The following is a 60,948-nucleotide window of genomic DNA, read 5'->3' as shown; positions in this document are numbered from 1 at the left end:
GGGACCGGGGCTGGGTTGTCTGAGCCGGGACAGTCAGACACGGGTGGAGAAGGGGTGTAGTTTCCTTCAATTGGCGCCCCACTCTGCCCCAGCCCTCAGGAGAGCCAAGAGCCTCAGACCCGGGGGTGCCTCAAAGGGCCATAGCAACCAGGGAAGACACCCTCCCCATCCCCTAGATGAACTGGTTGTTCTGGGACAGCGTGCATGTGTCTGTGTGGCTTTAGGTAGGTGGCTTCCCCTCTCTGAGCCTGTTTCTCCATCAGCTCCTGACCCCAGAAGGTCTTTGTGGGGAGATTGCAGAATAGTGCCTGGCACACAGCTGAGATTCAGTAGGTGGTGGCTATTGCTGTACTTGGCAGAGATAAAGGGGTGGGCTCCTCAAGCCCTCAGATGTTTAGTAGGAGTATGTTCATTAATCAGTCATCCAGCAAGCATTGAATGCTGGCCTACTACGCGCCAGGCTTGTCCTAAAACAGCTCTTCCAGCCTGGTTAGGAACAATTCAGACTTGATTTCTCCTCCCCAACTAATAATAAGAGTGGTTGCCATTTAGTTTACACTCAGGAAACTGAACCCCGAGGGGCAAAGTGACTCCTCCAAATCATCAAAGATCACCACTCAAGTTGCTGCTACCACCCCACCCCAGTCACTGAGGGTTCAAAGCCTGGCTTTGAGTTCCAAAGGCATCCCAGGGGAGATGGTCCAGACCAGGAGGGCGGGATGAGGGCCTCAAGACAAGCCCCCCTTCCCCATAAAGGGCTGCTGGGGGCAGCTGAGGTCGGTACAGTAGTGACTCTGCCACCACATCCGGGGGCTGGCTGGGGCTGGGGAAGGAAGTCTGAGGCTGGAGTGAAAACCCAAACCACCACCTGGGGAAGTTGCTCAGAGCCCAGAGGGATGAGGGGGGAGCAAGGCCACGTGGAGCTCGTAGCTAGGTTTTGGACAGTGTCACCTGATGGCCATCTGGCCACCTGCATCCTTCTTCAACTGTTCCTGGGGTCCTGACAAGGGCTGGGTCCTATTCTGGGTACTGGGGCACAGCCTTTGTTAATCCAGAGGGTGGTCATTAGCATCAGGCCTGTTGTACAGAAGATGCTGAGGCCCAGACACATGCAGAGGGAGCCCACAGGACTGGATACAAATGCTGATGGCCCGCTGGAGGCCCTAAGCAGCCCCCCCATTTCACTTTCTGTAACTTAACACTGATGATTCCCGCTTCCTAAGCTTGTTGTGAGGACCCAGTGAACTAGTATGTGAGGAATTTAGTGTGGGTTCTGGCTCCTGCTAAGTGTGTGACTGACCACTGCAATTCAACTGTCCTGGGGAAGGGAAGGGACTCATGGGGCGCCAGCAGTGAGGGACCAGGTGCCTCCACCACCTGCAACCTCCCAGCATGGCGGAGGCATTCTACAGGGCAGGTCCCAGGCTCTCCCTTCCCCACTCCATGTTGGCTGAGGCTCCTTGTAAGCCCAGGCTCACGTGGGGAGGGAAGGGAAAGTGGGGGGGTTAAGTACTCAGGGCAAGCCCTTTAATCAGCCATCATGTGGGGGGCGCTGGGAGTGGAGGGGGAAGGTCTTAATCTGTCACATCACATCATCTGCTTGTCAGGACTCTGCCCCCAGGCCACTGCTGAGGCCCCTGGGGAGGGAGTACTTAGGAGGCACGGGGAGATTCGGTCCTGTGCCCCCATTTCCGGGCCTCCACCCACACTCCGCCCAAACTCTGGGCCCTCTCTTCCCGCCCCCCACCCTACCACAAAACCCCAACCCATCATATCCCCTCTCTGAGCTCCACCCAGCCCAGGCAGAGCCCATTATTCGGCTCCCCAGGTCCCCTCGACAGTCAGCACCGCCACCCATCTTACTCCAAAGGGTTTATTGAGACAAGTTTCACATCCAAGTCCAGGGCAAAGGGGAGGGGGCTTATAAACAGGAACCTGGAAGGGGGCCTGAGGACTCAGGGCGGGACCCAAAAAAAGAGAGTGAAATAAATAGAGGAAGAGAGTGGAGGACCAGGAAAGGAGACACAGACTATCACACAGTGATAACGACATGGGGGTGGGGGGGCAGGGCTCCATTAACATCCCATTTATTTATACAGATATACAGGGAGTTGTGGGGGACCCCCTCCAGCCTCCATGCCCCAGAGAGAGGCAAACGAGGGGCATCTCTCCCCATGGGTGACCCCGTGGGGGCTGGGGGGCTGCCCCTGGAAGGAGTGCTGGGAGCGGTGGGGGAGGTAGGGGTGGGCACCTCCCCTGAGGGCATCACCTGCTCCCCGGGGGGTTACTGGCCCTGGAGGTGCTGGGTAGTGTCTGGAAAGCTGTGTTGAGGGAACTGGAGGGGAGGGTGGTGGGAGTGCTTCTGGGGTGGGCCAGGCCGGGCACTCTGCCTGAGGACAGCCCGGGGTCCAGCTGGCTCCACAGCTTCCCAGGGGGTCAACCACAGAGCAGGGGCGCCTGGAGCTCCTCCCAGCACAGCTGCCACTCAGGTTTGGGAAGATGGGAGAAGGGGGGTTGGGGGTTCAAAGAGAGAACCTGGCACCTTCTGGCGTCTTGGAAAAGCTGATCCCCAAGGACATCCAGCCCTGGCTGTGCTGCACCCAAGAAGGCAGCTCAGAAAGCAGGACTGGGCGTCAGGGCACAGAGAGGAAGCTCCCCGAGGCCATCCCGGAGGGTGATTCCTGAAGGAGGCTGCTCCCCAGGCGGATGCTTGGGGAAGGGACGGCCATGGGGGATGGCCTCCTGGGGAAAGGGCCGTTAGCACCACCAGGTTCCCAGGCAGGCGGGAAGAGCCAGGCCTCCGGGCCTCCAGACTGAGGCTGGGAGTCACCTGAGGTAGACAGAAGGGAAGGAAGACTGGAGCAGGACACCCCAGGTACAAGAGGGAAGGCTACCTCGGCCCCCTCTCTTGATGCCCAGGAGCTACCTTGATGATTCTCACAAGGTAACCCCGGCTACCAGGATGTGGTACCCTCTAGGAGTGCCAGGTGAAGAGATGTGTCTGAGGTCTCACTAGGGGTGAGGATGCAAGGAGTTTCTGCCCTCCCAGACCAAGCCTCCTGCCCAGCCTCTCACCTCAGTCCCACCTGCCCGGCCCCACTCCCCAGCCGGTGTGGCGGCCAGGGTGGGGCCAGGTGGGCATCATACGAAGACCTTGGCCAGGGCATCGGCGCCCGCACTGGCGATGAGGGCCTTGCTGGGGTGGCACGCGACAGCGTGAATAGCCTCTTCATGCTTCTTGCGGTGGGCCGTGATCTCCTGCACGCATGTTTTATTGTCCAGGCTCCACAGACGCAGGGAACAGTCGTGACCTACGCAGGTGTGGGAGCTGAAAGGGCTGTCCCCCAGGACAAACCCCAGCTCCTCCAAACCTCACCCTCTGGATGAGCTGGCCTTGGCACTGGATAAAGGGCCCATCTTCTTCTCCATGCACCTCTCAACACCCAGGCTGAGGGAGAATCCTTTTGGCCTAGCCTGCTATCCATCATCTAGTTACCAAGTATTCACTGGGGACCTGTGTACTAGGCTAACCTCCTCCAGCCCAGGGCTGTTGACGTTCTGATGTGGCAGACGGTAAATAAAACAGAATGAATGATGCCAGATGGTCAGCAGCACTGTGGATACAGGCTGGTCAGGGTGAGGACAGAAGGGCTAAGGGGGAACCAGGAGGAAGAGTCTTGCAGGCAGCAAGGCCAAGGGAAGGTTTGGAGATCCTGGCAGGAGGTGGATATGGCAGTAGCAGCCTGAGCAGGGGTGTGGGGAGGAGGAAGAGGTGGTCAGAGAGCGAGGAGCAGACAGGACTGGGTCTTGGGGCATGAGCCACCTCTGGAGATGACCTGATTTACATGTTAGAAGGAACAGGCTGGCTGTGGCAGAGGCTGGCTCTATTTGTCCTTTACAGTGGGGGGCCCCAGGCCCTGTCCCAAACCCTCTCTCCCCTGGACTTGATGCTACTGACCACTCCCTCTACCATCATCCTTAGAGACAGCTGCTGCCGTCACACGGCAGATGGAGAACAGGCTTGTGGGTGCCCGAGCCCGTCCACCTGCTCTATCATCCCATGCACTTGCTGGCTCATGAGCTTCCACAAGCTCGGTCGGTAGGGAGCAGAAGTGAGTGGAAGGAGGCCCCTTGCCCATGGCCTCTCTGATGGCCCATGCATACCCTCCACCTCCCTGGGGAGCAACGGACCCTTTTCCACCTGCCCACGTCCCACCCCGTCCTGAGGCACAGCTCCACAGGAGCTGGGCTTCAGTGCTCTTATCCACAGAAAGCACGTGGTGGAAAATGCTAAAGATCCCATGGGGACTGAGAGACCCCAACTTCATTCCTGCAACCAACCCACTGGGCTGAGACCAAAGCATGTAACTTCTCTGAGCCTGTCCACATCTGCACGGCGGGTACAACACACCCACCCAAGAGGATTTATCTGGATGAAAGGAGATGGAGGCAAATGCCTCCAGGGGGCTCTATCCAGAGGCTCCCTGCCGGTTCCCCTGCCTCAGGGAGCCCCAGAGCACTCCCTTGTGACCAGTGCCCACATCTCTTCCTCTTCTGCTCCCACATACCCTTGCTCTTTAGGGAGTCAGGAGGGTCCGGACTTACTTCCCGACATCAGGAACACGCCGTTGGGGTCCACGGCAAGGCAGGTGACCGCGTCCAGGTGGGCAACCATGGAGTGCACAGATTTCCCTGAGAGGAGAAAGGGTAGGTGGCAGGTTACTTCCTCTCAGCGCCTTGCCTGGGAAGGTGATGGCCCAGACAAGATGCTGAGAGCCTACAGCGTGGGCACCAGGAGCTCTGCTATCTGGGCAGGCCCTGCCATGAGCATGAGTGAATGGTGGAGGGAGAAGGTGGGGCCTCACCTGTCCGGCTGTCCAGGAAGCGGATGCCTCTGTCGTCGTGGGCAGTGATGGTGAGGGGCTGGTTTGGGTGACTCACCACCTGGTTGATCTGGGTTGGGCCTGGAAGGCAAGGAGGAGGGAAGGACGAGAGGAGAACCACGGCCCTACAGCCCTGCCCTATGCCTAGCTGTCCAGGAGGACTGGGCCCCCAGGGCTCTCCTGCTCAGGGTCATAGTACTTCCTCTGTAACCTGGGCACCGTGCCCCACCTGGGGTGGCACAGCCACCCACATGGAGCATCTGCTCTGCCAAGAGGCCTGATGATCTCTGTTCCCTCAGCCTTCCCAAGAGCCCCTCGCTGGCCACAACAGTGGCAGCTGGGACTTTACCTCCATCTGACACAGAGCCCCCCACAAGGGGGTAGGGAAAATGCCTTCTGTTCACTGGACATCGGGTCACCAAAGCCATAGGAGGGACTGGGGCCTGGGAAGCACTCAGATACCAGCCCCCGGCCCTGGGGCCCCCTCTTACCGCTGCTCCCCCGGGATTCCAGCGAGAGGAGGGCACTGCCAGCCTCCAGGTCATATAAGACAGTGTCGCCAGAGCGGAAGGAGGCCACAATGTGGGCAGGCTCGGTGCTGGTGAAGGCCACTGAGGTGGGGATCCCATGATCTGAGGGTAGAGGAGAAGAAAGGCTGCCTCACAAACCTGGTCCTGCCCCAGGGCTGTGGGACAGGACTTGGGAAAGCTGGGCCCTTGTCAGGAGTAACACTCCTGCAGGGGCCTCCAACTCTATACAGCTCCTCTATGAGGTGTCGGCAGCCCTCACTCACCGCTGGCTGTGAGGAAGGTACAGAGGCAGGCTGGGCTGCTGCTGGGATCCCAGATACGGATGGTGCCATCGGCAGAGCAGGAGGCCAGGCGCTGGGAGGCAGAACTGAAGGCTAGGCCCCATACAGCATCCCCGTGGCCCTCCAGGACATGGCTCAGCACGCTCGGGTCTGGACGTACCAAAGGGAGACAACAGGCTACGTCAGGGCTGCCAGCTCCAACCTAGACAGCTGAGAGCCAGGCAGCTGGGCTGGGTCCACCCATTCACCCAGCTACATACCTAGAGTCCTCATGGGCTCAGAGCTGTTACCCCTGGAACCTGCCCCTGCTAGCCACTCACACTCTGCCCACTAACACTTCTGGGAAGATTTTAGGACTCTGAAGGCAATCCAGAATGGAAGCTCCAGAGGGCAGGGATTATTCCCCCCTGTTCACTGCCATCCCCACAGGACCCATGGATAGTGCCTGGCACAAAGTAGGTGCTTGGGACACGATTTTTAGGACTTAGTGAAGGGGAGAAAGAACAATGGTGGCTTTGAGGCCCGAAGAACCTTTGCAGCCTGGGCCCTATTGGTTGGCCCCACCCATGCTCCCTGTAGTCTTTTCTGACCAGAACACAAGCCCTGCCCACTCTCTCCAAAGCTCCCTAGCCCTTCTCACCCCTGCCTCCCTGGTCACTGAAGTCCACACGGGGTGCTCAGTCAGGCCCTGCTGACGTCACCCCCATGTGTGGCTGCTTGCATGGCCCTGAGCATATACTACCTGGGACTGACCCTTGACCTTTCACAGGGTGGGACTATTCTTAGGAAAACTGTGTTTTCTTCAAGGGAAGACACATAGCTCTGAATTCTGTCTGCCATAACAACTGCTACACAGAGCCATGCATGTCATCAGAGTTATCAAAAGAGATGTCAAAAAAAAAAAAAAAAAAAAGAGATGTCAGAGGATAGGCGACACACTTAACAGAAGTGACAGTGTAATCACTTCTCCACTTAACTTTTAAAGGTGCACCAAGGATCAAGGGCGGACTCCCTACAACCTGGCCCAACTAACCTCTCCCCCTCCCCTGCTCTACTGTTCCTCACTCCTGCACTCAGCCACCAGAAGGCTTTGCACATGTTGGGGCCCGGGCCCAGTGCTGACTCAGAGTCAGCTCACCCACCAGCCCCTCTGGGAAACCGTTCCCCAAAGCCATCTCTTTCTTGCCTCAGCCTGTCTGACCCGTCACATGCTGAACACACTGCTCTATGCTCCCTCCCCTGGGCTGGGGGTGTACAGTTAGGCACAGGTGGATGCTGAGGGAATGCAGAAGCTCCTGTGGACATGGGGGCAGGAGGGGAGGTGCAGACAGGAGGAGGGAGCTGTCCTCACCATAACCGTCATAGGGGTCCATGTTGAGGTCCGGAATCTTCCAGCTGTGGATGCGGGCATCTGCCCCACCACTGTAACAGCATTCGCTATTGCTGCCCATGGCTACTGCCAATACAGGACCCCTGCAGGATGCAGAGGTGGTGAAGGGGAGATGAAAAACTCCATCTCACTCCTTTCCAGGCTCCCCACGATGGGACCTTGAAGTCCAATGCTAGATTTTTCAAGGATGGTCAAAAGAATTCAGCATCTGGGGCTCTGGTTGTGCCACCCAGGCCCGCCTTCCCCCAACTCCCCATGCCTATTTCCTTCTCTTGAAGGGTGAGCTGAGAACCAGCTCTGGGACACTTGGTCTGCAGAGCACAAGGATCAAGGGGGTGCGTGTGCAGAGGGCATTTGGCCCCCTGGGGTAGCAGTGAGTGGGCCAGGAGCTAGACTGCCTTTGGGGGGCACTTCCCTACCTGTGAGCCCGGAAGGCATGGATAGGTTCCACATCTAGTGCAGCATTCCTGTGGGGAGGCAGAGGAACCAGATGTCACTGAGAGCCCCTCATCACTCAGAACTCTACCTCCCCCTCTGGGGTTGTCTCCCTTACTTCTTGGCTGTGACAGCCTTCTGTAGGTTCCAGAGCTTCAGTGTGCCATCTTCAGAGGCGGTGAGCAAGGCAGACTGGCTGTGGTGGAAAGCCAGGGAGCGCACGCCGTCGTAGTGTGATCGGAGAGTGAACTTGGGGTTCCATGTCTTCTTAAAGGCATCTTTGCTGTCAGAGAGCTAGAGTGGGGGGAGCTCAGTGTCCCAGCAGTCCTGTGGATGCCGATTGGCATCCAGGATATCAAGGGTCTGCCCCTTCCCTACCCAGACCCACGTGGAGCATCCTCACACACTGGGCTCCAGCCCCAAGCACCCTGTGTGCAGCACCCCTCTGAATACTCAGTTCAGAGGGGGCCTGGGGAAGACAGACAGATCACCCCACAGTGCACAGGAACTGTGAACTCCAAGCAGTGCTAAGAATTAAAAATGAACTGGGAAGAGACACCCAAGCAGCCTGACTGCCTCTGTGGCAGTCAGTAAGGCATTCCTGAGGGGACACCAAAGGAACAGGACTTAACCAGATCCAGGGAGGGGAATGAAGGAGGACACTGCATGTGCAAAAGTCCCTGTGGCTGCCGGAGTAGATCTAGAGCCTGAGAGGAGGCCCTGGTTACAAAGCAAGGGACAAAGTGACAGAAGCTGAGACCAGAGCCACGTTTGGGAACTGACATGGACTGGAAAGATGTGAATGGCTGCAGAGAAGCTAAGGGGTCGCAAGAGAAGCCTCTCAGGGCAACAGGAGGCCACAGAGACCACACGTTAGGGGTATTCTAGAGTCACTATACATGCCCTGGGAGGTGGTGGTGTTGCTCTGTGCATGGGGGATTCAGGGGCAGCCAACTGGGAAAGATGATGAGCAGACTGTCAGGCAAGACTCAGTGCCCTGTCCCAACATAAAGTTCACACCACCTAACCAACCCCCTTTCACGTGGGCTCTCTCCCCCATGGTCCCCACCTGCACCATCACCACTGCCCTAGCTCTTTAGGGCCAAAGGCTCTGCCGCTACACGGTTACCCCCTCACGGGCACATCCTCTGCTCAAAGCCTCCATCTTGGCCCCACTTCCTGGCATCCTACAGCAGTGCCTCCAACCCTGCTGGCGTCACCAACCACTTGAAATTCTGCTACAAGCCATGGTGGTGTTCTGCTTCAGGGAAATGCACACACATCCCCGATTCAGAAACTATCAGCGAGCCAGAGGCCCCTCTGTGGGTACTGGGCTCAGAACACTGGCCCTGATGTCTCCTTTCCTCTGGCCCATTGGCCACCAGCCCCACTTGTACTTCGTTTTGGGGTTTCTGGCCACAAAGGTCAGTTCAATGCCCATCTCCTGTCCAGACCATCTTCCCTGCACTGTGCTGACCTTGGGCCCCCTTCCTTGCTGCCAGCCTGCGGGAGGCCAGGACTTGAGATGCACGTAAGCCACAGGTGGAAGGGAGTGTGGCCTGAAGGATGAGTGCCGGCTACACCCCAGTGTCTTCCAGGCCCTGCACCTCAGTAACCTCCCCAAGCCCCCTCAGCCCTGTCTGCACCCCTCCGTAAACCAGGGTGAACTGTTGAATGACCTCACAGCATCCTCTCACTAGTGGACTGAGCGTAGCAGGCAAGGCACCCAGTCACAGCTCAGCAAGAGCAGGCACAGCGTAGGATGCCCAAGGAGGCCCTTCGGGGGAACAGGCAGCCCAAGAACTTACATCACAGCTGAGGTCGTTGTCGTTGGTGACGGTGAGATCTGCCAAGTCCCCCAGGCTCACCTCCCCGCCCCCGATAGTGTCCATGATGAAAACGTCTGAGGAGAAGCCAAAGGAACCTGGTAGGGGGAGGGGAGGGGGGGGCAGAGAGGGGTGGGGGGAGAGAGAGAGAGAGAGAGAAAGAGAGAGAGAGAGAGAGAAGCAGAGAAGGAGGTAAGGAGTCAGAGAGCCAGGGAGAGGACAAGATCAAGAATCACAGCTGGAAAGAGAGAGACAGGGAGAGACAGACAGACAGACAGGGCAGGACAGACAAAAAGAGAGGGAGACAGACAGACAGACGAACTTTTGCGACAGGGAGGCTGCAGACTAGAGGCCAGGCTTTGACCCTGAGGACACAGAAGCCCCGGGCTTAGCTCTGCAGCCCCCCTATGCCATGGTGCCCCAGGGGACCGGGCCAGGGTGCAGGGGCCTCTTACCTTCGTGTGGCCGGGGCTGGGGTGTGCCAGGAGGGGGACCAGTCACTTTAGGGGGCAGCCCATCTACATCCCGAAGGTCGGCCAAAATGCCTTGGAGTTTGACCCGCCGGCTTTCTGCAGGGACAAAAGCCCGGGGCTGGAGTTGCCCACCAGTTCCACCCAGCTGCTAGAAGCCCCTCCTGTAAATGTGAGGCAGTCAGGAAGCCCCGGTCCCAGAGAGTACTGGGGCTCCAGGTGGGAGTGGGGGACAGGCAGAGGGGACACAGTGAGCTGAGACCCTCTGTGGTCCCAGCCATCCTACGTAACCGCTAAGGGCCTTGTGGCTCAGAGTCACGGAACGGGAGGAAGATGCAGCACTGCCCTCTCAGCCTCTCCCCACCAGGTCCTCATCCGGTTCCTCCCTGAGGGCCACTGAGACCTAGACTCTCAGGGAGGGCTGGAGACCCCCCTCAGGGAGGGCTGGAGACCCCACTCCGGGAAGCACTGGGCTTTCTGCAACCCCGCAGGGATTTTCCAGGGAAGGGGTGAGGGCCTGGCCACCACAGTGTCGGCCTCCTGCTCTCCTTGGCCACCCTCCTTTCAGGAAGCGTATCCGTCCGGTGGAGACCCTGGGGCAGGAAGCAGCTGCAGGCGGCTGTGTGTGCCTCTACCTCGCCTGGTAAGGAAAGCTGGCCAGGAAATTCCGCTTACCCAGCTCATGGTGGGTCCCCTCTCCCGTGCATCGTCGAGGGTCTGGGGAGCCCTCCCCCTCCTCTCCTGAGCCCAAGAAATCGAACTCATTGATGGCATCCTCAGAGTCATCCTCCTCGTCCTCGTCCTCCATCTCAGGCACTAGGGCTTTGGAGGGAAGCTGGGCATGGAGAAAGCCAGACAGGTCAGAAGGCTCTGGCCCAGAGCCCAAGCCCACCCAGTCTCCAGGGCAGAGAAGCCAGGGTTCCTGGCCTCCACCTCACCCTGCGCCCTGCTTAGAAGCGTCCTGCGTGCCAGCCACCAGCTCCCCTTCCCTTCCTTCAGTGTCCTTCCCCCTGCAGGACTCCCCCACACACACTTTGGCAGCTGTGCTCCCCCTGCTGGAAGCCTTCAAAGGCTGCTCCTTACTAGGGCCAGGGAACTGGCAGTCCCCTACCAGGGCTTTGCCCACCTCTTCCCCATCACTACTACCTCCTCTCCAGATTCCTCCCAGGACTCTCCTCCTGACTCCTGCCCTCTCCCCACTCCTTCCCCTGCTACAACCCCCACCCCCTCAGCACAGTACTTCTCAGGAAAAAAAAGTCAAGTGAGATAGTCTGTTTTAGGACAGCAGAGAAAGATACGTGTGCCTACATGCACAAGTGTGTGTATGGAGGTGCACAATTCAAGTGGGAACAGATGCCTGGGTAGAGCAGTCGCGCCAGCTTCTGTGCCTTATTCAGCGCACTAGGCAAGCATCCCACGTGACTTCACTAGCTTGTGAACAGTTACCATTGCTGCACTTAACGTGAGCAAACAGGCTGAGCAGGGAAACCCTGCACCTCAGGTCCCCCCGGTCCAAGATACACTAACACAGCTCCAGACCGTGAGCCTCCCAAGAGTTCTGAGTCTTCCTTAAAACTTTCTTGGGTGCCTCAAGCTTTGTTTTCTCACATGACAAGCGCATGCTACTTTTTTTTTTTTTTTACTGCATGCTACTTTTGGGACTAGAGAAGACAGCACTGCTCTTCCATCCTGAGATGTAGGACTCCAGGGCAGGTGAGTGCCAGCGTTCCACCCCGTCAGTCTTAAAGCAATGCTAGGAACCAATCCTCTTGTGTTCCTTGATTCGTGCACCTCAACCTAGCCCAGACTTGGGACTTCAGGGCAGCATGGCATCTGCATTTCCCCACATGGATGCCTTTCACACACAGCCTTCTACAATGATATCTTGTATATGACCCTTTACCCTCTCATGATGCAATTATCACTATATTGTGCACAAAGTGCCATCCAGGGCCTGTATGCTCAGAACCTCAAAGACCATAGAAAATGGCTTTAGGGAGCCCCAGAATTTTCACAAACAGTTCTGATCGCTGACTTTTGCTTTAAGTGCTGGCTTAAGAACGCACCCTACTCTAGCATTGGGGTCTGACCACCACTAGCCTCAAATACTGCCTCTTCCAGGGAAGCTTCTCCCTCTAAAGTGTTCCCTGACTAGATCAAGTTCTGGGCACCCCCAAGGGCCTGCCTCAGTCAGACTGCAAGCCCCCCGAAGGTGTGGTCGATCTGCCCACAGGCTCAGCACTCCAAGCTGGGACTGGAGTCAAAACTGCTCAGGCATCTGGGAGGGGCCAGCCTCTGGCCTGTATGGGAGGGCCATAGGGACAGGTCAGGGTGACCTCCTCTTCCTTCTCTATGGAAGACCTGGGGTCCAGGTTTAGGCAGCACACCAGGAGAGGCAAGGGGGGGGTGCACTGGGGCTCCACAGGAGCATGGCCACATTAACAGGCATTCTCAGGGTCTCGAAAGAGAGGGTGCCTGTCTATTTCTGTTCTGCCCTCTGGGCACAGCAGTGCTCATACTGCCACCACTGATCACTTGGTACGACAGCCAGCCATAGGGGAGTCAAGGGCTTTGTGTTCATGAGTTCATGTTAATTAAATCCTCAACAACCCAGAGCCAGGGACTCTGGCATCATGGCTAAGACAGAATCACATGCCCAAAGGCACAGAGCCAGGCCAGCGGCCACTCCTGGAGTCTCGGAGGTCTTTGGAGTCAGTCTGGTCACCGCAGGTGCGTGGGGGGAGAGTGCAGGCTGTGGATGCATGAGACCCCTGCATAATAAGCCACCCCAGAGGGTCTGTGGGACAAGCGTGGTGACAGGCACGAAGTCCTAAGGGAGTACAGTCAGCAATGATCTCTGCTAAGAGGAGCAGAGAGGGGTGGGCAGGCTTCCCAGAGGAAGATGCGGTAAGAGCTGAGAGGGGAGTGAAAATCCCAATAGGGTCTCAGGGCCATCCCTATTTCCTGTAACACAGCTCTAGTGTGCTGGCTCTATGCACTGCCTGAGAGCCCACGCCAGGCGGGACCCTGGGCTGAGCCAAACGGGAACACTGGAGACAGAGCGGCAGCCAAGACAGAGCTAGTCCTGTACAGCCATGGGGACAGCAGGCAGGGAGGGCCTGGGGCGGTCAGGGTCCAGATGGCTCCAACTCTGCCAGGGGAAGGGGAGGAAGGGTGGGCAAGAGGTCAGAAAGGGCTGCCTGGAGGAGGGGTGCTACCTGTAGGAGGCAGGGAGGGGTTCTGATGGGAAGCCCACACAGAGGCCCCCCTGCATGGGCACGCCGCTGGCCACACATTCACCCACACCAGGGACCGGACCTCTGTCTCCGCATCGTTGCTGTTGGCACAGAGCAACACCCACAAATGCCCAAACTGGCGTTTATCAGATAGGGGAGTCCAGGCCCTGCCTGAGGTTAGGGCTGCTAAAATGGCAGGAGCACAGTGGCTCGGAAAATTGAGGAGCAACGGTTAATTAAATGGGGTGGGAGCCATTACCATGAAGCCAAGTTGAGACCTGGACTCTACCCTGCAGGCAGTGCCCTGGGCTTAGGCCCTGACACAAGAGCAGACTGGAAACTTGCACCTACAAAGTCCCCCATGGGACCCCAACCTGGCCCCAGGCTGGGGCCAGGGCCCTGCCACATCCACTCTAGGTGCTGGGGAGAGAAGATCAAGGAAACCCCTGCAGTCCCTGCCTGACAGAGCTCACAATCTACTGAAGGAGAAGACAGAGAGCCACAACCATGCCAAAAATATCTCTGTGCGACCACGATGAGGCTAGGCCAAGAGAGAGGGCTGTGAGAGGGCAGTGCATGGCTGGCCCAGTCTGGAGTTCAGGTCTCTCCAGAAAGAATGTGAAAGCTGAAGGGAACATGGAAGAAGACAGGAGGAGTGTAGGTGACACAGTACTGAGGCAGGGCTTGGCTGGAGAGGGGATGAGGACCCTGGGAAAGGACAGGGTCAGGCCACACACAAACCATGCCACAAAGGGAGCCCCAAGAGCACCCATAGGTGATCCACTATTTGCAGCTGATCCACAAAGCAGGTGGCCCCCTGGAGGCGGGAGGGGAGGGAAGCGCACCTTCACACGCTGCTTCTTGTGCTGTACGCTGTCCAGGTCATCGTCCTCGTCACTGTCCTCGTCCTCACAATTCTGCAGGAAGGGGATCTGCTCCAGCACCGAACCACTCAGGCGTTCTTTGCCATCTTTGCCTGCCGCATTCCTGCCCATGACAGGGGGACAAAGGGGGCATTAGTCCTGCCAGGTGACAGAGCTCGGATAGGAAGGTGCCAAATCACCATGGCCAGAGCCTGGACCCAGCCCTCAAGGGGATTGAGCCCACTGTGACCTCAGAGAACCTGGACTCTGATCACATACAGGGCTCCAATCCCGGCCTCCACCTGACCCTCATTCACCTAGACCTGACCACCCTCACTTGGACCACGCACTGGGTCCAACTACTGAGCTCTGAGCTGCCACCCCACCACACATCTGCCTGCACATACGGAGTCAGGAGAATTGGATGGAGTATGCACCACTGACTGAGCAGCCCCCTTTCCCACAGCCCGGGCAAACCACAGGCACAGGTCAGGCAAGTGGCAGACATACCCAGCAGGAAAGAGGAACCAGTCACTGTGCAAATGATTGTGTCCCTATGGCCAGCCTTGCCGCCAATAAGCCTGTACCCTCGGACTGACAGATGGCCTCCTGTTTCCACTCCTGGCCGACTACCTAACGACTCTGGATAATATGTTTTAACAAAGGAGATATCTGCCAAACCTGAGTCCAGGGTAGAAAAGTGGGTGGAATTCAGAGTTTAGATAAATGCAAACATCCTCCTTTCTTGCTGCTAGGTCGATGCCCTAGAGTTCTTGTCAACTGCCCAGGTATGTGGTTACTGCCTGGAGGACACATCTCTCCTCCAGGTTGCCAGATACAGCACTCCCTTCCCAGCCACCATGCGCACAGCCTCTGGCTACGAAGCAGGTCTGTACTCTGCTGTTGGACACCACTCAGGTTTCCTCCTCAATACTGGCTGCACGAGCTCAGCCTCCTTTGCTGTCGCTTCTAGCTTTCAAATCCCACCTGCATGCTGGTGACCTAGAGGTGAGTTTGGAGTCCAGCCCCACCCAGCTCGCTCCAGGCTGGCTCCTATCACGTGTCCTGGGGGCGACCCAGCACAACAAACTCCACCTGCCCTTTGCAGCCCCCTGATGTCCCTTCCACTCCTTGTCCTTCCCACTGCAGTTGATGATGCTCCCATCACTTGGACCAAGCCCCATAGCCACCCCCTCATTTCCTTCCTCTCCCCTATGTTCATTTCTTTAAAAAGAAAACCCACGGAGAGAGAGGCTGGCCACTTCTCACCCCTGCCGCTCACAGTCCCCACCTCTTGCCTGGATGGCACAGGAGGCTCCTCACTGCTCTCCTGCTCCCAACGCTGCCCTACAGCTTCTCCTCGAAGCCGACCAGCTCACTGGATTGTGTCATACCCCTGCTCGAAACCACGGGCTTCCCACAACCCAGAGAGTAGAATCCGAATTCCCTATCGTGGCCACTACGGCCCATTTGATCTGACTCCTGAGATTTCAGCCTCACCACAGACCACAAGCCCCATGTGCTCACTTGCTACAGCCGCACTGGCCTTGCTACAGGTTCCTGAACATGCCCAGCGGAACCCTGATCATCGCCATTCCCTCTGCCTAGAACATGCTCCTTCTGGTACTTGTGTAGCTCACCGTCCCATTTCCTGCAGTTTTCTGCCCAGATGTCACCTCCATGAAGAGTGCCCCTCCCCCAACCGTGCCATTTTCCCCATCTCTTTTTTCCCCCCTTTCTCTGCATGCTGAACATCAGCACCTGTCAAGTTATTTATGTTGACCAGTAACCACAGAGGAGACAAGGAACCTGGAAAAAGGAAAAGCTCCATGGGGGGTGAAGGCCATTTCACACCCTGCCAGGCCCCAGTTTGCCACCCAGGGTCAGCCTCTAGTAGCTAAGCAGCATGAGGCCTGAGCCTCTGGAAGGCATCTGGGCTGGGCATGAGCTGTGGCACAGATCGGCTAGAACACGAGGCCACAGAGGGTACACACAGGGGGACCCAGAACAGGATCCAGGGATCTCATGAAGGGCCCGAGAGGGCTCTGGAGCAAACCAGCCCACAATACACTCCAGGAAGGAAGTAGCCACCAGGGCAACCCAGCAGCACTGCTGGCTTTTCTGACACTGGCCTTCACCAGGAGGAGGGGATGCAGAGGAACGAACCTGTCAGGGCTCACCAAGGGCTCACCTCTTGATCTGCTCTTCAATCTGTTTCACCAGCAGGGATTCACCGCCACTGAGGCCCCCGGGGCCTGGTGTGGCCCTGGGGCCCCCTTCACTGGGCTCCACAGCCCCGTTGAGCTCCAATGAGCGGCCCAGCAGGGAGCGCACGCGTTTGGACCGCATATCCAGGATGGTGTCCGTGTAGCCCACCTCTTCCAGATACCTACAGGGAGACAGACCAGTGCGGGTCAGGCCTCCCCAGCTTCTTTATATTCAATGGGGGCGGATGCAAACAGGGACAGGCTTTTTGGAGAAGCAGCTTAAGACTACATGCCAGTGTTTTAAATAAGCATAAACCTGACCTTACTGCTCCACTTTCGAGTCTATTTCTGGGGGAAGCCTTTATGTACCAGCACAGTGCAGTCACACAGATGCTAGAGGGGATGCTGTATGGACAGCCAGACCGCAGGGGCCATGCTACATGCCCACCATGGGGGACTGTAGCCGCAAATGACTGATGGGGCCACAGAGGCACAAAATAAAGGAGGGACAGAGGGCCAAGATGGCCATAATAAATGGCTTAACAAAAATCATAAGTTATGTGATCCACACAATTCATGTGTTGGTTAAAATAAAAAAAAAGCACTAACATGTGTACAAGTACAGGACACACGCAAACATATATTTGAAGTGTGCCCCCACGAGGCCTGGAAAGATACATACTCACTGCACTCGCAGAAACCTTCGACCTTCAACCTTCGGAATAGGGATTAGAGATCTAAAAGCAACCTTTGCAATTTACTCCACTCGCTTCTACAAATGAGCGTTTATTACTTCCACAACTTAAAATAATGGAAGCTAGCTGGCACTGGTCTGAAAGTTACAAATAGAGAAAAAAATCAATTGTGCATATCTGTGGGTATCTGGTCCTCTGGAGGCTCCTTCAGAAGCCTTTTATGTTTACCATGCCCTGGTCCCTTTGGGACCCCTGGGCCTGTGCCTCACATGTTGGAGCATACCTGCCTTCACCTGCTATCTCGTCCCAAGTGCCTGCCCTTGGCCAAGGCCTCCTCCTCCTCACCAGAGGAGACACAGAGAAGCATGGTGGTGAAGACGCTGGGCTCTGGGTACAGACTGCCTGAGGTCACAAGACCCTCCATTTAACAGTTACCCTCATCTTATGACAACACATGGCCTCCCTGCACTTCTGTTGTTAGGGGAATACTAGTAGTTTGCCACATGGGAATGCAAAACACTCAGCACAGGGCCAGGCACATAACAGGCACCTCGCAAGTGCTGCCTATTACAACTGTTGTCATTGCTGCTGGCACACACTGCAAGCTAGCAGGGCGCTTCCAGACATTCAGCTTGAGGAAATTGGGGATACGGACAAGTAACTTCCTGATGTTTGTCATACTACAGAACCATCTTTGATGAAATGCACAAGAAATGATTGGCTATGGGAAGTGATGGTTATCCCTGTGGCTGGCAATTTTATGGTTCTTAAAATGATGCAACCTAACTAACTTATATGGAAGTCCATAACACTTAGCAAACATGATGCAGTATAAAACACCAAGAAGGGGAGTGCTTGCTTTTATGAAACACAGACTGGGCCCCACCAGAGACACCAAAATGCTTACAGGTGCGTGAGACTCCCTGGGTAGTGGTGGAATTATGAATGATTTTTATGTGTGTGTGTTTCCCTATGTTTCTCGAGTTTTCTAAAACACACAAATCTCTTTAATACTAAAAAATAATTTGACATAACTTGTTTTTGTTTTGTTTTGGTTTTTGGTGGGCAACAAAGTTTACTGAGCTCCTGAAGGGAGGGGGGGACCAAGAGGGTTGCCCTACCCTTTTTTTAAGTAAGAGACTTCTAGGCACCTGGGTGGTTTTTGTTTTTGTTTTCTAGATTTTATTTATTTATTCATGAGAGACACACAGAGAGAGGGAGAGGCGGGGCGGGGGCACGGGGAGACAAGGACACAGGCAGAGGGAGAAGCAGGCTCCATGCAGGGAGCCTGACGTGGGACTCGATCCCGAGTTTCCAGGATCAGGCCCTGGGCTGAAGGCGGCGCTAAACTGCTGAGCCACCAGGGCTGCCCCACCTGGGTGGTTTAGTAGGTCAAGCATCTGCTCTCAGCTCAAGTCATGATCCGAGGGTTCTAAGATCAAGTCCTGCATCAGGCTCTTTGTTCAATGAGGAGTCTGTTTCTCCCTCTGCCCCTCCCCACCACTCATGCCTGCTCTAGCTCTCTCCCTCCCTCTCTCTCAAATAAATCTTTAAAAAAAAAAAAAAGTGAGAGATATCTGGGGTCACTTCCCAGGAGTAGGGCCCCCCTACATCTGCCTTCTTAGCAAGTCTTCCCCCCCCCTCTCCAGGCTGGGCTCCATCCACAGAAGACAGGCCAAGAGAAACCCTGACAGTTCAGCATCCCACCCCCAGGGGGGTCAGGAAGGACTGTGGAGTCTTCAGACTTATCTCCCGAGCCAAACGTGTCCTTCTCCCCAACACAGCCCACCCCCCCTGTCCTGCAAACTCACTGTCGGAGAAGCTGCCGCCCCTCCTTCCACACCAGCGGGCTGTTCTCCAGGGTGACCGACTCCACAGGGCCATTGGAGACTGGAGAATGGAGATAAAGGAGGCAGGCCGTCTTAGGGCAGCACCATGTACCTATCACCTCCTCCACCCTCCTCACCCTCCAACCCTCTTCAGTCACTATCAGTCACTGTCACAGATCCTACCAAGTCCCTTCCTGAGGGCACCCCTCCACACCCTCTACCTAGACTCCTGAGATTCTTTAAACCACCTCCCAGACTACCTTCAGACTCCCATCTACTTATGTCAGTTTCCCACACAGGAAGCTGGCACCGTTCTGAGAAAGTCTGCAAAGCACACTCTATACTTCGAGTACAACTCTGCCACTCACCAGCTGTGTGAACTGGAGCAAGTTGGTTTACCTCTCTAAGCCTCAGCTTCCTCTTCTGAGAATACTAGTTAATACTAACAGCACTTAGCTCTTGGGATTGTGAAGATTAAATGAGATTGTGTTTATTTTGTTCATCAACTACTTATCAGGCATCGTATCTACTAAGCACCCAGCTAGGTATCCAGGCTACAATAGTAACAAAGACCCCTGCCTTTGTGGGACTCCTGTTGGTGGGAGGGGTCTGACGTAAAGAACATTACTGTTAACTGGCCCTGAAAGGCCTTGACGGGTCGCCCAGCCCCTCACTTCCACTGCACCACCCACCTGTTCCAGTCACACGCAGTAACTCCTCCGTCTCCTAACATACCACCCTCTTTCATGTCGCCATGCTTCTGTACACGTGTCCCTCTACCTGGAACACCTGCCCTACCAACCTGGTGGTGAACAGAGCCCTCTTCCGAGGAGCTTAGAACATTAAGGACAGTGTCCATCTATTTCACAGAGGGAGAGCAGGCAGGACTGGCCTACTTCACACTATCTAGCTCCCTTCCCAGTCAGGGCCCCACAGAGTAGCCCCTGAAGAGGGGAACTGAGAGTGAAGCTCAAATCCTCCCCAGCACCCCCTCCAGCCAAGTCAGCTTACTGCGGAGCAAAGTAAAAAAGAGGTGGCCCAACTCTGCACAACTCCATCACACTGACTTCTGTTGTGGGGGATGGAGGGCCCAAGTTGGGCAGATATGAGGGTGGGTACCTTGTTCTGCCAATTCTGGTTTCTTCTCCCCTTGGTTCAGGTCTGTTCCAAACTTCAATTTATGATATTTGGCCCTAAAAGAGCAAATTATTAATAGGTGACAGACGCAGAGGAGTATACAGAGCCAGCACTCACCTCAGGGATCCCAGATCCCAGAGCCTCCCCGAGTCCCGATGAAGCAGTCACCTCCCCCCCTGCTGTGAAGAAGCAGTTCTGGTGGAAAAGGCACCACACATGGCATTATAAGGAATCCACTCTTTGGAGTCAGGCAGCCTGGGGTGCTATCCCAGCTCCAGGGCTCCCTGAAGACATCCTCACCCTCTGGAAGCCTCACCTGTACCCACGAGGTGGCTCAACAGGGTCAATGAGGCAATGTGCATACAGTGAGAGCCACCATCATGATAAATATTGTCCTTAGCCTTTATCCTGAATTCCACCTACTGTGTGTTGTTCTGTCCCTCTCTGCTACGATCAGACAGTGATGGGCAATGGGGAAGAGAACATTGGATTGCAAACCTCCCAAGGCTGGAAGGCACTGCAGCCAGCCTCCAAACCCTGCCACTCAGGCCTGCCTTCTCAAAAGGACTCACCTCTCCTGTTTCAGTGCATATTCCAACATCTTGATCCGCCGTACCAGGTCTGTCTTGAGATTCTCTTGCCCTTTCCTTTCTCCCTGGAGGAAGGCCACCTGAGCCTGGGGGGACAGAAGGGAACAGGAGGACAGCCGGGCTCAGGTTCACTTAGGTGTGTCCCTCACTCACATAAGGACAATCAGCTCCAGCCCCTATTCCCACAATGACATGCAGCAGCCACTTCTTCAGGCGTGAAGACCCTGAGCCAGGGTTCAATGGAGCAGTGACAGGGCATGCTGGATCTGTTTCCAGAGTCCCCTGCCATGTGACCCACCATGAAAGAGCTGAGGAGGAGTCCTTAAGCCTTGAAATTAAAAGGGGTGACTTGGCCCCTGCCTTTTGGGGGAGAAGTCGGATAGGGGATGAAGGTGGAGAGGTAGGCGTGAAGAGCCTAGGCTCCTTCTCCCCCACCCTAAGGCAGGTGCTGTCCTCTAGGTTGCTGCTGGAGGTGGTGTCTCACTATTTCTACCAGAGCATCTGTCTCTGGGAGGCGTAGGAAGCTACTTCGGGAGCTTAGGGACAAGAGTGGGCGGCTCAGCTCAGCTCCCGCTCCAATGCAAAAGCTTTACCACCCAACCCCCACCATGGGGACCAAGTGTCCCACTGGAGTCTGCCCAGGGTGAGCAAGACATGCTACAGACATGACCCAGGGCCCCTGCCAACCACTTCACACCGTCTGCTGGCATGGGCTGCCCCAGTCTGCTCTGGTCTGTCAACAGGTCTTTTGGAGACACTGGGCCAACGGCCTTCGAGGCAGGATCCTGGCCCCTGACCATGTTCCAGAAGTCCTGTGCCAAAGCCCTAAGAGCAGGGCTCAACCCTGGCTTCTCCCCAAGTGCTCCACTGTTACAGGCTGGGACAGCCTGTGCTCCAGGCCGGGCTCGGCCACTTACTTGCTGCATGATCTTAGGCAGGTCATCAGCCTTCTCTGAGCCTCCATTTCCCCTTCTAGAAAATGGGGCTCACGAGAGTGCCTGCCCCTCATGTGTTAAGTTCTTCTCAGTCCGAGGCCTAGCACAGAAGAAGGGCTAATAAATGCCAGCTCCTACCTCTTATTATTTTTATTCTCCCTGTCTCTTCTTCCACAACGATGAAATGGGCCCAGTTCTTTAAGACCCAAGACCCATCAAGCAGAGATGTCTGTGGCTTACAGGCCTCCTGCCCCACAGGCAGCTGCATCTTCCTGGAGCCAATCCCCAAATATCACATGCTAGTTGGGGAACTTCAATGCTCCACTGGAAGCCCCGGGTCTGACCACAGACACCTTTTCCAGGCCGTGCCCATTCTCAAAGCCCAGCTCCAGGACTGTAAGTTCTCGGCAGTCTCTCAGATGCCCACCCACACTGCTCTCCCTCTCCCTGAGGCTCGAGGGGCCCGGGGGACCTACCTGCCCCGTGCATTTGGGATTACAGCACAGCTCTGTCCACACGCCTACTAACACCTTGGTCCTCTTCCAGGGACCAGGTGTCTCCCTTAGGTTAACTGAGAACTGAGCATGTGCTAATTAATGCCTGGCACTGGCCAAGGACTAGGGAAACGGGCATGCTCATATACCACTGATGGGGTCATAAATCAACACATCCTTCCCGGAGGGCAATTTGGCCACATCTATGAAAATGTTAAATGCACATTCCCTTTGTCCCGACAGGTCCACTTCCGAGGATGTAGCCTACAGGTGTAACTGCAATGTAGGCTGCCTTTCAAAAAAATAAAAAGGAATAAATGTGCATTGATATAAGACAAAAGTATCATGCACTCATTTGTTTACTGCGCTGATTTTTTACTGAGCCCCAACTGTGTATCAGATACAGCTGCAGAAAGAGGAATATAGCACTAAATAAGACAAGGTACATGTTCCAGAGGAGAGGGTGGGATAAAGAATGAACAGATCACCATATGTCACCAGGTATGGCGTGGGTGGAAAAAAAAAACCCATCTGTCTGTTGAGGGAATGGGACCTTCGCCCCCTTCTGAACACTTTTTTCTCTATACACTTTAAATCAACACATATATCTATAAACACCTAAGACCAGACAGGTGGACTCACACGTGGTCATCATCTTGGAAGTCTGAATCTCTGTCCTTTGTGTATCTTCTCAGCCACCCAAATCTGCCCTGTCCAGTCACTTTAGAAGGCGAGGAGAGGGATGCCTGGGTGGCTCAGTGGTTGAGCGTCTGCCTTTGGCTCATGGCGTGATCCCGGAGTCCCAGGACTGAGTTCCACATCGGGATCCTTGCATAGAGCCTGCTTCTCCCTCTGCCTATGTCTCTGCCTCTCTCCCTGTCTCTCATGAATAAATAAATAAAATCTTAAAAAAAAAAAAAAAAATAGGGGCAGCCCCGGTGGCTCAGCGTTTAGTGCCACCTTCATCCCAGAGTCTGATCCTGGAGACCCGGGATTGAGTCCCATGTCAGGCTCCCTATATGGAGCCTGCTTCTCCCTCTGCCTGTGTCTCTGCCTCTCTCTCTCTCTCCTTCTCTGTGTCTTTCATGAATAAATAAATAAAATCTTTTAAAAAAATAGAAGGTGGGGAGAGAGGTGGGGAAGAAAAAGCCAACCACCAAACCTAAGCCCCAAGTCACCTCCTCACTGTTCTCGCTATCCTCTGGGGCTTCCATAGTGAGCCTTCTACTTGCCAGCACAGGTACATCCTGCTGAACGCCTACGTTCATTCAGTATCCAGCACAAGTGACTGCCTGTGACAGCCAGGTCCTGCATGAGGCACTGGCAGCGTAATGGAGAAGATGAATGGTTCCTGCTCCCCACCCCCCCCAAGCTCTCAGTACATCAAGGGACAGGCAGGGACATCAACAACCAACACATGGTGTGATGAGGCACGGTGAGGGAACAAAGGATGTTATGGGAGGAGGGACAACCAGCCCACTCCTGGAGGTAAGAAGCACAGTTCAGCCAAGACCTGAAGGCTGTTAGAAGTTGGCCAGGGGAGTGGAGTGTGCTGCTGGCAGAGGACAGAGACAAGAGCTGTGTGGCAGGCTTAAGGAACGCTAAAAAGGCCAGAACAGTGGCATGAGAACGTGTAACAGGGTTAGTGAGGAAAGGCAGAGAGGCTTGTAGGCCCGAGAAAGGACCGCAGGTCAGGTTAGAGTTTGAGAATTGTCCTAAGAGCAAAGGGGAAGCCACAGAAGGGTTTTAAGCAAAGGAGAGACGTAATCGGTGCCTGCTACAAAGACAATTCCAGTTATATTGTGGAGAACTGATGGCTGGGGTGTCAGGGGGACACCGCATGCCCAAAAAGCTAAAGACCTGTCAGTCACAGGAGGCGGTCCCAGAAATCCTGAGAAGAAATGACAGTGGCCCAGACTAGGAAGGAGTAATGGGTTGGTGGATCTGAGGTAATAAGGAAGCAGGACTGATAACACTGGTGACTCCGTCTGCGTGGAGAAGAAAGGGAAGTCAAGAACATACCAGGCCCTCACACTTGTTCAGCCTGGCCCCTTTATCTCCTTGCTATCACCACGCAAGACCCGATCTCCCTTCTCCTAATAATTGTGGTGCAAGAACCTGGCTCAGCATACTCTGCTCTGTTGTCCCCTTTCCAGCTCCCCTGGCAAAGAAGGGAAAAAAGAGAACCAGAAACATGTGGTTGAAGTGAACCAACTTGGTGGAATCCCACTGGAAGGGGAAGTGTTGGCGGCCAGTTCCTCCTACCTCCAAAAATGCCAGCAGCCCCACTGCCTGATCTAGGAGTGCCATGGTGGGCTGGCAGGTAAGCCCAGAATCTGGAAGTTCTCTACCCACCATATCCACCCATCGCCACTCCCTCTGGCCAGACTGTTAGAACACACACACCCCCAGAACTGTGCACAGACACGGCTGCCGCCTCTCCTGCGGCTGTTCCATCTCCCCGGCCAGGCAGCACCGCAAAGCCTTTCCAAGAAGCCTTAGCATCTCAGTCCTCCCAGGAGTGGATGCTTCTCTGCATCCTGCTGCTGACCTTTCTGTGCCAGCCCCTAGTCCTGTCTGTTTCCCTTCTGGACCCACCTAGCCCTATAACTCCTACACTCTTCCTGCCCCAGGGCCAGAGGCTCCTGGCAGGGATGACTCCCCACTGGATCCCTCAGAGCCCCTAGTGAGGCTGGCAGTGGGGGAGGGGCCAGTTCCACACCTTCTCTGCCCCCATCATGCTCACCACATCTCCCTATCGCTGCTCCTATATGAATGTCCAGTTGAGATTCCCCTGAGACATTCCTCCTGTCCTCAGGGAGCTTCCCTCCCCAGAAGCGCCAGAGATCTATAAACTCTATAGGGTTTGTACGTGATCTTTTGTGCCTGTCCCGTGTTCATTTACCTTAAATTTGTAACATACATATCTATAAAATCGGAAATATTTATGACTTTAACTTATATTTCTGTTTTAAAAAATCTTATTCTTTCTTTTTTTTTTTTTTAAGATTGATTTATTTATTCATGAGAGACACAGAGGCAGAGACACAAGCAGAGGGAGAAGCAGGCCCCCTGCAGGGAGCCCGACATGGGACTCGATCCTGGATCTCAGGATCACATCCTGAGCCAAAGGCAGATAGACGGTCAACCGCTGAGCCACCCAGGCATCCCTTATGCTTTCTTAAAGTGATCACTGTGCTTCGAGCAGAGCCACACAGCCAAATAACCCCATTTGCGGGTGAGCGTGCACAGTTCTCTGCAGCCTCTGGTGCAAACTAGCCTCCTCTGTTAGCCTGGAGGTCTCTGAAGGGCAGAAACCACACTGCGGGCTTCTCAGGATCCGGCACCTGACAAAAGTCCTGCTGTTAGACGGCATCTATACCACCTCCCTGCTCCGATCTCTGGGTACCTCTTGGCAGAACCTCACAAGAAGCTGCCTTTTCTACCATCCCCCCGACACACACACTCACTGGGAGCATTGACTGCACAGCTGGTCCTGTGCCAAGAAGAGCTATACTCAGCTATTTGGAGAAAAGGTATTCAGGGTTCCTCACAAAAGTCTGACACAGACCCGGCCTTCAAGGGTCTCACAAGAGAAGTCACACCTCTATAAGTAGTAAGTGTTCGGGCAAAGGTGTGTAAAAAGAGGTGCCGCTGATGGGAGTGTGTGGAACTGTGGGGCAACGTGGCAGAACCAATCACCATTTTATAACATAGCTTTCTACCATTCCACCCACCTATTCTGCTTTATACCCACATGGGAATATAAAGATATTCACTGCAGCCATTTCTGATGGGGGAAAAGCTGGAAAGAAGCTGAAAGCCGATCAGCAAGGGTCAACTAAAAGAGCTATGGTACAAACAGCAGGTGAAACATAGTGATCAAGAACAGTAAGAAAGCTCTCTGTGCTGATAGGAAAGGAATACCAAGACATGAGAAACAAGTATGTGACACGAGAAACAAGTATGTCAAAAAGTCACAAAATGATATGTATGTGACCTCATATTTTACACATAGAGCTGAACTACTTTTCTAGCAGTAACAGTTACAGAGAAGAGCAGGAAGGTGGGGGGGCTGGGGGGCTGATCTGTTAAGCATCTGCCTTCAGCTCAAATCATGATCCCAGGCTGGGATCTCCAGCCTCCCCCTCCCCCCACCTATGCTCTCCGTCAAACAAATAAATAAAATCTTAGGGGAAAAAAAGGGCAGGAAAGGGACAAAGTGAGAGAGAGAGCTTTCTCTTTTCATACACACATATATATGTACATATGCACATACTTCTGAAACCTTTGCATTTCCACTAATGGGACAGAACAAAAGGAAAACAAAAGTATAAAACACGTGATGTGGCAGCCTAGACATGGGACAGCCTAACTGGGTGCTACTACAAGTTCCTCTCACACTCCAAGAAGGGCCGCTGGATAAACATACAACTTTTCTTTAAAAAAAAAAAAAAAAAAAGATTTTATTTATTTACTCACAGATGCAGAGAGAGAGAGAGGCAGAAGGAGAAGCAGGCTCCATGCAGGGAGCCCAAGGCAGGACTTGATCCTGGGTCTCCAGGATGACACCCTGGGCCAAAGGCAGGCGCCAAATCACTGAGCCACCTGGGCTGCCCCACAGCTTTTCTTTCATTAGTCTCAAACATGAGAAGGTGGTACGGTGGGTGCTGCAGTGTACACTGGCATAAAGTCCCAGAGACCAAGATTCAATCCCAGGTCTAGTTATGACTGTTGTCTAGGATGACTCTCAAGAGGCCACTGGGCTTCTGTGGAACATTTTCCTCATCTGTATTGGGCAGCAGAGAGGTATGGAGAATGGGCTAGCAGCCCTGCCACCCACGGGCTGTGATCGTAGAGCAATCACAGACTGTCTCTCTCTCAGAGCCTCCCTTTCTCTTCTGATTCTTTTCTCAAAAAGCAAGGGTGGGGGAATAGGATCACTCACCATCCTAGAAGGATTAAATGATACCATGTATCTAAAGTGCTTCATACAGTTCCTGGCACTGCATATGTGCTCAATAAACAGCTGCTGTCATTACTGCTGAGTGAGGACTATGACACCTGCCCGGTCTCCATAATGAGGTACTGAGATCTAGCTGGATGTATGCTGGGAAAGAGCTCTGGGAACAGAGTTGAACACAAAAGTAAGGGGTACTTACATAAGGATTCCTCTCCTACCTCAATGCTAAGCCTCAGCTACCACACAGCTAAGATCCCTGGTGGGGGAGGGAGGGGGAGAATTATGGAATGTCTCTTCATTCATCCTCTGGACAAAATTTTTAAGTTATTTATTTGGTGCCCCCATATCAACTAGACAGGAAGCTGTGAACCAGAAGGAGAAAACTGAGTTGCTAGAAGTTGATACCGGTTTCTGCTAATTATACCCCAGCCCAGGAACCCTCAGAGTCCTCAGGGCCCATTCTTGGATCCCTTTAAATCCTCACAACTCTGATGCCCCATCCTCCCGAAACTCTGCAAGCAGACCCATTCTGCAAGCAGACCCACACTTCTCAAGGTCGTGAAATCCAGCCCAACTCCTCAGCCTCTAATAAACTTCATCTCAGGGCACACTCCTCTCCCAAGCTACTCCACAAACCATGGGAACCTTCTGCAGACACATCCTCTCTCAGAGTCCTGAGATGCTTCTTCAACACTGCCTGCCTGCTCTGCAAAATGCTGCCCTGCCATCCTCCAGGTATCCCCCACTGTGACTCCTGTTCTCCAGCCCGGGGCCCCTTATCTCCACGTTGGCCAGCACCGCACTCCAGTCCAGAGTTCTCCACCAGGCATCCTACACACAGCTCCATCTCAAGGCCTTCCCCCCCACCCCGCACTCCTCCACACCCCTCAGACTGGAGTTTCAGCTCTGCAGCCCTTCCATACAGGCTCCTGGAGCAAGTCCTGGCCCTATCTACGCTTCCTCGCCCGGTACCCCTCCCGCCTGCACTCCATAGCCACACATGCCAGGGCTCCCCAAAGTTTCCTCCTTCCTTAGAGGGGAGGACACACATCTTCCTGCCGGGACCCCTCGAGGCCCTTCTCTCATCCCAAGTGCTCATACAGCCATCTTCCAGTTCCCCCCAACCCCGGACAAGTGCTCCGAAACGCACCCCGTCCCAGGCTCCCTGACTTCCTCTCCCCACTCGACTCACTGTCGCCCTCGGCGGCTCCCAAGTCCCCCCGACGCCCCCTTTCTCTCACCCAAAGCCCATCAGGTTCCACCTCTAACCCCTCACCTGCTCGGGGACGGGGTGGGAGCCCCGCGGCACCTTTCGGGCTTTTGCTCGCTCCCAACAAGGCCCCCCGAGTCCTCCCACCACCCTCCGCTGAGTCCTGGGCTCCTCTCCAGGGAGCGTCTGCCGGTCCGCTCACTCCCACTCCCGCTCAGCCGGCTCGGGTCCCCTGCGCCCCTCCTCTAGGCCGGTCCCGGTCGGATCCTCCCGCCTGTGGGGCCCCGCTCCCGCCTCGAGCCGCCGGGCGCCCTCAGGACCCCCCTCGGACGGCCCCTCACTCAGTCTCCGGGCCGGTCGCGGTCCCCTCCCGCCCCCCCGGCCGTCCCGGCGGCCATTGCTCCAAGATGGCGGCGGCGGCGGCGGCGGGTGAGGCCGGGCCGGGCCGGGCGGGGGGTCGGGGGTCCCGGGGCGGCGCTCACCTGCAGCTCGGCGCGCTCGGCCTCCCAGCGGGCCTTCTCCGCTTCGAAGCGCGCCCACTCGTGCTGTATAAAGTGCAGGATGCCGGGCAGGCTCAGGGGCTCGGGGCCCGCCGTAGGTCCGGGGCTGCCTCCGCCGCCGCCTCCCTTACCAGCCGGGCCGGGCCCCGGGGCAGGGGCAGAGGCCGGGGCCGCCCCGGTCGGGCCGGGGCCCGCGCCAGAGCCGAGCGGGCGGCAGGAGGAGGCGGCGGCGGCGACCGCGGCGGCCGCTCGCTCCTCCATCATGGAGGCCCCGGGGCCGGCCCGCGCGCCCGCTGTGCCTCGCGCGCCTGCGCGGCCGTACCACCCCCCCCCCCCGCCCGCGCGCGCGCTCGGCGGGGGCCGGTCGGGGGGGCGGTGATGGGAACGTGGCCGGGCACGCGCCTCGCCCACCCGGGTCGACCCCGAAGCGCGCGCGCGGGGGCGGGGGGAAGGGGCGGGGCGGAGGCGCGGGCCGCGAGGAGGGCTAACGAGACCCAGGCCCAGAGCGAGGGTCGCGCCGGGGGGAGAGCAGGACTTTGGGAAGAGCCGCTTTCCGCCCCCTCTCCTCCGGCTTCGTTCCAACCCCCTCCAGACCCAAATGTCACTCTCCTTGCCACTGTCCCCCTGAAAGAAAGGACGACCACCAGGGGTGGTTTCAGCAATGGCCCCATCCTCTCTGGTTCCTGGCTCGGGTCGGTAGTCATGGTAACCCTCCCCCTTTGTGGCAATGGAGCGCCAAACCTCTCCCGTCCCTGCACCAGGAGGAGGTTGCTAAGGTAACCTAAGTCCCTGGTGGTCCTTCCCCCCTACCGGCTCTTTGGTTACTATGGCAACCTCACCTAGCGCTCAGGTAGAGAGGACCCTAGCCCCAGGGACGCTGACTTGCTGAGAGAACACCTCTTTCCCAACCCCTCCCCCTAGCCACCCAGCTGGCATTACCATGGTAACCATCCCCCTCCTTCTCATCGTGAGAGCCAGGACCAAACCAACCAGGTGTTTTTATTTAGAGGAGTAGATGCTCTGCTGAGGAGTGGTTGCTATGGTTACAGGGCCTGGACCAGGAGGTGGAAATGGGGAAAAGCTAACCCCTAGTTACTATGGTAACATGGGCAGTCCTCCCCTTCCAGAGACCCTAAGAGCAAAGCTCACCAAGGTATGGGACCTTTTAGGATTGTGTCTCAGGATGGAGTATGTCTAGGGAAGGGGTTGTGGTTGTCATGGTAACAGCTTTGGTTACTTCTAGCCCCACCTTTCTGGACACATTCATAAGAAGGGGATGGTTATAGGTCGTTATGATAACTGACATCCTTCCCACCCATTCCCTAGACACTCCAGATGGTAGGTGAGCTTATGGAACAAGAGAAAAGATTCTCTGATCTTCTCATTGCCACTTTTGTAGGTAAGGTGAAATCATACTCTCCTGTGCAAAATTGGCTGATTTGGGGTTTTCTGGTTCTTGTTCCCTCAGCAATGCAGCTGAGCTGGGCTGGAACCACCCACCCGGAGCTCCCACAGCAGCCTCAGAGGTAAGAAGTTCCTCAGTGTCACCAGCACTCGTGTAGAAACTGCCCTCCCCACGTCTCTCATTTTCTCTGCCTGTCGTGTTCCCATGCCACAGATGGAGCAGCCAAGGCTCAGTCTAGAGCAGCACTCGGGCCAGGTGAACCTAGGCCTCAAGTGAATCTGGATCCTTTTATATTGTTTTGTGGAGAACAGAGACAAAGTCTCAGCTTAACTGTCCTCTCCTCCCCGGACCACCTTTTCTCTCTCACACCCCTCTCTGGTTTCCTGACCTATCTGTAAGGTGTGTGTTTGTGGTTTTTGTCTCCCTCTCTGTGGAGGGCCTGCCCAATGACTGCCTCGCTCTCTCCCTGTCCCCAGAACACAGGGTCTGGCCCAGAGGGTACTTAGGAAATATCTGTCTGTTGGTTGAGTTGATGAAAAGCACCTATCGGGTTAGGGCTGCAGAATACTCACTGAAGGTAGACAGTGAGCTGGGCTGTCTGAGTGGACCCAAGAAAGACAGCAGAGTTTATTGGTTGAAAACATGACTGGGGGCCAGCTTTGTGGGTCAAATCCTGAGTCCACCGTTTCCCAGCTATGTGACTTTGAATGAGTGACTTCACTTGTCTGTGCTGGTTTTTCCCCATCTTTAAATGTGATCAGGGGTAGCCCTGGTGGCTCAGGGGTTTAGTGCCGCCTTCAGCCCAGGGTGTGATCCTGGAGGCCCCGGGATTGAGTCCCATGTCAGGTTCCCTACATGGAGCCTGCTTCTCCCTCTGCCTGTGTCTCTGCCTCTCTCTCTGTATCTCTCATGAATAAATAAATAAAATCTTTAAAAAAATAAATAATAAAAAATAAATAAGTGATCAGAACTTGAAGATTAGAGATGCCTAATTAGGTGGCTCAGTGGTTGACCCTCTACCTTCGGCTCAGGTCGTGATCCCAGGGTCCTGGGATCAAGTCCTGCATCAGGCTCCCCACGGGGAGCCTACTTCTCCCTCTGCCTATGTCTCTGCCTCTCTCTCTGTGTCTCTCATGAATTAAAAAAATAAATAAATAACTTAATAACTTGAAGATTAAAGGGATCTGGCATGTTATGAGCAACTAGAATTGTTGCTATTACCATCCTATTGTGGTGCAGAAACACATAGAATATTTGGACCTTCAAAATCATCATTTCATCCACTTTTCCTCAATAAAGGCATTTTGAGCCCTTGTGGTTGAGGAAGCCAAGTTCAACATTGTCAGGGTACTAGATGATTCCTTTCTTTTTCTTATGTGGAAACTGCCCTCATCTGTTGGTCTGGCTATCATACCCTCTGGTCTCTGAGGACCCAGTTTCTGTCCTCTGTTCTGCTGGGCACCTCGTGGCCCAGAAGCAGCCAGACAGAACATGCTGAGAGCCAGAACGTGGGAGATAGAGACCTGGGTTTTCCCTGCATCCTTTGTCTCTGAGCCACAGGTTCCCCATCTGAACAACTGGATTCAGTCATTCGTGCCATACAAATTGATTGAGCATCTGCTATGTGCCAGGCACTGAGGTGTACTCTGAGTATATAGCAGGGAACAAAACAGTAAAATTTGCACAGTAAAGACTTGGAGAGAAAAATGCAGGGATGGGGCACAGGAAATATGTGAGTGATAGGGAGATGCATTTTGAAAAAGACTGGCCAGAGGTACCTGGGTGGCTCAGTGGTTGAGTGTCTGCCTTTGGCTCAGGTCATGATGCTGGGGACCTGGGATTGAGTCCTGCATCGGGCTCCCTGCAGGGAGCCTGTTTCTCCCTCTGCCTATGTCTCTGCCTCTCTCTATGTGTCTCTCATGAATAAATAAATAAAATCTTTAGAAAAAAAAATGTGGGCAAAGAAAGGGCTCACTGGACAGGTGATATTTGAATAGAGACCTGAAGGCCATGAGGGAGGAGACTTGCAGATACAGAAGGGGCGGGGGGGGGGGGGGGGTTGGCATCCAGGCAGAGGGAACAGCCAGCGCTTTGGCCATAGTGTCCTGGGAGTATTTGAAGACTGCGGTTTGGTGGCCAGTGTGGCAGAAGCTAAGTCAGCAGGAGAGGGTGGGGGATCATGCAGGGCCTTATGGGCCCTGGTGAAGACTTTGGCTTTTCCTTTGTGTTATGAGCTACAGAAGGGTTTCAGCAGATGCAGGACAGGATCTAATTTGAATTTTAACAGGATCTCTCTGGGCGCTGAGTGGGGAACAGTCTAGGGGGAGGGGGGATGAGGGCAGAGCAGGAAAATGGTGTCTTTAGAATCTTTTTTTTTTAAGGATTTTTATCTATTTATTTGAGAGAGAGCACAAGCAGGAGAGGGGCAGAGAAAGAAGCAGCCCCCCCCCCCCCCTGCCGCTGAGCAGGGAGCCTGACACAGGACTCCATCCCAGGACCCTCGGATCATGACCTGAGCTGAAGGCAGATGTCAAACCAACTGAGCCATCCAGGCACCTGGTTTATTTAGAATCTTTAGAAGATTCTAGAATCATCAGTGGTCTCCTATGTTTCTGTATACATAAGCTCTAAGATTCTAAAATTTTTAAGGCCCTGAAGATTCTATGGTTCCAAAGATCCCTCCCCCCACAGTAATAGGAGGTCAGGGTTGCTGTCTGTCTCTGCGTGCTATGTGTCCACTGTTGAGTCCCCAGAGCCAAGAACAGTGCCTGGCATGTCATAAACATTCCACAGAGAGGGAAGAAGTGAAGGAAGGAAGAATCAATCTAAGGTCCAGAAGGTGATTCCAAAGATTAAGAAGTTGCTTTTAAAGTGCAACTCAGATTCTTGAGTGTCAGCCAAGCTGGGTCAGAGAAGGGCAAGCAGGCCTGGGATGGGTGAAGAGAGGTAGGAGGGCATTCCTGGTAAAGGGCAGCGGGAAGAGGAGGCAGGAAGATCCGGGGCCCAGAGTTGTAGTACAGTTTGACTTCAGGAACCTGAGGCCCTGTAGACTCTGAGAACCCTGATCTTGGGGATCAGTTTTTCACCAGGTGCACTTTGAGTGCCCACCCATGTGCTAGGAACATAGAGGTGATCCAGGAACCCTGGCTTTACCCTCCCAGGTCTCACCGCCTAGTGAAGCCAACCGACCCATCCCCAGATGATGCCCAGTCAGAATGGGCAGGGCTGGGACTGGGAGCCCAGGGGCTTCAAGATCCCACAGAGGACTTCTGACCCAGCCTTGGGTTCTGGAAGGGCTTCCTGGGGGAGGAGGCACCAGAACTGAGTGGTAAAGCATAAGTAGTTCTCCAGGAGAAAAAAGACATGGGGAGAAGCGGTGTTTGGGCAAAGATTCTTCTAAGCAGAAGGAACAGAATATACAAAGGCCTAGAAATAACATCTGAGGAAGAGTCCAAGGTGGTTTAGGCAGAGTTTGACAGGTCGCAGGAGATGGAGCTGGACTGGGGGGCCAACAGGAGACAGGTCACCCAAGGCCTTGTGGGAGGTTGTAAGAAATTTAACTTTTGCCTCAGGGTACTGGGTAGCCATGTCAGGTTCCAAGCAGGGAGGGAGAGGTCAGGTTTGTGCTTTATGAAGACCCTCTGGCTACCATGAGGAGCAGACTTGATCAGGAAACCAGGGGAGGCAGAGTGGGGATCTGGGTGGACCAGGATGGAAGGTGGTGCTGTGGTCAGAAGTATTTAGGAGGTACGAAGATTAGCTGGGTCTCTATTGTCCCCCTTTCTGGGAGGAGTAGAAACCTATGGAAATCCTTCATGGGGAAAATTTTTTTTAAGTATCTGCTCAGAGCTGGGGAGTGTTAGTCATACCTCCCATACTAGAGGCCAGCCAGAGCTTCAAGTTGTGATGGGGACAGGGAGACAGCGCCATCTAGGGGTTGCTCAGGAGTGCTGCTGATGAAGGAAGGGTGAGTATGCCCTGTGGCCCGAAGCCCCTTGGCAAAAGAGGCTGCCAACACCTCTTAAAAAATTTTTTATTATAAAAAAAAAAATTATTTATTATTTGATAGGACTTAGCATTCAAAGTACTTTTTTATTTCAAGTTTTTATTTAAATTCTAGTTAGTTAACACATGGTAAAATTGGTTTCCAGTGTAGAATTTAGTGATTCCTCATTTACATATAACACCCAGTACTCATCACAGTAATAAAAAAAAAAAAAACAATTTAGGGGTGTCTGGGTGGCTCAGTCAGTTAAGCATCCGACTCTTGATTTCAGCTCAGGTGGTGATCTCGGTCATGGGCTCGAGCCCCAAAGGGGCTCCAAGGTAGGGAGGTAGGGCTCTATGCTCCTCAGGGAGACTACTTGAGATTCTCTCTCCCTCTGCCCCTCCCCTTGCTTTCACTTGCTCACTCTCTCAAATAAATAAATCTTTAAAATAAATAAATAAATAAATAAATAAATAAATAAATAAATCTTTAAAAAAATAAATAAATAAAGAGTGCAGCCCGGGTGGCTCAGCGGTTTAAGCGACACCTTCGGCCCAGGGCCTGATCCTGGAGACCCAGGATCGAGTCCCGCATCGGGCTCCCTGCGTGGAGCCTGCTTCTCCCTCTGCCTGTGTCTCTGCCTCTCTCTCTCTCTCTCTCATGAATAAAAAAATAAATCTTTAAAAGGAAAAAAAAAGAAAAAAAATTTTTTAGTTGTGATAAAATACACAAACCAAAACTTATCTTAATTTTTAAGTATATAGTTCAATAGTGTTATGTGTATTCAACATTATCGTGCAAAAAACAGTCTTTCATCTTACAAAACTGGAAATCTATATCCATTAAACAACTCCTATTTTCCCCTCCCCACAGCCCCTGGCAACCACCATTCCATTTTCTGTTTCTGTAAGTTTGACCCATTCCATGTTTTGTTTTGTTTTGTTTTGTTTTAATTAGTGGCCAATATTAAAAATTGGGATAATTGTGATTTAAGAAAACATTTCTAGCCTGTCCTGAAAAATCAAAACTATCTGGCTGACCATCAGGAAAGAGATGGCCAGATGGCACAGGATTTGAGGAAATGAGAAGGGGACAGTGGGGGGGAGGGGCTTGGTGGCTATGCTGAGGCTGCAGCCTGACCCTGGAGCAAGGGCCAAGGTGTGAGAGGGACAGGAGAGAGAGATGGGGGTAGGGAGGCTTCCTGGAGGAGGAGGGAGAGCAGAAGGCGCAAACTGAGACCTGGGAATGGAGTGGGGCGTTTATAACTGAACCCAAACATGAATGAGAAGTTGACAAAGAAAAGGATAAAGATTAGGAGCAATTGAACAAGAAAGAAGATTTGACAAAACCTTGCCAAGCACCAGGCTCTGTGCTCGGTGAAACTAGGGACCCAGGGGTGATTGAGAAAAGCTCAGGACCTGCCCAGTGGGAGGATACAGACTTGTCCCCTTGAAGAAATGGCTTTGGGTGGGACAACCCCAGGAGCTGAAGGGGGCCCAGAGGAAGTGGATGGATGGGAGGTCAGAGAGGGCTTCCTGGAGGAGGGGAAATCAGAGCTGAAACCAAATAGAGAAAGGGCTGGGAGAGAAGGGCCAGGGCCGTGCTGAGGATGGGAAGGGGGGCGGGGGGGGGGGGGGGGTTAGGAGGCTTCTGACAACCAGCTCCAGCCCCTCCTTTCGTTCTCCCCTCCTCCCCAGGATGCCCTGGAAGCCCAGCTAGGGCCGGTCTTTGGCCTCATGCGTCTCACCCGCTGCCAGGCTGCCCTGGCAGCCGCCATCACACTCAACCTCCTGGTCCTCTTCTATGTCTCGTGGCTGCAGCACCAGCCCAGGAACTCCCGGGCCCGGGGTCCCCGCCGTGGAACTGCTGGCGGCCCCCGTGTCACCGTCCTGGTGCGGGAGTTCGAGGCCTTTGACAACGCGGTGCCTGAGCTGGTGGACTCCTTCCTGCAGCAGGACGCAGCCCAGCCGGTGGTGGTGGCCGCGGACACGCTCCCCTACCCGCCCCTGGCGCTGCCCCGCGTTCCCAACGTCCGCCTGGCGCTGCTCCAGCCCGCCCTGGACCGGCCCGTCGCGGCCTCGCGCCCCGAGACCTACGTGGCCACTGAGTTCGTGGCTCTGGTGCCCGACGGGGCGAGAGCCGACACACCGGGCCAGCTGGAGCGCATGGTGGAGGTGCTCCGGGCGGGAGGGGCACGCCTGGTGGCCGCCCCCGTCGCCTCGGCCAACCCTGCCCGGTGCTTGGCCCTGAACGTCAGCCTGCGGGAGTGGACGGCCCGCTACGGCCCGGCCCCCTCCGCGCTCCGCTGCGATGCCCTGGACGGAGACGCCGTGGTGCTCCTGCGCGCCCGCGACCTCTTCAACCTGTCGGCGCCCCTAGCCCGGCCCATGGGCACCGGCCTCTTCCTGCAGACGGCCCTGCGCGGCTGGGCGGTGCAGCTGCTGGACCTGCCCTTCGGCGCGGCGCGCCAGCCCCCCCTGGCCACGGCCCACGCGCGCTGGAAGGCAGAGCGCGAGGGGCGCGCGCGGCGGGCAGCACTGCTGCGCGCGCTGGGCATCCGCCTGGTGAGCGGGGAAGGCGGGCGCCTCGAGTGGTTCGGGTGCAACAAGGAGACCCCGCGCTGCTTCGGGACGGTGGTGGGCGACACGCCGGCCTACCTCTACGAGGAGCGCTGGACGCCCCCGTGCTGCCTGCGCGCGCTGCGCGAGACCGCCCGCTACGTGGTGGGCGTGCTGGAGGCGGCGGGCGTGCGCTACTGGCTGGAGGGTGGCTCGCTGCTCGGGGCCGCCCGCCACGGGGACATCATCCCATGGGACTACGACGTGGACCTGGGGATCTACCTGGAGGACGTGGGCAACTGCGAGCAGCTGCGGGGCGCCGAGGCCGGCTCGGTGGTGGACGAGCGCGGCTTCGTGTGGGAGAAGGCCGTGGAGGGCGACTTCTTCCGCGTGCAGTACAGCGAGAGCAACCATCTGCACGTGGACCTGTGGCCTTTCTACCCCCGCAACGGGGTCATGACCAAGGACACGTGGCTGGACCACCGGCAGGATGTCGAGTTCCCCGAGCACTTCTTGCAGCCTCTCGTGCCCTTGTCCTTTGCTGGCTTCGTGGCGCAGGCGCCTAACAACTACCGTCGCTTCCTGGAGCTCAAGTTCGGCCCCGGGGTCATCGAGAACCCCGAGTACCCCAACCCGTCGCTCCTGAGTTTGGCAGGAAGTGGCTGAGGCTCCAGGGCCCCGCTCCTGGGGTCTGGAGAACACTCATGCTCGGGGAGCGGTCCTTTGCTTTGGTGCCGCTGGCATTCGATGGGCGGGCCGGGGATGCCAAGCTGCCCTGCGAGGCCCAGCACGGTCCTGGACGTCGAAGACGTGCCATGCCCAAGATTCCCAAGAACTTGGGTTTGATTTAGAGCACGGACAGTTTTGTAAAGAGGAGAAGGTGTACGTGCTGCGGCCGGACTGCCGGATTAAAACCCCAGTTCTACCACTTACAGGTTACTCGGGCCTGAGGGAGAGCCCCAATTTCAAGGTGCGTGGGACCCTCCCCAGGAACCGCTGCTCGCCCTTGCAGTGTCAGATCACAAAGAGCCCACAGGACATTTGGTTGCTCGGGTTGCTTCCGCCACTAGAGGGCGCCTTCGTCCCGCTTTGGCGGGACCTCAGCGCCCATAGCTTTTCCTAACTCTTGAGCCTTTGGTTTCTCTAATCCCCTGTACCTGGCGGGACAGGATGACTATATCCCTTCTTCCAGAGTGCGACCTCCTTGCCTCCTGGGAGAGCCCTGTGAGGTGCATGCTGCTCTAAACTCCATCTTACAGAGGAGGAGAAAGAAGCTCAGCCCTGAGCTGCAGCTCTGGCTAGGAACCGGGTCCTGGATGCCCGACCCACTACTCCCTATAACTGTGTTACCTCATTGTTTTAGCTCTCTGCACCCAGTAGCCCACTTGCCAGGCGGGATAAATGGTAATCATAACGCACGTTACTCAGCACCATATGGTGTGCCAGGCACTTTCTCAGTGTTCCACACAGATTAACTGGTTGATCATATTTCCATTTTACAGATGAGCAAACTGAGACCAGAATGGTAGTCATTTGCCCAAGGCCAGACAGCTTAGGAAGTGACAGAGCAGGGACCTGAACCCAAGCAGTCTGGAGCCCACACTAAGTTGGATACTATACAGGTGTCTCAGAATGGTCTGTGAGACTGGGCCCCAGGAGGCCATACTACCTAGCAGATGAAGCCATGATGGCCTGTCTTTTGTGATCATGCACCTAAGGCTAAATGCTCTTTGGGCAAGTATCCTGAATATGTGTATTTACTTATAAATTATATACAGGTACTGCTATCATTCTATAGATTAGTAATGAGGCCTAAATTATTCCATTTTAAAATTTAAAATAAATACGGACATTTTTTACTTGGCTCATCTCAGTGACTTGTCCCACACACCCCCTGGTTGTGGACACCCTAGCTTTTGGAACCACAGGCTCTGAGGTGGGAGAGGCCTGGGGTCAAAACCCAGTGCTACCACTTTCTCTCAGTGAAAACTGAGAGGCAGTGACTCTGCCTCTCTGAACCTCAGCTTTGCACTGGGAAATGGGGATAATGAGCGTTTACCCCATAGGGATGCCATGAGTCACTTGAGTGGTAAAAGGGTCAGGAATCAAGCCTGGGTTTGACTCCTGAAATGGCCACTTATTTTGTGTGATCTTAGGCAAGTCACTGCCTCTTCAAACCTATAGCTTGGGCTGGGGGGATGGGTGATATTGCAGAAATGTGAAGCCCTTGGAGGAGGAGGCTTTCCAGACCAGCAGGAGAAGATGAATGCAAATTTGGCCCAAGCTCCTGAGGCTCACTTCCAAAGGCCAACTTCTTAGGACACAACCTCTGTTTTTAGCCACTGGACCCCGCAAATGGCTCCCAGGGACTGTTGGGTTTCCATGGAGCATTCTGGAAACATATGGAGATGATTTGGGTTATCACTGTGACCGGGAGATGCTTTTGGCTCTTGGGAGGCATAGCCCAGGGATGGAGATGTCCTAATAAGCAAGGCATCTCCACACACTAAAGCATTGTCCCTTGTCACATACAGTTTTAAAATGTCCCATTGGACATTCATGAAGGATGTTGATATTCAAAATATTTTGCAACTGGCACGGTGATAGAAATTAATATATACGTCAATATATGCATCAAAACGTTTAAATATGTCTTTTTTTATTCTCTAAAGAATGGAAACGATCTCTCTCTATATATATATTTCTTTAAATTGTTTGCCAAGAACATAAGCTGATGCTCAAATCATTCTGAAATCATGCGATCATTTTGTTTTATTTAGAAATTGTTGGTGTGGTTTCTTCATTGATATGCTATATATATATATATATATACACACACATATATTCATTTAATTACTTTATTTATTATATAAAATATATATAAAAATAACCCTGTCTTAGCTGTGATTTTATAAGAGAACCACATCAGGTTCTTCTGGCAATTTCCCATTAAACTAAGTGCCATTTAGGTGACTTGGGGTCTCAGTAGATAAAGAATTTCTCTTAGCACCACCCATAGTGTTTTCTCTTCTCATCATTGTTCCTGAACTAACAACAATTACACTAGAAACTTGAATAGCCTTCATAATACTACCTGATAGCTTTGTGTGTTCAGTATCTTAATTGTGTTCAGTATCTTAATTATCAACTAGGTAATAATACAACAGAAAACCTATTGCAACAATTAACTTGAATTAATGAGTTTATATTAGGATATGTATTACTGAATTTTAGTGCTTTCTCAATTACTCTTGTGTGATGAGCCAGCCAGAACAGAAGTATTTTGATATTGTAAAAACGAGCACCTCCGGACTAGTGCATACTAACCAAATTTTAGCCTCACTTGGAAAAACCTGGTTAAGAATTACCTGAGCCGGGATGCCTGGGTGGCTCAGCAGTTGGGCGGCTGCCTTCGGCTCAGGTCGTGATCCTGGGATCCGGGATCGAGTTCTGCATCGGGCTCCTGCATGGAGCCTGCTTCTCCACCCTCTGCCTATGTCTCTGCCTCTTTCTGTGTGTCTCTAATAAATAAATAAAAATTAAAAAAAGAATTATCTGAGCCCAGGGGCACCTGGCTGGCTCAGTTGGAAGAGAACTCAACTCTTGATCTCAGGGTCGTGAGTTCGAGCCCCATGTTGGGTATAGAGATTACTTAAATAAATACAAAATAGATAAAATTTTAAAATTAAAAAAATAAATCTAAGCCCAGAACCTAATTCTGTCTTCATGCAAACACAAAGTCCTTTTTATAAGGTTTTAATAGGTCCTAAATTTTCCTGTAAGGGCAACTACTGAGTAAAATGAGGGAAGCTTATATTGTGTTTTGTATAAAACTCAGCCAGGGGTTGTCAATAATTTCCAAAAGTCATGTTCCACATGGCTTTGGATAATTAGACATTGGAAACCATGTGTTTCCAGCTGTGTTGGGAGCTGTCTACATTACCCGTGTAAACATCTGGCTATTTCCTTGGGTTTGGGGGAGGTGGCCCTACAGTTTACATATTGAAATTTATATTATAAGTTATCATTTTATTTCTCTTTTTTTGGTTACAGTTAGGGCAATATAGAGGTTTTTTTTTTTCTAAGATTTATTTATTTATCCATGAGAGACACACAGAGAGAGGCAGAGACACAGGCAGAGAGAAGCAGGCTCCTCGCAGGAGCCCAATGTGGGACTTGATCCCAGATTCCGGGATCACGACCTGAGTCAAAGGCAGCTGCCCAACCGCTGAGCCACCCAGGCGTCCCTAAAGATTGTTTTTAAAGTCATGTGCAGTGGCCTCCAGCTGGCTCAGTCAGAAGAATATGTGACTTTTGATCTCAGGGTCGTGAGTTCAAGCCCCACATTGGGTGTAGAGATTACTAAAAATAAATAAATAAATAAACTTTAAAAAAATAAAATCATGTGCAGATGGGCATCTGCATATTATCTGGGAACTTCATTTCAGCAGAGCCAAGAGGATGTTCCTCAAGCTGACATTCAAGCCAGCACATGCAGTGGTATGGAGTGATGATCATAAAACATGAAAATATTACATGATAGATAACTGATCTGTTGGTAAACAGTCATCACCATGAGCTCCCTATTATTTCCCCCCTGGCTCTCCCCTCCCACCCCAGCAGCCAAAGGGTTAACACTGGGCATATCTGGAGGGAAGGGGGTTACTGTCTCAAATGCTGTTGGATGCACTACTCCCTTTACCAATCAGTAAATATTGGTGTCTCCTCCCTGGGCACTACAAATATTTGCTGGATGTGGATGACAAGCAAAGAGCTGCATACCTATGCTCCTTTATATACAATAGCCCCAAACTGGAAATGCCCCAGTGTCCATTTCACGTGAATGGATAAACAAACTGGTGCACCCAGACAGTGGAACACTTGTGATTAAAAACAAAAAGGAATTAATGGAGGACGCCTGAGTGGCTCAGCGGTTAAGCATCTGCCTTCCAGCTCAGGGCGCGAGTCCTGGAGTCCCTGGGTGGATTCTCACATCTGGCTCCCTGCATGGGGCCTGCTTCTCCCTCTGCCTATGTCTCTGCCTCTCTCTCTCTGTGTCTCTCATGAATAAATAAATCTTAAAAAAAAAAAAAAGGAATAAACGGATGTGTGCAAAAGCATGACTAAATCTCAAAGGCATGATGCTAAAAGAAGCAGGACGCAAAAGCTACCTGCTAGAGGATTCCACTAATGCGAAATTCTAGGAGCGACAAACTAATCCTCAATGACCAAAAGCAGGTCAGTGGTTGCCTGGGCCTGAGGGTGGAGAGAGGGATAGAATGCAAAGGAGCACCAGGATATTTGGGGATGGTTGGGAATATTGTGGATCTTAATTGTGGTGGTTTTCACTAATTATTCATCTGTTGATTTTATCCAATTGCCTGCTTTAAAGGATGCAGTTTATTATATGCAAATTATACCTTAATAAAGTTCAGTCTCCCCCTTCCCCCCCTCAAATAAAGCAGATTGGGGGAGGGAGTCGAACAGGCCTAGAAATATTGTTGAGGAGAGACAAAGCTGTCATCACCCTGTGCCTGCCAGCCTCTGTCCTGTTACTGAGTCTAGAATGCAAGTCCAAGCCCAAGGCAGGGCTAGTGTGAGCACAACCCCCAAGCCAGGCTCTTTTGAAAAAGATAGAAGGGGAGAGGGCTCAAAAAACGGGTGGATGGAGCAATGAAGAAAGGGAGAGAAAGGTGGGAGGAGGGCCCCAGAGGGTGCCATCCAGGTGCTTTTCCTCTTTTTTTTTTTTTTTTTTTTTAAGATTTTATTCATCAATACGTGAGAGAGGCAGAGATATAGGCAGAAGGAGAAGCAGGCTCCCTGTGGGGAGCTGGATACAGACTTGATCCCAGGATCACAACCTGAGCCAAAGGCAGATGATCAACCACTGAGCCACCCAGGTACCCCTCCTTCTGCTCTTATGTAATCTTCACCAGTGGCCTTTGGGTGAGGCATAACAGAGCCATTGTCATGAGACTCCATAGTGCTTATACAAGGCGACATAGCCGGCAGGTAGCAGAAGCAAGATCTCAACCAGGGGAACAACCTCTTCTAGCCAGGCAGCTCTGTGGCTGGAGCTCAGTTCATTCATTCTGCAAATATTTATTGAATGCTTACCCTGTGCTGGGCCCCATGCTGTGCTCTGGGCTTACAGTGGTGAAAAGGACAGACGTGGCTCCCTCATGGGAGTGCGCATCCCAGTGGGGACTGGGTCTGGGAGCCCCTGTCCACACTCATGAGACTTGAAATGGTTCCAGACTATTAATATCACCCAGATCAGCATCTTAGGCAAATTAGTGATATGTACCCAGCAACTTTTAAAAATGAAGTAGAAAAAAAAAGCAGAAATACTGTTCTGTGGAACTTGGCCGAGTTATGGATTTCCTCATATGTATACATTGTGTAATAGCATATGCAATATATTAGATGCGTGTGTGTATCTCCTTAAATAGGCATCCTTCATTATCCAAATCTAATCCATTTCCCAAAAGCATTAAATAGAAAATTTGAGGATAAACAACTATTTTAAGTGGGGAAAATAATGCATTCCCAGCTCCTTCCAAAAATCCCAACCAATATCCCTAAATAACATTAAAACTCTTCAACACTTTTATAACCACCCACCAAGGATTTTGGCATAATAGAAAGCATTGAAAACGCCAATTACTTCATTATTCAACACTTAATGAACTCATTAGTGGTTATGTTTGTGTGCAATACACAACAATTTTACACAGAACCCGATATGAATGATTTCCCCTCCACGCTGCAATGATCATGAGATGGAACTAAACAAACCAAAAAAAAAAAGATGCTGAAGATACTCAAGATATCATCTAGAATTGTGGACTCAGATTGGTGGTGCCTCCAGGCACCTGGCAGTCTACATAGAGCCCTGGGAAGGGCGAGATAATGATCAGTAATGTGCAACATGTCTCAGCAATGTACAGGACAGGATCTAGAGCAGGTGAGCCGCAATTGGTGTCACCCACATCCTGGACTCAAACAGGACTTAGAAGAGGTCATACAGCGTATTTTTATGAAACAGCAAATTCTGGGTTTAAAAGGGGGGAGGGGCAGCCCGGGTGGCTCAGCAGTTTAGCGCCGCCTTCTGCCCAGGGCATGATCCCGGAGACCCAGGTTCGAGTCCCACGTTGGGCTCCCTGCAAGGAGCCTGCTTCTCCCTCTGCCTGTGTCTCCGCTTCTGTCTCTCATGAATAAAAGAAAATAAATGGAACATTCGCTGGTTCGTGAAGTTTCCCTGTGCTCCTTCCCGGGGAAACTTCCCAGTTTCCCTAAGCCCCCACCCCCCCAGGTCATCTGTTTGGATTTCTCACTATAAACCAGTTTTGCCCATTCCAGACCATCATATAAATGGAACTGTACAGCATGAGCAGTTTCCAGCAACTTTCACTCAAAATATTATCTGTGGGATGCATCCAGATTGAAAGATCAGATTTTTTTTTTTTTTTTTCCCTGAATGGCCATCCATCACAGGAAGGATATATCATCCATCCTGATATATCAATTGACTCATTTCCAAATTTTGGCAATTTGTGGGAAGTGCAGCTATAGACATTTGTGTAGCGGGCTTTGGGTGAGCAGTTTTCTTTTCTTTGGTAAGTGGGACTCTTGAAGCTGTTTAGTAAGTGTAACTATGGTAACTTGATAAAAAACTGCCCAGGGACTTCCCAAAGGGTCTGGACCGTTAAGTATTCCCATCAGCGGTGCATGGGGCTCTGTTCCGCTGCTTGGCTTCCCCGGCCACGCTTTTGTACTTCCTTTTTGCCACTCCAACAGATGGGCGCAGGGCTATCTCATCACGGATTTTTCCCAATGGTGTTTTGGATGAACATTTTATCTCAATGCAGTCCTATTTATCATGTTTGTTTTTTCTGTGTAGCTCATGCTGTTTGTCTTAAAAACATCTGATGAGATATACTTGACAATTTTATTGCTCAAAAATGTCCTTTGGAGTGACAGCAGTCTTTGTCCTTGCGCCTCCACCCCCACCCCAACAGGGTCCCCTGGAGTGTTTGTTACTGTAGAGGGAACAGAGGTCCTGGGGACAGGGTGGGATTACCGTAGAGTCACCAGACACACACACACATACACACACACACACACACACACACACACTCAGCCACAAAAATGACCAGCAAAGGAGCCAGCTACCCATTGGAATATCCTTTCCCTCAAAGAGGGCAGAAATCCACGTGGTGACCTGTGCCCTGTGCCCTGTAATAATGTCCAGAAGGACATTACTACACTATTTCTCCATCTTTGTTTCCTAGCCTTGGGTGGGAATGGGAATTGAGAACTGGGGAAGATTCGGTGAGAGACACACACATACACATATACCCCAGCACTGAGGCCTCCCAGATCTGATGTTGGTGGAGGGGGCAGGGGGAGAGGCTGGAGCCTCTGGATGTCCTGAGTGTGCAGCAGGGCCTCCAGAGCCCCAGTTTGTGATCGCAATATCCAGAGTGCCCCAATCAGGGTAGGGAAAGTCCCTGTGGGGTTTACATAACTGATTCCTTCTCGCAGGGGTCCGCATCCCCAGCAGGTCTTGGACACTGTTTGAGGAGGGGGTTCCCCTCTTCAGTGGGGACAGGCAGTGGAGACAGGGGTGTCTCACTCTTCACTTGGATCAGCTCTGGCACCGAGCTCCGCAATTCTGTGCGATCCACATAGTTTTGGAGGAGTCCTGCACCAAAGGCATCACCTTCCACGTTGAGGACAGTACAGGACCGGTCTCTGAAGGGGCAGGAGTGACAGGGAAGTGAGTGGGAGGGGAGAAGGTAGTGTCCAATCCCCCACTTCTCCCCCCACAAAACTAGGAGTCCCCATTGCATCTTCCTTCATGGGACGTTGTTCTACTCCTAGACTCAGCTTATCCCTCCATCCTTCCAGGATGCCAGATAACCCTTCTTCTTAGAATCTCAAAGATGGGGATGTCTGGTGGCTCAGTGGTTGAGCGTCTGCCTTTGGCTCAGGTCATGATCCCAGGGTCCTGGGATCGAGACCTGCATCAGGCTTCCCAGAGGGAGCCTGCTTCTCCATCTGCCTATGTCTCTGCCTCTGTCTCATGAATAAAAATAAATAAATAAAATCTTAAAAAAATAAAAACAACACCTCAAAGATCTTTTCACCCAGAATCCAATGAGCCTCCTACCTCTCTTCTTTCCCATGGAATCCCAAAGTATCCCATTATACTCTCTCTTTCTCAGAACCCCAAAGATTTTCTGCTCCAACCTCCCAGGAACCCAAACAATTCTTCCAATAAGACAGAAAATTTGCTTCTCCTGGAACATCAAAAAGTCACTCCACCCTTTTCTTGGGGACTCAGAAGACCTATCCCACTTCTCCTCTTCCCCTCGAAATACTTTCTCACTCGGGCCTTTCTCTTTATAATACAAGATCTCTTTTTGCTTTCTCCTTATACTTTGTGTGTGCCATTTGAGAAAATTGAGCTATAGGGCACATACCATAAAATTCACCCTTTAAAAGTATACAATCCAGAGGCACCTGGGTGGCTCAGTCAGTTGAGCGTCCAACTCTTGATTTCGGCTCAGGTCATGATCTCAGGGTTGTTAGATCGAGCCTGCCTTGGGCTCTGTGCTGGGCGTGGAGCCCGCTTACAATTCTCTCGCCCTCTCCCTCTTCTCCTCCCCCTCCACTCCCCTCCACCCCAGTGGTTTTTAGTATATTCAGAGTTGTACGACCATCACTGCTATTTAATTCCAGGATGTTTTCATCACTCTAAAAACACTCCCACACCCACCAAGCAGTTATCTCCCATTCCCTCCTCTCCAGCCCCTGGCAACTGCTAATCTACTGTCTGTCGATTTGCCTATTCTGGGCATCACATAAAAATGGATTCATATGATATGTGGTCTTTTGTGTCCACATTCTTTCACTTAGCATGAGGTTTTCAAGGGCTCACCATGTGGTAGCGTCTATATATGTGTCTGTGCTTCATTTCACTTTATGGCTGAATAATATTCCATTGTTCTGGATATATGATATTTTATGTATCCATTCATCAGTTGATGGACATTGGGTTGTTTCTACCTTTTTGCTATCACGAATAACACCACTAAGAATGTTCATGTACAAGTTTTTGTGAATATGTTTTCAACTCTCTTGGCATTATACCTAGGAGTGATGTGGCTGAGAAACAGTAACTCTTGTTTTAAACTTGTGAGACCAAACTTTTCCAATCGTTAATGCTCTTAATAGCACAACGGTGATTGCCAACAATGACAGCATTAACTGCTTACCAGGGGCTCTTATAATGGAGTTACATGTTTATGTCATCTGATCCTCAAGGAGAGGCTAGTCCCTCCCCTTTACAGATGGAGAAACTGAGATAAGAGAGATGAAGTACTCAAGCAGGGTCATACGGGCTAGCAGAGGTGGCCCTGGGATTTGAACACAAGCAGCCTGGCCTCCTCCTAAGAGTCTACTCTTCACCTCTAGGGCACACTCTCTCTGGGATTTTTCTTAGATTAAAAAAAAAAAAAAAAGAGAGAGACCCCCCCAAGATCCCTTCCTTCCCTCTGACTAGAAGGATCAAGATATCACCCCTTCTTCCTCTCCTCTTCTGACTCCCTCTCAATGACCCTCTTGCTCAATCCCCTTTTCCCAGGGATACCATTAGGCTCCCAAAGCCCCAGACCCACACTTACACTAGCCAATCCACAGCCAGGATCAAGGAGATGTCCTGAACGGGCAGACTGACTGCCTCCAGGATGATGGCCAGAGTGAGGACCCCTCCAGCGGGAATGCCGGCGGCACCCACACTGGACGCCGTGGCGGTGACCCTGGGGGAAGCGAGGGGAGGTCAGGGTCAGAAGCCTTGGTAGCTAGCGGGAGAAGCTGTCACGGGAGCCCGGCGTGCACTCTCAGGAGAGGGGGTCAGACGGGCCGGGGGTCCCTGTGGCCGCCGCACCCACACTCACAGGATGGTGATGATCTTCACAAAGTCCAGGGATCGCTGGTTGAGCTGTGCAATGAACACTGCGGCCACACACTGGAAGAGCGCCGCACCATCCATGTTGACGGTGGCACCGATGGGTAGGATGAAGCGGCTGATGTGCTTGGCGACACCATTCCTCTCCTCCACGCACTTCATCATCAGAGGCAGCGTGGCAGAGCTGGGGCGGGAGGGGGGTGTGGTGTCAGCGCAGCCCCACCCCCATGAAGCCCCGCCCAGCCCACACCCACAGGCCAATCAATGCATGCCCAGGCCCCGCCCACTATCACAAACCCCGCCCCGTGCCGAAGCCCCGCCCAACCACACCCACTGGCTCCACCCACAGCTCTCCCCAGCTCTCCATGCCCTTCTCCTCCCAGAGCCAGGGGCACCCAGGGTCCTGCAGAATGCCTGCATTCCATAATTTATGAGTCTTGGGCCCCTTGGGAGAGTACAGACTGCTGTCCTTCAAAATACACACAAAAATCCCAACCTAATTTCTACAATGCCTAGGAGCTCACTGACCCACACCCCCTCCCTGCTCTACCAATAATGGACCTCCACCAGTAACAGGCTTCTATGGGATGCTGCTGTGCGGGAGGGCCGGGTTCTGAGGACACAGGTGGACAAAATACCTAGAAGAGGGTGGAAAGGGCTCCCAGAGGTTGGGTCCAGGGAGCGCTAGACCACTACCCCCCGCTCCCCCAAGGCCAGGCCTTGTCGGGGAGGAGAAATTCTCAGGAAGGGAAGAAGAAATCTCTAACCCAGTGGTTTTCTAATGGGAGAGGTGGGGGGATGTTGCTGGACCTTATCAGAAACTCACAAAAGTATGGCCTCTGTATCCAGATCCAGTGTCCCCAAACACAACATTTCAAGGGTCTACAGATATCTGATGCCCACTTCAGGCCCCTTGGTTTAAAAATCCTGGACTAGTCTGCCCCAAGGCCATACCTAGAAGAGGTGCCGAAGGCAGTGGCCAGCGCTGTCATGATGCCCCACAGAAAGCGGTAGGGGTTTTTGCGGGTGAAGAGGAAGTAGATGAGGGGCAGCACGAGGAGCCCATGGATGGCATGGCCCAGCAGGCAGCACAGGATGTATTTGCCGAGACTAGCGAAGAGCATCCCCACATCCTCCATCTCCACAATCTTGCCAGCCACCAGGAACAAGATGCCCACAGGGGCATACCTAATTGCAGGAGACAGATTACAGCCTCTGACCATGTGCCATCCGGGAGGACCAGGCTTTGTGCTCAGTACACAGCCTGATCACAGCCTCCCTCGAGGGCAGGAAACACCCAGACCAGTGTGTGCTGAAGCTCTGGCACATTCCCTGCCACCGTCTCAGCTCTTTCCCCTTGAAAATAGTACAGCAGGGATAAAAGAAGCCTGGAGGCTTCTATCGCCATTTGTCAGATTTGGACTTAACACCTGACCTCCAGGGGCACCTAGGTGGCTCAGTGATTGAGTGTCTGCCTTCAGCTCAGGTCATGATCCTGGGATCGAGTCCCGCATCAGGTTCCCCGCAGAGAGCCTGCTTTTCCCTTTGCCTATGTCTCTGCCTCTCATGAATAAATAAATAAAATCTTAAAAAAAACAAAACAAAATAACCTGACCTCCATGAGTGAGTCATTTACATTTCCCGGGTTTGTTTGTTAAAGCAGCTAGGATGATTTAAACCAATACAATCTCTCACCACATCATGAGAAATGAAGTCTGTGGCTCATGTCTTAATAACAGCCCACAGATATGAAGCATTTATGATGGGCCGAGTGAGCCCTTGAACATGAATGAATCTTTACCACAGTCCCACAAAAGCTCCTCTGTAGCTATAGTTGAATTAAAATCTAATAGGTCTGTAAAACAGGGACTTTAAGGCTACTGGCTTCATAGGAATGTTGGAGGAAATGAAGTGCCAGGTAAAGTGACTTGAAAGCTCTTTGTACACAATAAGTGATTTATAAACTTCTGCTGGAATTATTATCACCCTTTCCTGGAGTAAAGCTCCCAGGGGTGCTCATGTCTCCCAGCTAGGGGGCCTCCCCAGACTGCCTCTCGGTTTGATCATGATGGCTGTCTCCCAAATCCCTTCATCTCTTTGGGTAACAGAAGAAAGGGCCCATTTCCCAGCCACCTGTGCAGCTAGTTTTGGCCAAATGCCCAAGCTCTGGCCAGTGGGTTGTGCCTAGAAGTTATACAAGTGACATACTTGATAAATATTAGCTGATACTATTTATTATAGGCATGCTATAGGTCAGGTGGTGTCCCAAGAACTTTACACTCATTTGTGGCTGGTACTATCAGTCCCATTTTCCAGGTAGGGAAACCAAGGCAGACTGAGATAAGTAACTTGTTCTAGGGCACACAAGTGGGAAGAGGCAAGGGGCCTGCTCTTAACCACTACCCTGACTCTCTGGCAGAGTGCACTCAATTCTGCACAGAAGTTTCTTAGATGTCAGTGACACCAGAACTGGGATGGGGAGGGGGGATAGGATTGGTCAAAAACGCAGCAAAGCTGGCATCTCTCTGACTTCCCACCTTCTAGAACTATGGTAGGTCCTGAGAATCAGCATGGGATGATGTGAAGAGGAGGCTGGGAAAGAGCAGGGTGGAAGCCAGAGGTCTGTGTGTGTGTGTGTATGTCCCCGTTATCTGAGGTTTAACAAAACTCTTAATGATAATCAGCTAACATTAAGTAAATGCTCAGGAGGTGCTAAGCATTTAAAACACTTTCTTTACAAGTGCTTTACCTAGACCTCCTATTACTCATGTCATCTTCATGATAACTCAGATGTTTGATCACATGCAAATTTCTTCAATGGAAAAAAAAATAATAATAAAAAATTTTTTTTCTTCAATGGAGATGCATTTGTTAAGCTGTGGCCAAAGCTCAGCTGGCTTCTTGTTACCTTCTAAGAGGACTGAGAGGGGATCCCTGGGTGGCTCAGCAGTTGAGCATCTGCCTTCAGCTCAGGGCATGATCCTGGAGTCCCAGGATCAAGTCCCATGTCGGGCTCCTGCATGGAGCCTGCTTCTCCCTCTGCCTGGGTCTCTCTCTCTCTCTCTCTCTCTCTCTTTCTGTCTCTCATTAATAAATAAATAAAATCTTAAAAAAAAAAAGAGGATTGAGAAGGTGCTCAATTGGTCTCTGTTCCCCTGTAATACAGCACTGTCCTAGCCTCATCTTCTAATGAAGAAACTGAGGCACAGATAGGGTAGGTCACTTGCTCAAAGTCACACAGCTGGCAATGGGCAACGCTTGGTGTGAATCTAGGCCGTGTGGCTCTGAGGAACAGATGGAGGGTTGTCCTATCCCACATCCTACTGCTCCCCCGCACCCCTCCCACCACCTACCACATGATCCAGGAGACCAGCACCATGGTGGCATCATTAAAGGAGTTGAAGAAGCGGATGAGCAGCTCTCCCTCAGGCCCCAGCTTCCGCAGGGCCACACCAAGGACAATGGCAAATACCACCAGGCCCAGAATGTTCATACTCTCCACCTCCTCCCCAATGGGCACCTTTGGGCAAGGAACAGAGTGAGAAGGAAGGGAGGATGCTCAGTCAACTCGCACAGTCTCTAAGGGTCTGTCTGGGGCCTTGCTGGGACCCTACGCAGACAAGACAGCTCCTGGAGCTCATTTGTCTCTTCCTCCAAAGGCTCTCAGTCTGGGTCCAGGAGAAATAGACCTGTCACCAGAGGCCAGCCAGAGTGACTGGAGAATGGGGAAACCCAGGGGAGTGTGGGAACTGAGGGCGAATGCCAGCTTCGGGGAAGGGGCCAGGAGGAAGGAGTCGGGGAGGGCTTTGCGGAGGAAGAGGCCGAGAGATCTAGAGAACAAGAGGACTGACCAGGTAAAGACAGGTGGCAGAAGGTTCAGGAGAAGGGAAACAATGTGCATCAGTCTGGAAATGGGAGAGCCTTGGGCACTCAAGGGACAGAGAGAAATCCACTGTGGCTGGGATAGGCCAGCCAGAGCTAAAACACGAGGCTGGGTGGGCAGCTGGGCAGAAGCCTGACATCGCAAGGCCTCACGGATTGGAGCAAGGAGCCTGGGCCTTCTTCTGAGGGCTGTGGGGAGCATAAAGGGGCCCTGGGTAGGGGGCGAGACAGGGTCAGGTTTGTGCTTTGGAAAGAATACATTGTGCCAGGTTGAGGGTAGGTGGGTGAGAGGGAGCTGCGGGGGGAAGGTAACTGGACAGGGGGCAGGGGCAGGTGGGGTGGGAGCAGAAGAAAAGCCTGGACCAGGGAGCAGGGGGCAAAACAGAGAAACCAGAAACCAGGCGGTGGCTACTGAGAGTATAAAATAGGTACCACCAAGTGTCAGAAGCCCCAGGGAGCAAACCCAGGCTGGGGTGGGAACAGAATGGAAAAACCCCAAATGGGCCAATGGATGGGGCCCCACCCCCGTTCCCCTGCTCTCACCTTCACCATGGTTCCGTTGATCCATCTGTGTTCGTAGGTGGTACTGTACTGTAGGTGGGGGTGGACAAGAGTCAGTATCAATTGCCACCAAGGCTCCCCCACTCCATCCTGGCACTAACAGTGCTCAAAGCCGGCCCTAAGCACCCCCCAAATACAACCAATCACCTTGCATCCTGCCTGCAACCCTGCTGAGGTAGGATGTTCATACCATATGCCTGTTTTCCAGAGGCGGAAACTGAGGCTCAGAGAGGAAAAGGCACTTGCCCAGGATCACAAAGCCTGAATTAGAACCCGGATGGGGCTCAGAAACCATAGTCTCCTTTCTCAATTAGGGGCATGGATGGTTTCAGAGGCTACCCTAGAACCCTATAATCCCATTCATAAATGCAGGGGCACATCTGCTTTTCCAGGCACCACCCAAAAGCAGGTGCCTAGGGGCTGCCAGGGGCTGTGTCCCTCCCTGCCCGCCCCCACCCCTCGGGACATACCCCCAAGGACTCACTGAGCGGAAGGCTGCGGACACCAGGTTGGAGGGGAAGATATTTCTGTAGAGACAGACAGGGAGGGGGGCATGTTATTAAAAACCACAGGGGGGAGTTGGGGTGTGTGTGTGAGGGACTGAATTGGCCTCTTGGGATGGAAGCAAACTTGGGAGGCCCCATTGGCACCCAAATGTGGTCCCCACCTATACCTCAGGCCAGGTGTGTTCAGGTAGACCTAAGCCCTGACCTGCACACTTTTCCAGGAGGTAGAGAGGCTGGCATGCTAGGCCCAAGGGATTGTGGATTGAAGGTGAGGAATGCTGGCCTCCCAAGGCAGGCTGGGGCAGTCACCGGGGCCTCAGCTCCACCCCAGGGAGCAAACTTAATACCCAGAGCATCTTGCATCAGCCACTTCCTCCTGCAGGGCTGAGAAACCCTTTGGCCCTGGGGGCCTTGGGGCCGGTCTGAGTGGGTCAGAGGGTTTGGGGAAGGTCTGGGTGCCTCCGAAAGAGGTAGAGAGAGAGACAAGGGATGGCTGTGTGTGTCATGAATGTGTATCTGTGCAGCAGCACACATTAAACCCCACTGAGCCGGTCAGGGAGCTGAACAACAGCCTCTTGTGTCTCAACAGCCTCTTGTGTCTGAGTGGGATGAAAGTTACAGCAAATGGGTGTGTAGTCTCCCCTGTGGTACGTGACATAAATCCACTCACTTATTTTTATTTTGTATTTTTTAAATAGGCTCCACGCCCAGCTTGGAGCCCAGAGCAGGGCTTGAACTCACAACCCTGAGATCGAGACCTGACAGATCAACACCAAGGCAGGCGCCCCTAAATCCACCCATTTAATCCTCCTAACAACACCCTTTCCTCCCCATTTTCTAGAAAAGAGAACCAAGGCACAAAAAGGGAAAGAAACTTGCCCAGCCAGGAGATAGCCAAGCTGGGATTTGAACCCAGCCAGCTGTCTGCGTGGTTCTAACCACGCCGTGTTCTGGTGTCCTCCCTCCCTAGTGATGTGGTGAACAACTGTGTTGTGGGCCTGTATACAGTTTCTCAAGCATTGGTATCCGGTTGGGGGTGCAGGTTCGTGTTCAGATATGTGGGACAGAGTTGGGTATGTTCGTGGTCTTGAGCATGAATGTTTAGGCAACTCTCGCTGCACTGGTGTAGTTATTGGCATCAGTGAGTGGCTGTGTAAAGGGATGTTAGTATACCGCGTGCGTGTGTGTGTGTGTGTGTGTGTGAGAGAGAGAGAGAGAGAGAGAGAGAGAGAGAGGTCCCATCTGTGGCTGAGTGTCTGAGTGCCTGTGTCCAGCTGTGTGTCAACTGGCTATAAAGTTGTGTGGCTCTGAGATGTTCCAGCTAAGTCTCCGAGGAGCTGGCCCAGTGTGCGTGTTACTTCTATTTTGGCACAAGGGGAAGCCTGTGCACATAAACAGCCTCCCAGTGGGTGTGTCCATTGGCCAGTAGGCCTGTACCCACCCAGGCCCGGCAGCGCTGGATCAGAACCCAGCTAATCTCCCCCAGCCAACAGGCACCCACCCACTGCAGCTTCTGGACACCAAGCCCTCCCCGAGGGCTCTCATCTCAGCATCTCCGCGGGCACAGATACCCCAGACGGCTGGGAGAACCCAGTTCCGTGACTCATCATTTCCTCTCCCCACTTCCAGGAAGTCCCCTACCAACCTGGAGGCATTGAATCAGCAGGTCCCAAAGGCCAGGCCATGTAAACCCAGGGGTCTACCCTCCTCAAAATGGGGGGTGGGGGTGTGTGCCATTCTTGGGCAGAGAGCAAAGATCAGAAGAAAAGGAGTCTGCTCCTTTTTTAACTGGCCCCCTTCTGTGCAGCCTAGAGGGGTTGGGGGCGGATGGAGGGAAAGCCCAGACAGGAGGAAATGGAATGGAAAGTCCTTGGAGGTGGTAGGGTTTAGCAGGAACATATAAAAGGGAAGCTGCCAGGGCCCCGCTGAACTGGGCGGGGATGGGAGGCTGAGAAAAGAACCTCGTTAAGACAGGGTGACACGTAGCCTGGGGAGCACTGGGGCTGGGAAATGGGGCCTGTGGAGGTCACCCAGATCTCCTCAGGTCCCCCAGGGGCTCCTTACACAAGGAAACCAAGCCCTCTCACCCTGGATCCAGAACCACCATCCTGAGGCCCTTAACAGCCCCCAAATCCCCTTCCAAGCGCCCTCCCTCCCCCACTCATCCTCTGTCCTCACAGCAGACCCTCTTATGTCCCCTCCCTGCCCCCAAACTCCCCAAGCATAAGACTTCTTGGCCTCTCACCCTCTTTAGGGTACCCACTCATGTCCCCAGGCGCCCACATTAGAAGGCTCCTTCCCCAGGGCTCTGTCCTCACGCGCTGGACTCTGACAAAGGGCCACCATCAGCATCCCTCACCATCCGATCCGGTCTCTCTCAGGCCCTGGGGATGCCCTCCCGCCCTCCCTAACACGTGTCCCCTCCCCACGTGGCTGAGGCACCCCCTTTCCTCCCGCCAACCACCATCCCCGACTCCACCGGGCGGGGAGGGGGCTCTGACCTCACGAGATCCAGGAACGAATCGAGGACTTCCTTGCCGGGGGCCTCTTCCACGCCGCCCGTGGCGGCGGCCGAGGCGTTGATGGCGGCGAAGGCGGCGCCGGGCTGTAGGGCCAGCGCCAAGACCACGCCGAGCGCAGACGCCAGCAGCGTGGTGACCAGGAAAAAGAGCAGCGCCCAGGCGCCCAGGCGGCCGAGCGCGCTCGAGTCCAGGCTGGCGGCGCCCCCGATCAGGCTACACACCACCAGCGGCAAGATGATCATCTTCAGCAGGCGCAGCAGCAGCTCCCCGGGGAAGGCGAAGGCTGCCAGGCGCGCGGGACCCAGAGCGAGCGCACCGCCGGCCCCCGACACCCCCATACCCAGCGCCACGCCGGCCACCACGGCCACCACCGTCAGCAGCACCAGCAGGTTGGCGCGAAGGCAGCGGCGCACCCGGTCCCGGGAGCCGCAGCGGCCGCCTCGGGTCGCGCCAGGGTCCTCCAGGGGGGCCAACGTCGGGGCACCGTTCGCGGTGGGCTCAGCCGCCGCGAGCCCCTTGGGGTCTCCCCGGGGCGGATCGGCCACCATGATGAGCGCCCCGGGGCTCCTGAGCGCCTGGAAGCGGGGCGCGCGCTCGGGGCTCCTTCCCGGCGCGCGGACGTGCGTTCCTTAGAACCGAGAGTTTTGTAACAGCCTGGAGCCTGGAACTCTGGAGGGTTCCCGGGAGCCGGGAGTTCACGCGCCTTGGTTCCTGGAGAGTCTGAGATCCCAGCCCTTCCAGATTGCGCCCGGCGCCCGGAATCTGGAGCCCCTGGGTTCCTCGGCCCTAGGGATGGGAAAGCAGGAGTTTATCAGGCTGGGACCTGGGGTCCTCGGCTCTGAGGGCTCAAGGCGTGCAAGCGGCAGGGGTCCTCAGGAAGCCAGGTCCTGGTAGCGCAGATCCGGGGGGCGAGGGATCTCGGGGTGCCGGGGTCCTGGAAACGGAGGCTGAATCGGGGGGGCGGGAGACGGAGCTCCGGGAAGAGGAGAGCCGGGCTCTTGAGTCCGGGACGGAGGGGAGATCCAGGCCCCCGGGCGCGCGCGGAAGGCGGCGACGGGGGAGCCCGGGATGGATGTAAGAGCCGCGGGTCCGGGGGAAGCTCGCGGGCGCGCCGCGTGGCTCTGAGCCCGCCTGGCGGAAGCTGCCGGGATTAGGGGCAGGGGCGAGGCTTGAGAAGGCGGGGAGCGGACCACGGGCGCCCATTGGCGGAGGCGCGCCCGGAGCCCTCCCGCGAGCGAGAGGTGGGGCTGAGGCCAGAGCCCGGCCCGGTCACCCGTAGAAGGGCCGACTCGCAGTCGGCTACCTCGGGAGCCCCCGGCGCCGAGGGGCGGGGGCGGGGGCGGGGGCGGGGGCGGGGCCCGCTGGGGGCGGGGCGTTGACGGGCCGCGCTTTTTTTCCTTCCCGCCGAAGGAATCCGGACGTGAGTGGGAGCCGGTAACCCACGGCGGTTCTTGACCGTGGGGGTCTCGAGAGTGCAAGGGAGCCGCAGGTGGCTCCCCCGGCCTGCAGCGCCTCCGCCCGGAGTTTGGTCTTTTGCCGCCTCTCGAAACTCACGTAAAATGCAGATTGTTAAAGCCCATCCCACACATGGTTGGTGTAAGATTTAAATGAGATGGAGCTATTTATTTAATAGTGTTAATAATTTAAAAACTAAATGTTCCCGGGGCGCCTGGCTGGCTCAGTGGGTGGAGAGCGTGACTCTTGATCTCCGGGCTGTAGGTTGGAGCCAGACGGTGGGTGTAGAGGTTACTTAAAAATAAGATCTTAAAAAAAGGGCAGCCAGGGTGGCTCAGCGGTTTGGCGCCGCCTTCGGCCCAGGGCGTGATCCTGGAGACCCGGGATCGAGAGTCCCACGTCGGGCTCCCTGCTTGGAGCCTGCTTCTCCTTCTGCCTGTGTCTCTGCCTGTGTGTGTGTGTGTGTGTATCTGTCATGAGTAAATAAATAAATCTTAAAAAAATTTTTTTTAGGGTTGCATGTGTGGCTCAGTCGGTTAAGGATCTGCCTTGGGCTCAGGTCATGATCCCAGGGTCCTGGGACTGACCCCAGTGTGGGGGGGGGGGGGTCCCTGCTCAGTGGGGGGTCTGCTCTTCCCTTTCCCTCCGCCCCTCCCCCATGCTCATGCTCACTCATGCTCTCTCTCAAATAAATAATTCTGAAAAGATTTTATTTACTTATTTGACACAGAGAGCACAAGAAGGCGGAGCAGCAGGCAGAGGGAGACAGACGAGCAGACTCCTCGCTGAGCAAGGAGCTGGATGCGGGGCTCAATCCCAGGACCCTGGAATCATGATCTGAGCCAAAGGCAGACATTTAACCCACTGAGCCACCCAGAAGACCCTCAAATAAATAAAATCTTAAAAAATTTTTTTTAAATAAATGTTCACTGTCCAGAACCCAACACTCATCCATAACGTCTGTTTTTTTTCTTTTAAAGATTTTTATTTATTTATTCTTGAGAGACACAGAGAGAGAGGCAGAGACATAGGCAAAGGGAGAAGCAAGGCTCCCTGTGGGGAGCCCGATACCGGGACTGGATCCCAGGATCCCGGGATCAGAACCTGAACCAAAGGCAGATGCTCAACTACTGAGCCATCCAGGTACCCCAAAAACAGCTATTCTTAGGGACCCCTGGTTGGCTCAGTGGTTGAGTGTCTGCCTTCAGTTCAGGGGGCTCAGGGTGTGATCTCAGGGTCCAGGATAGAGTCCCGCATGGGGCTCCTTGCAGGAAGCTGGCTTCTCCTTCTGCCTATGTTTCTGCCTCTCTCTCTCTCTCTCTCTCATGAATAAATAAATAAAATCTTTTAAAAAATAATAATAACGGCTGTTCTTAGGATTATAATCCACTTACCCTGGTATGTAACTCACAATTCGCCCATTAAAAATTAGAATTCAGTCTAACAACTGTGCTAATGATTTTTTTTTAAGACTTTACCCTTCCATTCATGAGAGACAGAGAGAGAGGCAGAGACACAGGCAGAGGGAGAAGCAGGCTTTCCTCGGGAGCCTGATGTGGGACTCGATCCCTGACCCTGGGATCAAGCCCTGAGCCAAAGGCAGACGCCGAGCCACCTAGGTGTCCCTGTGCTAATAATTTTAGAAATGTTTTCACCAAATACTTACCCATATGTATTTTTTAAGTAGGCTCCACGACTCTGAGATCAAGACCTGAGCTAAGATCAAGAGCCAGTAGCTTAACCAACTGAGCCATCTAGGCACCCCGTTTTTTTTTCTCTTTTAAGGTAAAATGTACCTACGATGAAATGCATAGATTGCAAGTGCATTCACTGATTTTTGACAAATGCATAGCCTGATTTCACTGGAATCCTCATAACTGCTTGGTGAGGTAGGTCTCACTATTATACACATTCTTCAGATGCACAAAATTGGGGCTTACGGCCAAAGGAAGTCATTCACCTTAAGGCTACACCTGGGAAGGCTGGGAGTTGCATGCCTGCCTCCCAAGTTCCTAACCCTACCCATTGGGTTGCCTCCCAGAATTTCTTATTGGAGTTGTTTCCAGTGAATCCCTCACGATTCCCTACTCCTCACAGCAGTGTTGAAATCCTAATTCCTTGGGGCGCCTGGGTGGCGCAGTTGGTTGAGCAACTGACTCTTGGTTTCCACTCAGGTCACGATCTCGGGGTTGTGAGATCGAGTGCTGAGTTGGGCTCTGCACTCAGTATGGAGTCTGATTGAGATTCTCTTTTCCTCTGGCCCTCCTGCTCGTGCTCATGCTCTCTCTCTCTCTCAAATAAATAAATCTTCAAAAAGGAAAAAAAAAAAAAAAAGGAAATCCTAATTCCTTCCCCAGCTGTCGTGTTCTCTGAGGACATTTCAGGCATTCACATTTGCTCAAAGACTGTGATAAGCTCAGAAACTTCCTTGTGAGGCAGCTGTGAGGCTCCAGGCAAGTCACAACATCTGTGAGCCTCAGTCCTACAACTATAAAATGGAAGAAGAATAGATCACACCTCCTTGGGTGCCATGAGGATCAAATGTGATCACATGTTTAAAGCATTTAGACAGGATGCAGATTAGCCCTTTAAAAAGTTAACTGGAGCTATTCCTATAATTGCTATTTTTATTATTAAAGAACATGGTTTGGGCTTGGACCAGGTGTGGGTGCTGCTGGACCCCAGTAGTGAGCTCTCTCTCCTGGTCACTGCCAGCCCTAGGCCCAGACTCACTTGGGAAGGAGCTTTGGGAACTTCCAATGACATCCTGCAGGATCTCAGGCATCGGTGCCAGGAGAGCCCAGATCTGCCCAGGCTCTGAAGTCGTGTCACCCAGGCGCCTGTCCACCTGTGTAGACCTCCTTCCTGTGTCTCTCAAACAGTCTCCCCTCGTATATCCTCCCATCCTCAGCTACTTCCAAAAGCCCCAACCCCACCTCACCCTTGTAGGCTGAAGTCGTATTCATTTAACAAACTCCTGCTCAGCTCCTGTGTGCTTGGCTGTGTGGTACAGAGTGTGGGCACTAAAGCTACAGGAGCATGGGTTCAAATCCCGACTCCACCACTTATCAGCTGAGTATTGGGTTTCTCACTTGTCTTGGAGCCCGTGAGCATAAATTTGAGTGTGCACACAGTGACCCTTGATTCAAAACATTTCCTGATGGTCAGCCCCAGTGGCCCAGTGGTTTAGCGCCGCCTTTGGCCCAGGGTGTGATCCTGGAGACCCGGGATCGAGTGCCGCATCAGGCTCCCTGCATGGAGCCTGCTTCTCCCTCTGCCTGTGTCTCTGCCTCTCTCTCTCTCTCTCTCTCTCGTTCTCTGTCATGAATAAATAAATAAAATCTTTAAAAACATTTCCTGAGCCCTTACTAAGGGCCAAGTGCTGTTCAAGTGTGGGGATTTGGCAGTGAGAAAAAGAGAGGAAGGAAGGAAGGAAGGAAGGAAGGAAGGAAGGAAGGAAGGAAGGAAGGAAGGAAGGAAACAGAAGACACAACTCCTTGCAAACATTCAAGTGAGGGGAGACAGGAAAATAATCCTGGCCTACCAGAGGGTAGATTCTAGAGAAAACTGAAGCATTGTATGGCAGAGAGGTGGAGTGGTCAGGAGTGGCCACTCTGAGGTGGTGACATTTGCAATGGGACCTGAATGACAAGAAAGAGCCTTCAATCGGGAAAGAACATCTAGAAAAAAGGAAGAACAGGTGCAAAGCCCTGAGGTGGCAGGAGGAGTGGCTTCCACTCTGTTTGAAGTGCTATCAGACCTTATCTTAGCTCCACTAATCCTCAAGACCTCATGGCTCTAGTTTTACTGATTGGGAAGCGGCTGGGGTATTGAGACTTCTTGTGGCCCAAACCCCCTACCTGGACAGGGAATTTGAACTCAGGTGTCTCCGACCCCAGCCTGTGCCCTCAACCCCTATCGGATACCATGACTACCCTTGCAGTTGGCTCCTCCCCAAGCAGAGGCATGTCTTTCAAGGGACCCCCCCATCCATCCTGAGCGCAATGGTTGGCCCTGTGATGAATGGTGCCAGGGACCAATACCTTCCTGGCCCTGTCCTCTGGGGACTCACAGGACAATGGGGTAGAGACCACCCATCCCCAAAAGGTGATGACACAGAGTGAGCAGTGCAGAGATGGGGAGCCCAGAATGGATGCTTGACCCAACCTGGAGGTCAGGGAGGGCTTCCTGGGGGAGGGACATCCCAGCTGGGTAGCAAAGGATTGGACCAAGCCCAAGGAGACACTATTCCAGGCAAAGGAACCCGTACATGCAAAGCCTCGGTGTTGAAAGAGCCTAGAATGTCCTCAAGCATGGATGTAACCTGGGCACCCCACCCTCTGAGTGGCCGCAGTGGCTTCCCTTGGAATAAAGTCCAAATTCTTCAGCTGGAACATCTGTCTATCCAGTAACTCCTTGATTTAGTCAGTCGACAAACACATCCACAGAACGGAATACAGACATCAAACAGAATGAGGCGGATGAGGAACTGGGTGGAGGGCCAGTTTCAGTAATAAATCAAGTGTCAAGAAAGACCATTAAGGAGAAAACACAAGACGTGGGAGAAGTGTATGAGACAGGGCATACATCCTCTATGGGGTAAAGCAAATATTGAACAGCCT

At 53.4% G+C, this 60,948-nt stretch overlaps 3 protein-coding genes and 1 long non-coding RNA gene across 11 annotated transcripts; 2 read left to right on the top strand and 2 right to left on the bottom strand.

Annotated features, from left to right (window-relative positions):
- Positions 1–1,857: 1,857 nt before the first annotated feature.
- On the bottom strand, positions 1,858–28,751 carry STRN4 (striatin 4). 3 transcript variants are annotated; one of them, XM_072773884.1, is made up of 19 exons: positions 28,457–28,577; positions 21,290–21,407; positions 20,355–20,458; positions 19,765–19,838; positions 18,628–18,706; positions 16,106–16,303; positions 13,897–14,038; positions 10,491–10,650; positions 9,801–9,914; positions 9,328–9,443; positions 7,638–7,813; positions 7,504–7,551; positions 7,046–7,167; positions 5,677–5,844; positions 5,375–5,515; positions 4,866–4,964; positions 4,606–4,692; positions 3,076–3,311; positions 1,858–2,830 (listed from the first exon to the last, which is right to left on the bottom strand). In XM_072773884.1, the coding sequence occupies exons 2-18, from the start codon at positions 21,296–21,298 to the stop codon at positions 3,142–3,144; spliced, it is 2,007 nt and encodes a 668-aa protein (XP_072629985.1). In that variant the 5' UTR covers positions 21,299–21,407; positions 28,457–28,577; the 3' UTR covers positions 1,858–2,830; positions 3,076–3,141. The 3 variants fall into 3 exon arrangements, with proteins under 3 accessions (XP_072629985.1, XP_072629983.1, XP_072629984.1); XM_072773882.1 differs by lacking the exon at positions 21,290–21,407 and having other exon boundaries at positions 28,457–28,751; XM_072773883.1 differs by lacking the exon at positions 21,290–21,407 and having other exon boundaries at positions 9,328–9,422; positions 28,457–28,751.
- On the top strand, positions 23,318–27,252 carry LOC140603477 (uncharacterized). The gene is made up of 2 exons (XR_012006461.1): positions 23,318–24,124; positions 24,810–27,252. It is a non-coding gene; the product is annotated as an uncharacterized lncRNA (long non-coding RNA).
- Positions 28,367–39,315, top strand: FKRP (fukutin related protein). 4 transcript variants are annotated; one of them, XM_072773897.1, is made up of 4 exons: positions 28,385–28,403; positions 29,943–30,000; positions 34,741–34,773; positions 35,565–39,315. In XM_072773897.1, exon 4 carries the CDS (start codon positions 35,604–35,606, stop codon positions 37,089–37,091), a length of 1,488 nt encoding a protein of 495 aa, XP_072629998.1. In that variant the 5' UTR covers positions 28,385–28,403; positions 29,943–30,000; positions 34,741–34,773; positions 35,565–35,603; the 3' UTR covers positions 37,092–39,315. The 4 variants fall into 4 exon arrangements, with proteins under 4 accessions (XP_072629991.1, XP_072629998.1, XP_072630000.1 ...); XM_072773899.1 differs by lacking the exon at positions 28,385–28,403 and adding an exon at positions 28,894–29,166; XM_072773890.1 differs by lacking the exon at positions 34,741–34,773 and having other exon boundaries at positions 28,367–28,403.
- Positions 39,316–44,362: 5,047 nt separating this feature from the next.
- On the bottom strand, positions 44,363–56,010 carry SLC1A5 (solute carrier family 1 member 5). 3 transcript variants are annotated; one of them, XM_072773886.1, is made up of 8 exons: positions 54,851–56,010; positions 52,328–52,370; positions 51,826–51,873; positions 50,754–50,920; positions 48,355–48,588; positions 47,390–47,584; positions 47,117–47,251; positions 44,363–45,182 (listed from the first exon to the last, which is right to left on the bottom strand). In XM_072773886.1, the coding sequence occupies exons 1-8, from the start codon at positions 55,417–55,419 to the stop codon at positions 44,948–44,950; spliced, it is 1,626 nt and encodes a 541-aa protein (XP_072629987.1). In that variant the 5' UTR covers positions 55,420–56,010; the 3' UTR covers positions 44,363–44,947. The 3 variants fall into 3 exon arrangements, with proteins under 3 accessions (XP_072629987.1, XP_072629990.1, XP_072629988.1); XM_072773889.1 differs by having other exon boundaries at positions 52,314–52,370; positions 54,851–55,084; XM_072773887.1 differs by lacking the exon at positions 54,851–56,010 and adding an exon at positions 54,595–54,709.
- Between the last annotated feature and the right edge of the window lie 4,938 nt (positions 56,011–60,948).

Source organism: Canis lupus, chromosome 1 (assembly GCF_048164855.1).
Source record: "Canis lupus baileyi chromosome 1, mCanLup2.hap1, whole genome shotgun sequence".
Lineage (NCBI taxonomy): Eukaryota > Metazoa > Chordata > Mammalia > Carnivora > Canidae > Canis > Canis lupus.
This window is presented reverse-complemented; position numbering and strand designations above follow the sequence as displayed.

Coding starts and splice junctions, on each gene's coding strand:
- STRN4 (XM_072773882.1), bottom strand. CDS start 28,738: ATGATGGAGGAGCGAGCGGCCGCCGCGGTCGCCGCCGCCGCCTCCTCC. Junction 7,552..7,637: donor AAGGCTGTCACAGCCAAGAA/GTAAGGGAGACA, acceptor GCCTCCCCACAG/GAATGCTGCACTAGATGTGG. Junction 4,965..5,374: donor GGAATCCCGGGGGAGCAGCG/GTAAGAGGGGGC, acceptor CTTGCCTTCCAG/GCCCAACCCAGATCAACCAG.
- SLC1A5 (XM_072773886.1), bottom strand. CDS start 55,419: ATGGTGGCCGATCCGCCCCGGGGAGACCCCAAGGGGCTCGCGGCGGCT. Junction 52,371..54,850: donor TCGTTCCTGGATCTCGTGAG/GTCAGAGCCCCC, acceptor CTGTCTCTACAG/AAATATCTTCCCCTCCAACC. Junction 51,874..52,327: donor TGTCCGCAGCCTTCCGCTCA/GTGAGTCCTTGG, acceptor CCCCACCTACAG/TACAGTACCACCTACGAACA.
- FKRP (XM_072773890.1), top strand. CDS start 35,604: ATGCGTCTCACCCGCTGCCAGGCTGCCCTGGCAGCCGCCATCACACTC.